At 41.3% G+C, this 60,948-nt stretch overlaps 4 protein-coding genes across 7 annotated transcripts in view; 3 read left to right on the top strand and 1 right to left on the bottom strand.

Annotated features, from left to right (window-relative positions):
* Positions 1–327: 327 nt before the first annotated feature.
* On the top strand, positions 328–8,279 carry LOC104643003 (lysosomal acid lipase/cholesteryl ester hydrolase-like). The gene is made up of 9 exons (XM_075758314.1): positions 328–459; positions 1,326–1,440; positions 1,687–1,885; positions 2,673–2,782; positions 3,667–3,803; positions 4,212–4,352; positions 5,339–5,410; positions 6,699–6,767; positions 7,970–8,279. The coding sequence occupies exons 1-9, from the start codon at positions 328–330 to the stop codon at positions 8,201–8,203; spliced, it is 1,209 nt and encodes a 402-aa protein (XP_075614429.1). The 3' UTR covers positions 8,204–8,279.
* Positions 8,280–9,906: 1,627 nt separating this feature from the next.
* Positions 9,907–32,942, top strand: STAMBPL1 (STAM binding protein like 1). Of its 4 annotated transcripts, XM_075758312.1 has the most exons (11): positions 9,907–10,161; positions 21,765–21,959; positions 22,861–23,078; positions 24,523–24,598; positions 25,287–25,382; positions 26,710–27,064; positions 27,645–27,769; positions 28,656–28,793; positions 29,430–29,542; positions 31,101–31,200; positions 32,642–32,938. In XM_075758312.1, the coding sequence occupies exons 2-11, from the start codon at positions 21,876–21,878 to the stop codon at positions 32,696–32,698; spliced, it is 1,362 nt and encodes a 453-aa protein (XP_075614427.1). In that variant the 5' UTR covers positions 9,907–10,161; positions 21,765–21,875; the 3' UTR covers positions 32,699–32,938. The 4 variants fall into 4 exon arrangements, 3 of the variants coding, with proteins under 3 accessions (XP_075614427.1, XP_075614426.1, XP_075614425.1); XM_075758311.1 differs by having other exon boundaries at positions 22,864–23,078; positions 31,101–32,942; XM_075758310.1 differs by lacking the exon at positions 9,907–10,161 and adding an exon at positions 10,510–10,622 and having other exon boundaries at positions 31,101–32,942.
* Positions 32,943–33,426: 484 nt separating this feature from the next.
* ACTA2 (actin alpha 2, smooth muscle) lies at positions 33,427–44,320 on the bottom strand. The gene is made up of 9 exons (XM_010305820.2): positions 44,179–44,320; positions 41,422–41,593; positions 39,580–39,708; positions 38,105–38,215; positions 37,526–37,610; positions 37,277–37,438; positions 36,850–37,041; positions 35,700–35,881; positions 33,427–34,889 (listed from the first exon to the last, which is right to left on the bottom strand). Exons 2-9 carry the CDS (start codon positions 41,548–41,550, stop codon positions 34,746–34,748), a joined length of 1,134 nt encoding a protein of 377 aa, XP_010304122.1. The 5' UTR covers positions 41,551–41,593; positions 44,179–44,320; the 3' UTR covers positions 33,427–34,745.
* Positions 44,321–59,973: 15,653 nt separating this feature from the next.
* Positions 59,974–60,948, top strand: part of FAS (Fas cell surface death receptor) — a 14,474-nt gene continuing 13,499 nt past the window's right edge. Inside the window, exon 1 of the mRNA XM_075758308.1 lies at positions 59,974–60,138. Coding sequence (XP_075614423.1) covers positions 59,989–60,138 — 150 coding nt within the window. The 5' untranslated portion in view covers positions 59,974–59,988. The remainder of the gene's footprint in view (positions 60,139–60,948) is intronic.

Below are 60,948 nucleotides of genomic sequence, written 5' to 3'. Positions count from 1 at the left end.
CTCCTCCAGATGGCTGAGACACAGATTTACAACAGGGAGGACCATATGTGAGAGAGAAAGGAACTCCTGGCACCGATACCATACAAGCACATTCCCTCAGGCTGGTTCCACATCTTCCTGGAGCCTTTGACTCACTCCTGGCCCCTGTTACATAGTGTGAACTGTAGACAGGCCCTCTTCACACAGGTACTTATTCTGGCAGCCCCTCAGGGAACAGACCTTGGGCAACCTTCAGGACACTCCCCACTTGGGTCTTCCTGTACAATTCCATGCCACTCTCTTCCTAACGCAAACCCCCCTGCATGTGCTCTTTCACACAGACCCAAGATGTGGCGCCTCCTCGTGCTGCTTTGCTCCCAAGCAATTGCCTTTTCAGCAGGACTCACAGCACCCTTCACTCTGAATTCAGACAAAAGCCAGTGCAGGAAGACTCGCAACCCCGAATGCTTCATGAACGTTGTAAGCTGGGTCACTTTCTCTCCCTTTTCTTTCTAAATTGTCTCTCCCCGCACCACTACCACTGCCCCATCACTAACAGTCCCTGTCAGGAGGCCAGAAGTAAGGCCCCTTCAAAGGGGTCTCTCCAGCACTATGATAGGGAGCACTGGCCTAGAAGAAACCTTGATGCTCCTGTCCAAACAGTCTGAGCTGCCAGAGAGAAGGGCTCCTTCGCAGTGGAGGCAAAGGCTGGTTTCTAGTCGCAAGGGAAGCAAAGTCCTCCCCTTCTGTACCAACCTCTTTGCTCAGTACAGTGGCAAGGGGGGATGAACCCCTTCTTCAAACAGCAGATTCTCACAACACAAAGTAATCCAGGACCCCTTGCTCTGAATCACCAAAGATTTCCTCGCAATAGTGGCAAGAGTGTAATAGGTAGTGCTGTGAATGAGTCTGCAATAGGAGACCCACCCTAACTGGCTTGCCTAACCACACTTTGGCAAGAAAGGGTTCACTAATGGCATAAAGCCCAGATCTTTTGGCACTGTCTTATACACACTGCTGCATGTTTACTCTCTAGAAAGGTAGGATCTGCATCAGCCTTGCAAAACATGACAAATTGTCTCCCAAAAGGTTAGTCACTCAGTACAGTTCTGCTTTGTCCCATGATATGGCGTCAAATACAGACAACTAACACCTAGGCAGGTCAGAAGAAGAATTTTGATGCATCTTTTTGCAAGACCTGTAATATTTATTCTGAGCCATGGTCCTTGTGACCGGGAGCCTTGCACTACCATCACAGAACAGCCCACATCCACACCGCTCAGCTTGGTTACCCTCCAAAACAGGACAGCTTGCATCTTAACAAACTCTCCTTTGGCTTCCCACAGAGTGAAATCATCAGGTATCATGGATACCCCAGTGAGGAATATCAAGTTACCACAGACGATGGATACATTCTTGGTGTTTTCAGGATTCCCACTGGCAGAAACAGCCAAAATACAGGTGTGACGCAGTTATAGGACATAAGGAAAATCTGAGAGGCAGCTCTTACATGGGTCCCCCATCTTTCCCCTTTGCACATGCAATGGCATGTTCCACAACTTTCCTTCTCAGCAAGAGCACCTAGTCAGGAATGTGGCCAGAATTCTGTATATAGGTCAAAAAACTCCTGCAAAACCAGACTCTGTACCCACATTTTTAACTACACATTACTTACTACCACTGCATAAGAAAACTCTTCTTTTTCAGGGAAAAGGCCTGCCGTCTTGCTACACCATGGTACTTTAGGAGATTCTATTCACTGGATTTCTAATCTGCCCAACAACAGCTTGGGCTTCCTTCTCGCAGATGCTGGCTATGATGTCTGGATGGGAAACAGCCGAGGAGACACTTGGTCTTTAAAACACAAGACCCTTAAGTCCTGCCAGAAAGAGTTCTGGCAGTTCAGGTACTCCATGGAGAAAGAATTACTGAAGAAAGCAACTTTCAGGGCACTAGCATGATTAGGCAGTTAATAGTGGGATGCAAAACCTTTCCCTTTCTGGTTATATGAAAAAAATCTCCTTCTGGATTATATGAAATCATATAATAGGGTTTTCATATAGTCTGACTTCAAGTGGGACATGCAAAATCTAAGGAGACTAGACGAACTCTTTTCCCCAGATGCAGCCATTTCTGGGCATGTTACAGGGGTCATAAGAAGGGCTTGGCTGCGTGATCTGGACAGGCCCTTTTGGAATCAGCACGTACAGAAGCAAAGCTGGAAGTACAAAGGTAACCTTTGTCCATGCACAGTGTTGGTTTCTTTGGTGAAAAGTCTTCCAAAACTGGGAGGCATCTGTAACCTTGAATCTTACACTAGATACCATGTCCCAAGCACAGACAGGAGAGGACACTGCTCAGCTCAGTCTAGAAATCTGATCTATCACAACTGATGTTAACTGAGAGAGAAATATTTTTTGTAGCCCAGGGTGATGGGCTTGAGTGATGGGCAAGAGCCTCAGCTAACAGATAAAACTGGCAACTCCTCTGCAGAGAGCCCAAGGCATTGGGCAGCCTGGCAATACAGCTGTGTCCCTTCACTCCCTTCCCCAACTCAAGCTAGAATGCAGACAAAGCGTGCAACCTCATCTTTCAATGGGTTCTGCTTGGTGCAATGAACAAAACTGACATTCAGTAACTCGTACTGTGATAGTCAAACTTATCTGCTAGCTTTTTGTGTTTCTCCCCTGTAGCTTCGATGAGATAGGTAAATACGATATTCCAGCAGAGCTGTACTTCATCATGAATAAAACTGGACAGAAGGATGTATATTATGTTGGTCACTCAGAGGCTTCAACTGCAGGTAATGTTAGGACTGCCTGGGTACAAAACAGTTACTGTTAGTGTTCAAGATTTATATATAAGATCCACGAGTAGATACTGGCATTTATGCCATGATGTGCCATTGCCTTTTTACAAAAATAAACTGAGACATAGAGGAGAAAATGGGAGGGAGGTGGCATGTGGTCACATTCTTAAGCAATTATTTTCCTTTCTTCTCATATGTGGATTCTAAGGGTCTTTTTGCAGAACAAATCATTCAGGCCAAGACATCACCTTCTTTGTCTTTAGATAGCTATGTTTTAGGCAACCAGTTAAATTTGTCACCAAATCCATCAGTGGAGAAATTTAGACATTTCAGAAAACAGGATGGGATGCACCCTTTTTGGTTTTCCCTACTTCATCCCTTCCTCATACTCTTCCTTTATGTGTGCGTTCACTCTCACACCAGGTTGTGCTTAGTTACAAGTAAAAATTCTGCTCTTAATCCTCAGATAATTATTGTATTACTGCATACCAGTATAAACATATACAGTCTTTTAGAGACTGCAAGCTGAAAAACTCATTATTTTATTAGAGTTTAAGGAACATTAGAGGGAATTTGAAATAAGAAGATCTGATTAATGCATCTTGTCCCCAAAAAATGGCCTTAACACAAAATTGTCTGTTGTGAAGGAATCAATATCTGGGCATGCTTTAATGAACCTGTATCCTTAGAATGAACTCTGTCTCCAAAATAAAAGTTTCAAGAATCAAACACTTTCTTTAGATCTGCAGCACAGAAACAGGCAACAGCCAATGGGCTGCCAATCTAGTCTCAGTTCTTTGCTGCCTACTGCTTTTTTTTATTTATTTGGTCTGTGGAGATCTCTTCACTAACTTGACTTATGTCTTCTGTGTTTGCAGGCTTCATAGCATTTTCTACTTATCCCGAGTTGGCTCAAAGGGTTAAAGCGTTCTTTGCTTTGGGACCAGTAGCCACAATCACACATGCTACCAGTCCTCTGGTAACATTTGCACGTCTTCCCCAGTCACTGATCAGGGTATGTCATTCCTCTTTCTAAAAGACATAATTGTCTGCTTTGTCTCTACTGGACTCAATCAACCTGAACTGATTTTAAGGGGGTGATGAGTTAAGAATTAATTCAGTGTATCAGACTGCTAACAGTGCTGGTAGACTTCAGACTTTCCACAGAGCTAAGCTGCAAGGCTTGATGCGGTATCTGTTTTGCAACTTCTTTAAGATAACAGGCATACTTTCACCATTATTTCTTTAAATCAAACATTTTTGAAGGAAGCCCACAAATATCAGAATAAGAGGCACCTAACATAGTCTACTAAATCTAGCTTTAAGCACTAGTAGAAAACTACAAATAAGATATTTCACATCTTAATTTTATTAGACATGCAGTTCATTTATGAAAAAAGTTTTGCACTTTTCTTCCCCTCAGTTACTACTTGGCTGCAAAGGAGTTCTTCACCAGAATGAACTGCTGAAACGGCCTCTAACACGAATCTGTGGATCTCTGGGAAAAGTTTGTTGCAGTGTCTTCTGCTACATAGCTGGGGGCAGGATACAAAATCTGAACACAGTAAGCATGTCCAAGAACACCTTAATAGAAGTAAAGCTAAAGTAATTTTGAAGGAAAACAGTTTTTTCTGCCTTATGACTACATACAGTTGCAGGGACATAGAGAAATTTGTAAGAGTTTTCAAGTAATGCCAATTAGGACCTCAGCTTATGATGAGATGTGCCATCTGACACATTCAAATCGCACAAGGAAGAAAGGCTGAATTCAGAATGGTCCCATCTTGCAATGATATCCCTCAGTGTCCCCTCTGCTGTGGTTAAGCCAAAGAAAAGTTGGACAGATACCAAAGCTTTTCAAAATGGACAAAAGGATGGAGAAATATTTTCTTCTTTTGCACAATTCATATTTTCCTTCCTAAATAGGAAGGCATCCAGATTATCTGAACATAAGAGATCGTTTCTTTTTGGTCACTACACATCAAAACATTTCCAGCCAAAACTCAAAGCTGTTTCTTCACACTTCTCTCAATAGCAAGATCTTACTCCTTTATTTTGGCTGCTATTGTTTTTTCTTGCAGACCTTCCACATGTCTGTTCTCCAGTGGCCTTTGATCTCTCATACTCAGCCTATTTAACAAGTGTTCCCATAAAAAGCTCCCACACATGTAGCCTCATTATGCTGGAGCAGACAGTCTATTAACAATCCTCCTCTACTGATTAAACACAGCACTATTTAAAAGCATTGTACAACTGCAGAAACCGGGAAAAACAAAGGCCATACACACTCCCCAAATTATGTTTTCCATATGACTAAGCACTAATGTGGAAAAGAGTCTCCCAAAGGGATAAAATTCTACATACTCATTCCTACTGTGAAATCGCATATTTGCGAGTCTCTCCTCAATTTTCTGTCTGATATTTGAAGACTATCCTATTAAAATGGGGTTTTAACACACACATCAGCAGTATGTTGCTCAGATCCTTCACACCTTTATTCTGTCACAACACTGGTTCCCTGCCTTTATAACATTTCTGCTTTCTCTCCAGAGTCGAATAGATACATACGTAGGACATTACCCTGCTGGAACATCAGTACAGAACGTTATTCATTGGCATCAGGTATAACTGCATACTGACTCTTACTGCTGCTTTTTGTGCAACCGACAGCCTACAGGGGAGTCCGGAGGCTGTGGATCTGCAAAACTGCCCATCACATCTTCTCACCTGCTGCTGTGAGCACTTGCCACAGGGGGAGCACTCTTCCCATGGCTCACCAGACTGTTACCTGAGTTGTCCTCTTTGGTATCAGGCACTGACATTTCCCCCGGGCACATCAGCCCTCTCTGCATGTTGGGCTCTAAAGGCTTCCAGCATTCATCTTTTTTATGAAGATATTTGCCTTGAGAGCTGCAGAAGGGAACGCGAGCACAGTCTAGGCACTTGGCAGGCAGTAGGAGGAGACTGGAAACTTGAGCAGCCAGGGGATGAGCCAGACAAAGAAGTGATCCAGGTTAAAGCTCTTCTCCCAGAGAGTTAGTTGCAGCCTGGATCACCTCCCAAAGCCAGTTAATCACACAAACGCTTCTGCTGGCACAAGCGGCAAGTGGGGAACTGCCTCTTCTGTTGGCATCTTATGCCACACTCAGACCTAAGCTTGGTCTGCCTATACTCCAAATCAGACCAGGGCAAGAGAGTGTCGGCTGAGAAACACATCACTGTATGTGCACAGAATTGTGGCCACTTCTGCCAACATGTAAATATATGCATGTTCCTGCACACACCCCTGCCTAAAACTTCCAGGATCCAGACAACCAGCACCCAGAGCCAGGAAATAGAGACAAGCTAGCAGATTTCTAGCATATCCTCAGTTACTTAAAGGTTTGGATTAAAAAAATACACATTTTCAGTAAGACAGATTAATCTTTTATTACATTTTTTTTTCCTTTTTAGACAAAGCACATTCAAGATGACATGTTTAGTGTTAAGCTAATCACACCCTGCTCCCACCAGCCAAACTCTTGTAAGAAGTACCTAGCCTCTGGAAATGTCACTACTACTGCAAGCAGGCCAAACTGATACACAAAAGTCAAGGCGTGTGAGGAGGTATCATATGTTATATGAGACTAGTAACATCCCTGACACCTCCGCATCACAAATAGGGACTCCAACTTTAGCTAACTAAGGTGGTCAAGCAAAATTTTAATAACAAAATATACCAAAGGTGGTGGCTGAGGATCAGGACACAATGTTAGCAAGGGGAAAGGTGATGAAGCCACTTGTCCTACAATCCATCCTCGGTATCCACTGCCTGAGCTTTGGCTTCAGTCAGAGGCAGGAAAATGCCTCCTGCATTCTGCTCTGTCTCTAAACACTTTCATTTTATCTGTCCTTCTTACAATATTAATAGCTAACACGTGCAGACAAGTTTCAAGCTTACGACTACGGCTCTAAGGAAAACATGAAGAAATACAACCAGGTAAGGTAATATGGTTTCCCTGAGAACTCATCCTTGGGTCCTGGCAAAACTAAGAACAGACAAGGCATAGACAATTCCTTGCAGACAGCTAACAGAAGTTCGTTTTGCATCCCCTACTGATGCAAGGATGTGTCCAATGACATGTCAATTTACCTGCCATTCCCAAAAGGCTAAAAGCCACACCCAAGTCCTAGGACTAGACTACTGCTATGGTGAACTAATGTATCCTGTATGAAAAAAATGAAATAGATAAAATTTGGTTACTGCCTAGTCAACACTCAGAAATGCTGTGCTGCTCCTGCAATGCTGATAACTTGGCTGACAATTTCTTGAGATTTGATCAGATCAGTTGACTTGTGGTGAGCTTTTCTGAGTCAGGGTAGGTTATTTTATGGGTGGCACAGTATTTCACAGGTGAAGAAAGACCCCAAAGATTTCTCAGACACCTTCCATCTACACATACTGTCTTTAAATACTGAAGTTTAAATTTTGGAATGGGCAATGTTCTGTTCCCAGTACTTTGGCTGAATAGGAAACTGCCCAAAAAAGCAGATAATGAGAAAAATAACAGAACCACCCTTAGATAATAAGGGTCAATTCAAAAGCAAAATGTGCATGGTCCCTTACCACCCCATAGACAACTAACCATCCTGCATTAAGTCATTTGCCTCAGGTCTCAGAAGATCCCCATTCTACTTTTCCACGTTTCTTTGGTTTCCTTTGGGATGATAGGCAAGGCAAGTATGCTCACAGGCTATTACTCCATCAGTAGCAACACTGTGACCTAGAGAGAGTGCAAGTGAAGTCTGGAACAATACAACTAAAAGTCTTTGACTCCATGCCCCTCAACAGCATGAAGACAACCCTACGAAAGGACACAGAATAACTCTGCAGCCCTTGCCTGATAAACACAGACTCTGCTCTTTCCATGTCCCCACCTCTGAAGGGCACAAGCAGGTGTCAAACTGCAGGATAACTCATAGCCATGCATTATGGAAAGACACAGGATAGGATGGATCGCTCCTTGTCACAGTAGACTGGGAACAGGGTAGGGGAAATAGACACTAAGAGGGCAGCCTTCATCCCTACCGTTGTATTGTAGAGATCGCAGAAAGGAGGGACAGATGCTTGCACAGAATCCTTTCTCTAAGCATGACTTCCGATACAACAGCACTCACTCACGTCTCCTCCCTTTCTTACAGTCTACTCCTCCTGTGTACGAGATAGAGAAGATAAGCACACCAATTGCTGTTTGGAGCGGTGGACGTGACAAATTTGCAGATCCAAAAGACACGGCAAAGCTACTTCCTCGGATTACTAATCTCATTTACCATGAGCATTTTCCTGCTTGGGGACATCTCGATTTCATCTGGGGCCTTGATGCAACTGAGAAAATGTATTGGAAAATCATTGAACTAATAACCAAACACCCTTAAAGCTTCACACAGGGAATTCATTCATCCAATAAAACCCCCGAAGATTTCTGTTTAGCAGTAGAGAATGGGTATAGGCATTGGCATGGGAGTTTACAAACCACTGTTGATTGGTTTACAATTTTTTTTTTTTTACATTGTTTTCCATGGTGCTACATTATCTTGGTAATTGCAGTCTCTCTGAAGAGGTTCAGGTACATGAGGATGATTGCTGAAAATACAAACATATTATAAGGAACATTTCAGGGATCACTTATTTTGGAAGATTTTAGCTTTTATAGGACTGATTTTGCTGCAACTAAGATTTCATTTTCTGTTCTTTTGTAGATCAATACCACATATTCCACCTGAGACAGAGGTATTATCCCACGAAAATGCAAAAACGGGATATACTAATTTCTCTGTTGAAGCATTACTGATCTTTTTTTAAATTAAATCATCTATCCTCTTGATAGAGTGTTTTGCCTCTTTTCCTCTCCTCACATGACTAACAGTAGCAAGCCAGACCCAAAAGACCTTCAGCTGTAAGACTACCCTGACATCTAAGCAGACAGTAGTTGGCTTTAATGGCCCAAATGCCAAGGAACCCAACATCAAAAAACCTATGTCAGAGAGAAATTACTTGATTGTTGGACAGGTGCAGGTACTCATTTACCCTTACACTAACTAATGATTTGTTCACCCCTAGAGACTACAAAGAACCTAACTGTCTTCATGCTCATAACCTGGCAACTGAGGATTGAGGAGATGCAGACATAGCAGTAGCCTACACACAAAGGATGACAGCATCCATCTGAAGAAGCACTTCAAGGCTGGGATGCCAAGCAGCCAGCACAGCCACACACACGATGAAAGGAAGGAAGGGAAATGCACTTACCATGCCTGGGGGTGCAGGATGAGCTAAGTACAAGTATCTTAAACCACATCTAGACTTCGTGTCCAGGTTTGGGCCTCAGAAAAAAACATCAATATGTTCAATACCTGCTGAGCAAGTTCAGCAGAAGGCCACCAAGAAGGTCATCCAAGCTTTTCATGGAGTGACCATTGTGTTAGCTAGACATTTGCAGCAGAGTTCTGGGCCAGCCCACAGCACAGTACTGCACTGCACTACCTCCTCAGAAACCCAGGCTGACATCCCTTCTTCCTACTGCAACCCCTTACCTCCTCTGCCTTAGGGGAGAAAGTCCCCTCCTCTCCAGCCATCCCTCTTTCCCAGGTAGCACAGCCCCCTTCTGACCACCACACTTTCATTTAAACCTTCCTCCTCTTCCTCCTCTTCCTCCTCATCCATAGTCACCTTCCTCAGCAAGAGTACTAATTGTGTTTCCCTCAGTCACATCCCAGGTGTGGATTAGCCCAGGTGAGGTGTGTGTGCCCACCAGCACCTAAGCAGGTATGGACTTACCTCAGCAATGGCTGGACTGACACCAGCAACGTGGGGAACAAGCGAGGTGAGCACGGGGGTGCTGCAAACCCCCCCGGCCCCTCTCCCTTCGCCCGCCTCCACTCCCACAGGCACCTCCCGCGCTCGCCGCTTCCCCTCGCCCTCCCCGGCAGCCGTTAGGCTGCAACGGCGGCCCGGTGCGCGCGGCGGCGCCCGCGGCCATTGGGCTGTAGCGGCGGCAGACCCCGCGGCGCAGAGCGGGACGCGGCCACGCCGCTCGCCCCGGCGCCGCGCAGGCTCCTCCCTTCGCCCTGCACCGTAACCTGGGCCGGCTGCGGCGGCGCGGAGAGGAGCCGAGTCCAGTGCCTTGTGTCGCCACCGGCACCTGCCGCCTCGCCCGCCGCTCCTGCGCAGGGCGCCCAGGGCACCGAGTCCCGGCCGGGCGAGGCGAGGCCGGGCGGCGGAGGCCCAGGCCGCCCCGCCGCTCCTGCCTCCCCCTCCTCCGCGGCGGGGCGGGCCCCCCTCGCTTTGTCTCCAGCACTGGCCGCTGGGGCCGTTCACACGGATGCGAGACCCGGTAAGCAGCCGTCGCCTTCCCCGGTCAAGGGAGCGCGGGGCAAGGGAGCTGATGGGGCCATCCCCCATCCCGCCCCCATCCCTCTGCTTCGCGCCAGTGGTCCCTGCGGGCAGAGGGGCAAAGAGGTGGCGCCGTGCCGTGCGCGGCCGGGGCGCGGTGGGAGCTGGGGCCGGTACGAGCTCCATCAGCTCCGCTGCCCTGGAGAATGTCACCCGTGAGCGACCGGTCCGGCCCATCCCCGCCTCGGGTGTCAGGTGCCGTGTTCCCAGGAGGCCTGTCGGAAATCACCCTCCTCCAGGCAGGGCGGAACTTTCTGTATGAGCCGCCTGAGGCGGGGTGCGCACTGGGGCGAGGAGGGGAGAGGGAGCAGCTGTTGGTGCGTGGATGCAGCGTGGGCATCACGGTGTCACCGGCAACTCGCGGGTGTGCGGGGAGGCGGCGGAGCAGCGAGCCTGGGCTGGGTAAAGCTGCTGATCGCACTGCGCCTACAAAAATAGGTGCTTATAGCGTGGTGGGGAGCGGAGTTCAGAACGTTACCGTGTGTCAGAGAGAAATCAGACTTATAACAGTACTCTATTTGTAAATAATTTCCATATACATGTGCAAGATTGTCATCGGAAAAGAAAGTGAGAGAATGTAGAAAAAAAAGAGAAATTTTGTTTGTTGGGCATCTGTAACTCTCATAAGCTATTTCTGGTCATGTACCTCATTCTGACCTCTGTAGGATCTAAGGTGTCTCTCTGAAGTGCATGGAGGAATGTATTTCACTTCTCTCACACATGGATGCACTGTCCTGTTTCAAAAGGGTGGCAAAAAGTCTCTGCTGGAGGAATCCCTCTTGGTTTGGAATTCTTTTTATTTAATATGCACATGGTTCTGAGTGCTTGTCTGAGAAGTCATGGGCAGAGAAGACCCGACCTTTAAATGAGAATGGAAAGTAGTGAGGTTATGAGGTCTTGGATGGACTGTAGTTCCCAGGAAGCTTGTTCCTCAGGCATAGGTTTGCTTTGTGAAAGTTCTGTCTTCATAGAAGTGGGTTTTTTCCTCATTGCAGGCTGAAGTGTTTGGCAGTCCAAAGCTGTAGTTAGCATATATTTGGTAAATTGCCTTAGACCGTCAGGTTGCAGAAAATGGGATACAGATCCAGGACTTCATGAAATATTCCTAGGAGAATGGAGTTCAAGTTTGTTGTTGTGGATGTTGCTGACACAATATATTGGGTTACTCTGTAACAGCTGGATTCTCTGACGTGCTAAATGCATTTCTGCCTGGTATATTACATGTGTAGATGCTAAAGGTATGAATAACTAAACCAAAGGCCAGTGTTGACAAATCCAGAGTTTTGTAGATCACAGGAGAGCGTAGGAAGCATTGCTCCCAAATGCCGTATAATTCTGTAGGTGTGAATTTCATGATTACATTTTTTGTTTACAGTAATTTAAATAGCTGTAAGTGCGGGGGGGGGGGTATTTTGTAGTAATATGTTTAAAATAGGGTTCAGTGTCTTGATCAATCCTGCAGTCATGTGTATTACTGGTATTGCTATGGGAATACTGTGAAGGCATTTCTCATGTGGTTTTCTTTATGTGCACAAGGTGTGCTCAAGGTCAGGCCTTAAGGCATTTCCTGGAAGTTAATCACCAAGCTGAGGAAGAGTACAGATCAAGGTGAGAGGTGTCATGAAATCTTCAACTGCTGAGGGAGTGACAAGGTGACTTATACATGAAAACACTGAGCAAATGCTGTAAAAAATAAATATTCAGTGTCTGTTTGCCAGACTTGTACGCATAGTGTTTTTTTCCTGTTCTTATCTGACTCCTGAGATTTTATTTCTGTATCAAAGGTTACAATTCAAATTTGTGTTCTGAAACCTAGTTTGCTGCCTTGTAAGGAAAATCTTTGTCTTTATAATTTTAATAAATATATTGCCATGCCAGAAAACATATTTTCTGGTCATAGTTCAGAAGTATCAGTCCATGAAAGCAAATTACTTGTCTGTACAGTTCCTGAGTGATCCATGTGTAGCGGCTTAGTACTGTTGTTGCATAGGCCTCCCTCTTATAAAAATCCAGTATTTTCAATCTTAAAAGGATGATGATACCTCATGGTAATACTGTGAGTCAGGCACCTGCTCAGACACAACCCTTTCCCTACCACTTCCTGCTAGCAGCTCAAGGTGACTCACAGTTCAGCACACAACATTAGGGAGACTGTGGGCTCACTACGTTATCAACATAGAAACTATCTTCCTCTTTTAGCATCTCTGAACCACTGTCAAAAGGCTTTCGGAGATGTCTGGCTCTCTCCATTGATATGGAAAGGAGCTTGGATAGGCTGTAAAGATCGTTGGACTCATCCTGAAGAGAAAAGCAAATAATTTGGAAACAGGCTCAAAGATAGTCTGTGCATAGCTTCACTGGGATGAACAGCCTGTTGGCCTGCAAGTATCTAAAATGTTAGCCACAAATCATTGTCTTCAGCTTTGATATTCTGAATAATTCAGCTGACTTTCAAGCAACCATGTGAACTTACTGTGTTACAGTCAGTGCTGCTATAAAACATGTGCTTACCATGGTCAATCTCAGCAAATTTACAAAAGAGAAATTAAATATTGTAACTATCAAAGTGGAAAAAAATGGCCTAAAGCATACAGAATTCTTCTTGTAGAGCCAGACATTCTTGTTTTATTTTGTTTTTCTCCCCCTTTTGCTCATAGGATAGGGCGGGAGGTCAAAGATTTCGTTATAAAATCAACTATTATTTTAATATAAGCATCATACTGCAGAAACATGCCAGATTAACTGGTAATTATTTGTACTGGTTGACCACGCTCCACCCTGTAGGTAATATCACTGTCAGTTTTTTACCTGCACTTTGCTTACTTAACCATTAGTGTACAAAATAATCAGCATCCATTGAACTAATGCCCAAAATTATTTTTTCTAGATTTGAGGCCACAAGACAAGCTTTGTTCTTTATAGGTAACTCAGAAGACTTCAGATGAGCTGTGAATTTGTGTGTCAGAAATGTCAATTAAATATAATTCTTTTTTTTTCACCTGCATTATGAACCATAATAAGTAAGACAGAATAAGAATTTGTCATCAGATTGAAATAGAAATTGATTGTTGCAACTGGTTACTCACCTTTATTAGAGGTTATGGAGTCTGAAAGTGCTATAAAATTAAGTAGCAAATATTGCCAGAAAAATCGTTACCTTTCATAAGAGGAATGGGAAGGTTCTTAACCCGTGTATCCTAGTGGGATTTGGCTCTGAGAGAAATAGGGCTACAGGCCAAAAAATCTGTGAAACCTGAGGATTTGCAAGGAATGATGCTTTCTTTGTTTCTTGGAAGTCTGTGAAGTGTTGCAAACCTCTGTGCTGATTTTAGCCTCTCATTTGTTTCCCTTAGCAACACAGCTTCTTGTCTTCATGGTGGAAGTTAGTTTTATCAGTGATATTATGTATTGCAGGTATCTCTTTTTTTTTCAGTATTTCAGCAGAATTGTCAAAGAACAAATTATATAGCAACAACTACTTCTTTTATTTCCACCCTCATCTGTCTTGCTGTGCCCTGGTACATGAATTTTGATGGGAGATTGTTGAGGATTTCCTGAAGGAAGGAAATGGCGCTGCTTTTCCACACCACGTCTAGAACATCGTTTTACTGGGTCATTGGAAAGATGCTGTTCTGTGTTGCATAAGTATATTTCAGTAACTAAGAAGGCTAATGCTTGTAATCCAAAACATTCTAACATTGGTGATACTTTATCATTATGTTAAAAATGCTTCACTGCTGAAAGTGAATGGTGTTACCAGAAAAGGGAGAGGCAGGGATGGACTGTGTTTTGTTTTGACACAAGAAACCACAAGAGAAAGGACTGTCAGCAGTTCACAGATGCTTGTTTCAATGTTCAGTATTTCCAGTCTGGTTTTCAGCACTTTGTCTTAAACGTGACTAATATTTTTGTACACAGAGCATATGAATAAATCTGGTAGCGAGCCATCACCTATGTATACAGCTGAAATGCATAAGATTATGTTGTAGTAACATGGACATACTAGATCTTGACTTCAGAATAGTCTGCATAAAAATGAATGAGAAAATAGGTGAAGGTCAGAGTTCTCTGTGCTCTGAAGCAACGGGAAAAGCCTGTAGGTTCTACATTCATATTCTCTGTGGGGAGTAAGAGGCAGGTTTTTGCATGTGTCATGTTGGACGTTATCTGTATATTGTAGTGGTTTATCAGCGTCTTAACAGACCCAGGAGCAATCTGACTTTATTGATGTTGCTTCTTAATACAGTAATGTTTGTATCCGTTCCAAAAGGAAAACTGTCCCTAGAAAACAGGCAGTCAATGATATTCAAGTAGCTACATTAACTAACTGCAATCATCCAAATATTTGCAGAACTTTAGAAGACTTCAAATAATTGTTGTTTTTTTGGGGTTTGTTTTTTTTTTTAATTGTGGGAAAACAGACCCTTGAGTCACCCATATTTTCTTTAGATGAAAATAAAGCTCAGTTTTGTGATGTAAGATACAGCACTGAGTGGTGTAACCATATAGACAAGACTTGGTTTTGGCAGATCTGTGCATGGAGGATCTCCTCCGCATATGATTTCTGCCTCTCAGTACCCAAGCAGGTGAAGATGCTACTGTCTGTATGCTGCTGACACAGTCTGCACAGAGACCTCTAGACGGTGTGCTGGGAGGTAGGTGGGACTGGTCCTTCACCATAGATGAAAAAGAGGATATAACCTTGACCCACTTCTAGGAGAGATGATGTATAGCTCAGCAGCTGCCTCTGGGAGGAGGTCTTGGTAATGCTGTTTAAATGGAGCCATGGAGCTAAGGGGCAGCGTTAAATTATGAACTGTTACTAAGACAGGCTTTTCTAGAGTCCGGCTTAGTAGCTCCTACTATGAAGAGCAACTTCTCTGCTGAAAGATGTGGGGTTCTCAGCAAGTGGCTCCTGGCAGTGCTTCTTTTCATTGAAAGGCCATTCTGTTGGTTTTGGTTGACTGATTTTTTTTTTTTTTTTATTTTTTATTTTTCCTCTGCACAAAAGAATGATCTTGCCATGACATTCAGTGCTTTGTTGTTTTTTTCCAGAAAAGAGTGCTTACTATAGTAGCTGAATCACTTGCTGTAACAGTGAATGGTTGTTTAAAAAAACCATGTTGGCAGATGAGCATGCTCTTTCTTTTTGGAGAGAACCAACAGAAGGCAGTCTGCTATTTAGACTGGGGCTTAGCATATTTCATATCAAATCCAAGTGTGTGTATAAATGATCATGTGCTATGCCAATACATGGTCTGGCATTTCAAAAAGAACTGAATGAATTCGGTTTCTCTATTTCTAACCTATTTTTCAACACATTCATTTGAACACCCACTTCAAAGTAAAGAAATACAGGTGTCTGCATCATGAGTGACTTACTGGCATGAAGCAGTCCTTTTATCTTCATCTGTCAATCACTGGATGTGCTCTATATCACGTTTGTTCAGACAGTTTAGTTCCATTATGGGTAATTAAAAGGTGGTTTTTGCACTTGCTAATTTGGCTATTTTAGTGAGGACTGACCCCTTTATGGTTAGAGATGCATCTATATTCTAGGATTCTATAGTCATCACACTGCCTAGTGTAGTAAAACAGAGTATTACTGTTTAAACTTCTCATGATTAATATTAAAGTAAGCTTTTCCTTAGCATGGGATGAATGCAGAACAGTGGTCTGGAGAGTAGTTTGTAAAAAGCAGAACTATGCCAATTTCTAGCTCCTATATTAGCAAATATTTCTAGAAATAGTATAAGGATCCTGATCCCAATGAACTGAAATTAATTATTTTTATGAGAACCACATCTGGGCTTTACATTTCACCAAAATATCAAACAAAAGGATGAGTATTTCTGAAATAAGAAATGCATAGCACTTCTGCCCCACGTCCCTGTTATTTTTAACACAGATTAAGCTGTAAATGAAAAAAAGTGCTTTGGAAAATTTTACCAATGATCCCTTTAATGTAGTTTTCTAGTAAGACCAGTAGTCAAAGTATTGGCAAATGTTGCTGACAGCACTGACATCAGTGTGTTATGACTAATTCCCTTGGAATTTAAAAATATGCTACAAAGGGGAAACTAATGTTTCAAAGTAACTAGTGCCATAATGTTTCAAGTACCACAATGTTTCAAGGTAACGGATGTTGCGATGCAACTAATGTTACAAGTTCTAATTAAGTAGTGCCACAATGTTTCAAGGTAACGGATGTTGTGATGCAACTAATGTTACAAGTTCTAATTAAGTAGTGCCACAATGTTTCAAGGTAAGGGATGTCACAATGCAACTAATGTTACAAGTTTGAATTAAGTAGTGCCACAATGTTTCAAGATAAGGGATGTTACTATGCAACTAATGTTACAAGTTTGAATTAAGTAGTGCCACATTGTTTCAAGGTAAGGGCTGTTACAATGCAACTAATGTTACAAGTTCAAATTAACTAGTGCCACAATGTTTCAAGGTAACGGATGATGCAATGCAACTTATGTTACAAAGTGGAAACTAATGATCAAACTAATACTTACTGAAGTTAGGCAGTTACTTGTTTATAAACCTGAAAAGCTCATTGAACATTTAAAAACCTCTTCTGAAGAACGGAAGAAGGAAAAACAGCCTCAAGATGATGATAAGGAGTTGAAATTCAGTCCTTATGCTCTGTAGTCAACTTGTTTCTGGGAGGCACTGGTGCTCTGAGCTCCTCTTTGGGGCTGTCTCTTCTCTAGAAAGTTTAAGCAGCACGACTCTCGCAGGGGTACTGCCAGTCACTGTGCGCATCCTGGGGCAGAGCATGGTCCTGCTTGGCTTCATTGTCTTTGCTGGTGCGGTCGTCTCACACAGTCAGGTTATATCAGTGAAGGACGTTTCAGAGCCCGTCACAGGAGTGCATGAAGACTAGTATGAGCTCTTTCTGCCCAGCGTGTGAGCTGGCTCCCCACAACACATTGCAAACACAAACTGTGCAACTTAAATAGTTCATACTGCACTTGAGCTAATAAGCCTTGCTGTGCAGCCATGCGTATCACCTCTTGCTATCACTGAGCACAGTTACGTAGCTTGCAAACTTAGCTGGGTCATGCCTCTTGGGCTCCGAGCACAGGCAGAGGGGCTCCTGTTTGTCCACATCCATCCATCCTGGGAATTGTTTGAAACATGCCAGCATGCAGCAAACTGTGAGGGCATTGGAGAATTTGTGATGAATTATGATATTATACCTCTCAGAAAACTATGAGAGTTTGTGTATACATTCTCCAGATCTTCTCGTACCATCTCTATCATATTAGCCTACTCTTGAGGTACTTGATATGCCTTGATATGCATATTCTATCTTCAAGTACTACTATTTGCATATACTTTTAAGGTAAAATTTCTCTCTCTGATTTTCACTTCCCTTGTGAAGGTACTTGGTAACATGCTTGTTAGCCTGAACAGAAAGTATGACTTTCAATGTCATTTAAAATGCTGGTTTTCTCACTTTGCTCTATTTTCTGTGGCTGAAGGCCTTTGATTTAATAAAGCTGGATTTTACAAAGGATTAATGCATAGTATAATAAGCTGGATCATATAGGAAAACAAGTGGGTTTTAAGGAGGAAATGGGATTTGAAGTGCCATTACCAATAAAATCAAGAAAAGTTTCTTAACTGTTGAATGGATGTTATATTCTTGTATTCTGATAATGACTCTCAGAAAATTCATCATTTAAAAAAAGCTTGATTTGCATGCTAAATGTCCAGATATTTCTTCTTAATCAAACATTACCTAAGTCTATCTAAGATAGTTGGAGTGCCTGAAATCGTAAAGCAGAAAAATGCATCTTTACTTTCAGAATTTAGAGCACTTTACACTCCAATAGACTAAGGCAGCTCCAAGCTAGTGTTGCTACTTATCCTCTGTGGTTGGGGTTGGAGTGTAGTTCACTGTATTAGCATAACTGTGTTGTGTATTTGAATATAATTAGTTTCAGTTCCACAGAGAGGTTTGAATTTCTCTTTGTTCTTGTAGAGTGAAATGTAAGTGTATTTCCAGAAGACAAAGAGTCACTCATCAGGACTGGGCAATTCTTGTAGACACTGTATAAGCTCTTAGGGTGCATTTTCAAAGCCAGCTCGTATCGATCTAGGACAGCACTGCCTTGGAAAGGAGCAAGTCTTGCTGTTTTGCTGGCTTCATGTTTCCGCCTCCTTCCTTGCATTCTGAGTTTGAGAAGGAAGTAATTAATTTTAAAAGTCCATTTGATTTTAATTTCGATCAGCTACAACTTGCCTTGAAGTCACTGGTGTCAACAAAGTGGGAGTACAAAGAAGTATGGTGGGGTGAGGGGAGCCCCTTGGCAGTACCATGGCCTTCCACCAGCTGAAGGTGATTGTGACGCTGTGCCATGAGGAACATTATGCACAGAGGCATTTCAGGGAACTGGCAGACATGTGCCAGTGTGGTGGTGTTTTTAGTAAAGCTTAACTTTCTGCATTTTAACCATTTATAATTCTGGCCACTGTGTCCACATGTTAAGGATAATATATTGGAGTGCAGTCATAAGACAGCCCACGTTCTTTTTAGAATTTTTTTTTATAATTATGCTGCCGCATGTAACAGCTAATATACTTGAGTCATATTTGACATTTTTGTAAGAGCGATACAAATTTATCCTAGTAGTTCTTCTTTATTTACAGTGTCTGGTTTTTAATATGCTCCTAAAGCCAAATTTAAAGAGTCAGTTTCCTGTTTTATTTACAGCAATGCTTCTGCTAAGCTCTTGCACTGTGGCTTGGCTTGTGGTCTCTGCAGAGCTTCTTCATCCTTTCAAAGCTCTGACACAACTTTGAGGAAGTGTGAGTTTCTACTGTTACCAGATATTTCCTCTTTAAAATACCTGGTATTACACGGTTTTGGTGTTGTTTTGTTTTTTCTTATTATTTTTAATTCCTCTTTAGTTTAAAAAAAAAAAAAAAAAACTAAAAAAAAATCTCTGAAATAACTTATATTTAAAACTTTAATATTCTTAGAGGCAACCAAGATGAGAAATGTTTGCAAGTAAAGGGTTCCATGATGTCTTCCTGTGCCAGTTCCAAAGAGATTTTGGCTGGGGAATACCATAGGCTTCTTTAGCAAAGACCTCTTTGGGAATACTGCCTTCCAAAAAAACCAAACCAAAACACCAATTGGTGGCTTTTGTGTTTCCCACTTGCTGTGCTAACATTTTTCCAGCATGTGCTTACCAGCTAGGCTGAGTCTTCAAGGTGTGGTAATAGTTGAAAGAAGGATATGTTCTGTATCCTATATCCTCCATAGGGAAGCATTTCAAGAGCATTGTCTTAAGTGTCCATTTCCTCACTAGATTTTGGAGAAAGTCTGTAAGGGAGAAAGTGCTTGAAAAGCAATTTTCTTGCTCAAAAGCTGCTAATTGAAATATGGAATCAAATAGAAATACATTTCAGCACCCTTTACTTCTGAACAATTTTTTTTACAAATTGAATGACTAGAATATTTTGTAGTTTGTCATACTCAGATGCATACTTTAGACAAAAACAGGCCTTCCATTCAGCTATCATAGATCTCCCAGTTGCTTCTAGAGGAAATAAAATAAAATAAATAAATAAAAAAATAATTTCACAAGTGATGGATAAGTGAGTGAATAAATGTTTCTGAAACATGTGCTTTTCAGCTCTCAGATATTTTTTTTTTTTAATTGTTGTATCTGAGCCACACAGAATGTATGAATGCAGTCTCTTACAGGAGATTTTATTTCTGCTTAGAATCTGAATTGCAGGGGCAGAAGACTAACACGAGCTCTGTGCTGGCCAAGCATTTAGCCCTCTGCTTTCACAGTCTACCACATCTAGAGTGGTTCAGCTGAAGAAGGGTTTCAGGTGGAACTAGCCATAAGGCAGTATGTTTCTTGGTGTAGGCTAAAGTGTAAATATTTAATTGCTGTGATCCCATGGGGCTTTTCTGCAGTCCATGAACAGGCAATGAATATGCTCTCCTGCCAAGCTGATCATTTACACCAGAGCTCCATGTATGTAAAATTAAATTGTTTAGAGAACTGTTTCCATTAGCGCTGCCACCACAACTTATGTTGATGTCTTCAGTGTATAAGCCATGCTCCATTTTTTTTTGTCACAAATTGTGCAAGGATTATGAATACCTTACTTTGAAAAAAAGCAAGTCTTGAAACTGAATTCACAGACCTGTGATGTACCTGATGATGAGAATAATAATCTTCAAAATGAAAAACATGGGTATAACATCAAGCAAGAACATATCCATTGAGATTGGGAGATCATACACAAAAGCAGAGTAAGATTGAGTTAATAAAGTGGAATGAGTATACCAGTAACGGCTTTTACAAGTAAACGAGGATGCTTCTGAGTATTTTAGAGAAAGTATGTTACTTAAATGAATTTAATTTCTCCTGTAATACTTGCACTAGTTGTTAAAATTAAAGACTGATCTAATAGATATTGTTAGTTTTGGGGGAAAAAATGAGGAAGACCCAAATACAGAAATCAGTACTTGAGAAATGCAGCCAGCTAAAAACACATTAGTGTTGTTTTGCTCTAACCCGAGTCCCCTGGCTTCTAGAGAGAGGAGTGCTGAGAAAATATCTTTGCTGAACCCGCTCTATGCTTTTACAAAAGCATAAAACATTTTTATTGTGATATATGAAGTATCTTTGACAGTCAGCATCAAATCTGTTTAGATTGAGTGCGCAGAAGTGAAAAACCACATTAGGAGCTTCATTTTCATATTTCCAGTGTAATTTAAATAATTCATCTCCCTTTCAGGGGTTTGTTGGGTTGGTTGTTTTTTGGGGGGTTTTGGGGTGGGTTTTTTTGCTTGGGTTTTTTGTTGTTGTTGGTTTGGTTTGGTTTTGTTTGTTTGGTTTTTTTGGGGGGGGGGGATTTGTTTGGTTTGTTGGGGTTTGGGTTTTTTTTGCTGATGACCACAACATGTCTAAATATTTGTCTTTACTTGTTCAGAGCTGTGCAAGAAGCAATTACTATCAGTTGATTCATCACATCAGAGTTCATTGTATTTTAAGTATTATTGAAGTCAGCAAGCTGTGCAGATTGAACATGTGGTGCTTGAAATATTTCTCTGCTTTATATTACTGATATGAGTTTGTGTGTTAAGTTTTATTTTTAATTGTAGGCTTAGCAGGAAAAAAAGATGCCAGATTCACACAGTTTATAAATATGTTTGTCAAAACATATGCTCTAGGAAACACAGACTCTGATTAGTCTTTCACCCTTTTTTCACTTAATGCTTGAAATTTGGGGGTTTTGAACTTGCTGTGAACATTGTAAAAATAATTAGTTATATTGTGTTCTAATCCACTGTAGTAACTTTAGAACAAGTCAGCTAGTCCACGGCTGTCTTCTAAGCCCCCATACATTCTCATTTTAAATTATAGATGCCTGGTAAATTTTAGATTTTTATTAAATATGTAAGTACTGTGATACCAAAGTAATGAGGTAGCAGGCATGCAAATTTACGTGACATTTGAATATATTTCTAATCTGAATGACTTGTCATGTTTTTTCCAGCACACAACCACAATCAACGTATCTATGTTCAAGTTTCCCTTGGGCTAAGAAACTCTGAGACTGCTTGCTGCAAATATTGAGTGCTGGATTGATACTGCCCTTTGCAATCAGATGGAGACTTTGGAGGAAAAGAGCGATCTCCTTGGTTTGCAGACAGAGAACAGCATGGAACAACCATTCACTGTTAGCTCGTTGGTATGTATTACAAAGAAATGCTTTAATGGCTTAGCACTCTTTCAAGTAGGAAGTAATTCAAGAGAGCTGTACAGCAGTGTTGGCTGTCAGGCACAAGAGTCTTTTCCTGCATGTTGCCAGTTCCTCACACATTCTATCTGATGGTTTTGTTGGAATTTATTTTATTTCTATATATGTGATTTATGAGGTTTTAGCTTGTTTCAGCGATCAGGTTTTTAAGAAGTTGAAGTGAAAGAGTAAAAATTTTCATCAAAGTAAGAGGAAACAACTTGCAGTAGCCATTTATTTAGCCATTGAACGGGAAGGTAATTATTATAATAAACAGCTATGCTTCTTCTTCAGTAGAGTTAGTTCTAACTTCATAGGCTTTAACTGCCTCATTTGAAACTGGAAATGAATGTTTCAAGAGAACTATTGAATGACCAGGGACACTTCTTGCTCTTTGTTAGCTGAACTATACCCTGCAGTCATACCCTATACATCATGTAATAGGAGTCTGAGCATTCAGGCCCTCCACCAAATTATTTCAATAACTAATAAGGCAGAACCTTATAGAATTTTATGTGTGGGAGATTCTAAAGAGGGCACACTTTGTGCTGCCTTTGATAATTTCTACAGGGGTTTACTTGATTTTATCTTATTTCTTTTCTGGGATGTTTTTGTAGTTTGAAGATTTGGGGGAGGGGAATAAGATCACTTCTTCTTTGTAATTGCAATCGCAATTTATTTGCAATTGAGAAACATGTTGGAGTGTTTCAACTGTGGCTAGCAGTGGGGAAATCAATGCCTATTTTGAGGAAAAAAAGCTGAAGATTTCCCTTGGGTTTCTTCAATGAGATCACTTACTGGAAGTGAAGCATAATATCTGGTTCTCTTTGCTAATTTCTCTGTTCTTTTTCAGAAGAAGCTAGTAGCTATTCCTGACCATACAGACGTCTCTGTGACCCCAGAAGAGAGAGTACGTGCCTTAAGCAAACTTGGCAGCAATATCACAATCAATGAAGATATCACTCCACGTCGTTACTTTAGATCTGGAGTAGAGATGGAGCGAATGGCATCAGTATATATGGAGGAGGGAAACCTGGAGAATGCTTTTGTTTTTTATAATAAGTTCATAACGTAAGAAACTATTTGTAGTCATTACAGCTTATAATTCTGAGTAAACTGAAATTAAGAGTTGTGGTGAAAACAAGGCACCCCTTTACATTAGGAGAAAAATGTTTAGTGTGTTCTTGCAGAATAGCTTTATTCTTTGAAGATCTTTAACCACAGACTTTGTTATCATTTCATCTCGGCTGTTAGTATAGTATCTCTATCCATCTATTAACTGACAGGTGTGAACCACCCTAACATACAGTAGTTTGTCTACCGTACTAGGCTATACTATCAGCAATGTTTCCCACAGATTATTCTGTATCTATCAGCATGTTGTTTAAATACAGTGCAGAGCCTAAAAAGCAATGTTTAGGTAAGATTTCTGAGCCTTTAATAGTAATCTCTATGACCTTCTGCCAATCTTAAAGATTGTAGTATTGCACAGCACTTAAAAAACATGGGAAAAATGGCATTTTGCCTCTGTTTACTTTTCTTTCCCAAAAGGATTAAGTATAATTTATTGCTTCTTACAGGAATAAAAGCAAAATCCACAATATACGTACATTGGGTGATTAGTCTCCCCACCCAAAAGAAACCAAATCCAGACAGTTTTCACTATAAGTCTCAAAGTAACCAGCTGAAAAATATATCAGTGGCAAACTTAAACTTTTTAACTAGCTAGTTTTGCCTAGTTTTGCCGTAGGATTGATTGTTTTGGCTTCTTACTTCTGAAAGGATATATTTTTTAATATTCATATTTTAAAACTTTTATAACAGGAGACCTTGTCTGCCCCCCCCCCCCCCCCCCCCCCCCCCCATTTTCTTCATAGTCTGAAAGCTAACCCAAATCTTTCTTATTCCACTTAATTTTAAATGTATGTATCTCTATAAAAAGAGGGTCTGGAGGTGAACATTGCACAAATTGCTGAAAGGATAGCAGCTGCGTATTCCAAACTCTTTGCAGCTGAATGTTGCCATAATTGAGATGTCTGGGTAGGTTAATAATACTGCAGTTAGCTGTGCAGCTTGGTCTGGTAAAAGTAACTGCTTTAATGGTAGCCAGTGTTGCATTCTGGACTTCCCATTTAAGATTCAGCATTTCAGCTAAGGACAGATAAAGACATTAGAAATAGGATTTATTAACACTGGCTAGGGTGGAAGGTACTTCTGAAGGCTATTTTTAGGTGCTGGCTGCTAGTTAGTCCTTTTTTAACCCAACCTAGTACTAATGAAAAACAAAATATATTCGGATGTAGAAAATAATGTCCTATCATTACCCTATGTGTCTCATACAAGTCTATACAAGAATTTAAGTGCTAGTTTAAACAAATATATAGAAACCTGCTCCAAGACATCTGGAATTCAGTGTTTAACAGATATGTGACACTGATTTTTCTGCCAACATAAAAGCTATTGTAGATATTCCTCTGGCTACTGAGGCAAAACACGTACGTGTTTAATTTTCTAGGTTGTTTGTGGAAAAGCTACCCAGTCACCGAGACTATCACCAATGTGCAGTACCAGAAAAACAAGATATTATTAAGGTAGGGTTATGGTTTCCTGGCCTTTAAGAAATGTTTCCCCCAGAATGTCTCCATTCTTTCCTAGCACTCCTTTTTCACAAGTACACATATAGCCCATGACAGCCACCACAGTTTGAATTTCTGATACCTTTCTCCACTAGTCATTCATGTTCTGTTTTGGTTTAATCACTTGATCATTAATAAAATTATCGTTCTAAAAGGTGAATAGTAAATAGACTTTTTTTTTTCCCTCCCCACCTGGAAATGGGCATATTCAGTCATATTTCTGTCCAGGGAGTCCCAGAGAAAAATGTGATGATCCTACCTGAAACATTGGAAGTTGGACTTAGCTTTTTTTAATAAATTACACCTACAACAAAAATATTAGTCATCACACACACCTATTACACAAATCAGAGAGAACAGATTGCTAGAAAAAGGACTAATCTTTCCTTGAGATAAGAAGTAGTAGTGTCACAGCTTTTACTGACATAAATTTATATAGCTTTACTGAAATCAGAGTACTATAAAAGTTTCAGAAGCTGATGATTTAGTGTGTATTTCTTCCTTTCTTTCCTGGGACAAGAGCAGTATTTTGTATTATTATTTTGTATTTTTTGAAATCTGTATTACAGATGAGTTTGCTTTCCAGGTGGTTCTTTCAAAAAGTAAAAAATAATCTTTTCTATCTTTCTCCCCCACCACAAAGAAATTGAAAGAGGTGGCATTTCCACGGACAGATGAATTGAAGAGAGATCTTTTAAAAAAATACAACTTAGAATATCAAGAATACATGCAAAACAAAGTAAGTTTTATATAGTTATTAAATTTTTTGTACAAATATTTTTTCTGTCATCAGAACAAAATCTTCAAAATTAAGCAGTAAAATGCTAGTTCTAAAGAACATAATAATTTCACAGGCTGCTTAGAATGACTTTTCAGTTCTCAGAATCTAATTGGTCATTTGAAAATAAGTAATGCAAGTGTGTGCTTGGAAATAAACGTGCTGTGACGTCAGTCACATGCTGTGACGTCAGTCTATGAATATCTGAATAGTCTTGAGTATGCTCCAGTTTTGTTTCATAAAGAGGATACTGTTCGGACACTTAGATGAGTATGTGGAAAAACTTGCTTGGCTCCGAATGTGCCTGAGTTTGAACTGATCCTGTTTGAGTCTTTAAGTAATTGTAAACTACTCCGTCTTGTGTATTGAAGTCACTGAAAAAAAAAAAATCTGTAGTTGAAAAACTTGTCAAGGAAAGAAGTCTGTGGAAAACATCTTTTTCTTTCCTTCCTTTAAAATTGACCTAGGGAACTATGAAAAAAACCCAACCCAACCCTAAAATAAACACCCCATATTCCTGTCACCGATTGGTTTGAGGCTTTCTTTCCTGCTCTGTTATGTTCATGACATTTAAGAAATGACTTTGCTCTCGTTTCTTTCATTTGCTTCTGGAGATGCTTGATGCTCTCCTTTACCAGGGAGCAAGAAAGGCGGTTGAAACCTGAAGCTTCCCTTGCAGTTGGTGGAACAGCAGGTGACTTGGGGGCAGGGGAGCATAGACTAGGGTGGAGAAGGCACCTACTGTGTCTGAGGCTGGGGAGGCTGCGCACCGAAGTCAGGTTAAGCAAGCTGAGGAAAGTTGAGGAAAGAAAGTAGCAAGAGAAAATCGACAAACCTATCCAAACAGCAGCAACAAGAAACAAAACAAAATGGATTATGAAATCTACCCCGAAAACCCATGGATATCTTGTTGCACTGCAAATTGTAAGGGCTTATGCTTGTGTCTAGTCTCTTTACCATCAGTGTTCTAAAAAGTGTTTTTCTAATGACTTTATTATAATGGACAAATGAGGGCAGTGCTATCACTACTGATGTAAAACAGAGCACCACAAGTATGCAGATTAGAAGCTTTGTGTTAGAAATGTCTTTCTTGCTGTATTTCCTTCCATATCATACTACTTTTGGGGATATAGTTGCATTCTCCAGTTCAGCAAACAGGTTCCAAAAGACTTAATTTTTAATGTCAGGATTTGATAGATTTTATAAAACAATCAGAATGTTTATTTTCCTTCATCTTTGTAGCTTTTTTTAGTGTTCTGAGAATGTCGCTATTTTGCATATATTTCAGAACAAATGTAAAACTGAATTTCTGAAGAAACTTGAGCATCAAAAGCTAATAGAGGCAGAGAAGAAACGAATCGCACTTATGCGGCAACAGCAGCTTGAATCAGAACAGTTTCAATTCTTTGAGGATCAACTTAAGAAGCAAGAACTAGCTCGAGATCAGAAAATCAAAGAGAGCATGGTTATGCCTGAACAGATAGATGGAAGTATGCTGTCTTGTATCTCTGTACCAGAGAACAGTTCCTTATCTGCTGCATTGCTTGAGAAAAAAGAGAGGAGTGGCACATCTGGCTGCACTGGACATTCACCTCCAGTAAACCGGGTCTTAAAGCCAGCAGCTACTTTAAGTGCTGTTCAGAGTAAGTCCATAGATTTGTTTTTTTTCCCCTTTTTTATTTTATCTGCTTCTTTGCTACTTATAGCAATGCACATATTGCATATGTATTTATTCACTGTGAGGGTGTCCATAATGAAATAATCATGAAGAGATTAATGTACACAGAACAGTTCCATGTATTTTCTTCATTTTAAGAGAGGAGATTAGCTGTACAGTTTCACATTTTCCAGTTGAGTGCCAGTAGATGGATCTAGAGATTGAGCCTCAGTGTCTGAATCTTGAAATGGACTTCAAGGGAACAGAAGCAGAACCAACAGTGGTTCCTCCTGGAAAGCCCTGGCCTGGGAAATGCTGTCAGCTCACTGTCACCTCAGGGGCAGGCTAGTGAGCGTATCTTATGGGCTGGTGACCTCAGTTTAGGGTGAAGTGCCTGTGCTGTACATTTAGTCTCATTAGAAATCTGTGATGTGGTAAGTATAATTCTTTCACTTGTAATAATTCCCTGTGTATATTTCCTTGTATTTCCTTATTTTAGGGAATTTCACTGTGCAAATGTCTCTTTATCTTTCTCTGCTTTTTTGTTTGTTTGTTTTCTTTGTTAGCTCAATTGGTCGAAGCACTCAGAGGTGTCATTTTGCCCAGGGATCTCTGTCACAAATTTCTGCTGCTAGCGGAGGCAAATACAGTAAGAGGAATAGAGACATGTGGAATTCTCTGTGGAAAACTGGTACGGTTTAACCTTCCCATTTGTATGGGGAAGACATATTTGATAGTGCTGTATTTTCCTGTAATGTATCAACTTCAGAGCAAAAGCAGATCTAAACAATTAGTCTTTAATGTAATTAAGTTCATGTTATAACATGAGTGGTCACTTCAGCAGCGTGGGCTTGCCTTATTGGGGAAACATCTGATCAAACTACACTGCTGTCATTATAAAATGCAGCAAGATTTTCAGCACACTGTACAATACAGGCTTTTTCGAGTACTTTCTCTGGCATTCATCTAAGGTAAGTGAGGTTTAGTTACAGGACAATGAAATATAAAGACTGTTAGAATCTACTGGAGTCATCAAATTCATAATGGCACTACAAAAAAGAAGAAAATAGCCCATCAAGCTGTAGAACATCTGATTTTCAGGCTGTTTTTTTCCTTTGACCTAGAAAACACTTAATGTCCTTTCAGAGTAGGGAAAGATGTCACAGCTGATGCTGGCATACAAAGAATTTTAAAGATGATGTCTGAGTATATTTGAATTGTATAAAGAGAAAGAATAGCAAGACTAGTGATGTTCCAATTTTCACAGAAAATAATTATAGTATTCTCAAACCTTCTTTTTATCATGTTTTTAACTTTTTTAAAAGACAACCTTTTCACACCACTGTCTGTGAAGACTTCAATCCAAGAATCTCATGTTGTTACTAACACTTCCTTATATGTTTTCATGATCAAAAGCTAAGGTGTAATTTCAGGTGCAGTAAGTCAGTATAGCTGCACTGGTATCAGTGGAGCTATGCTGCTCTGTTTTAGCTGACAGGCTGACATCTTTCAGATTCTGATTCAGCATTTATTCATTAGTTCATTTGTTCCACTCTAAGTCAATGTTTGTTTTACAGACACATAATGAATTTACTATTACCCATGTAATAGTGCCAAAGCAATCTGCAGGACCAGACTACTGTGACATGGAAAATGTGGAAGAATTATTTGGTATTCAGGATCAGTATGATCTCCTCACTTTGGGTTGGATCCATGTACGTATGAATCATAGGCTCTGGCTTTTCCGTATCAGCTCTCCATACTATGCGAAATAAGTCTTGGAAATAACAAACTAAAGAAATAACTGGAATAATCCAAATTAATTTGCTCACTTAATTCTAATTTTAGTGATGTAAATAAGCACTAATGTTCTCCACAGATGGGTATTTCTTAATGAAGTTGAGGCATCCTGTTGACACAATGGGTCTGCTTTTGCCAGTGCAAGTTTTGTTTTTGTTTATTTAGGGATATTTTATTATTTTTTAATGCCATTTATTTTTCTACTATATTCAAAATTGGGGGTGGGGTGTTTAAACTTCATATTACTTTCACTCTCAGGGATTTTGGACAATCAAGTCATTTCCCTTTGTCTTGTGCTTCTTCATTCCACCTTTCTCCCTCCATGATCAGAAAATTGCTTGTACATCTGGTTGTGAATGTACCTCCATAAACCTCATACTGAAAAGCTACCCTAACAATGCAGAATCTGGGTTAATACGAACTTAAGAAACCAACTTGGGGAAGTACTGATGCTTTTGCTTGTTACAAATTATTGTTCCTTCTTGAATGTATGTCGACCTTGATTTGTAAGAAATATTTCATGATGTTGAGTTTTCCCTTTCTTTTTGTAGACACATCCAACACAAACTGCATTCTTATCCAGTGTTGATCTTCATACTCATTGTTCTTATCAGCTAATGTTGCCAGAGGCCATTGCAATTGTTTGTTCACCAAAGCATAATGAGTGAGTTCTGATTTTTCTAAGTAATATTTAGACATTTTCCCCTGCTCCTTATCGTAAAATTTGATCAAATGCAAACAGCACATGTCAACTGGGATGAAGAGCAGAATACTGTATTATGAGTTTGTTTTAAGTTGTTTAGACTTACATTCTAGTCAGTCTATATGCACAGTATTGTTTCTGGCTTCTCTCTCCTCCTCCCTCCCAGCCCCAGGTTTTAAATTTTATTTGGTTTTATGCTCTGCTCAACCAAGTAATAATGACAGGAGCTCTTCTTCTGGAGACCTCATTGCCAGTGCCCTACCATAAACCTATCTTCATTCTGTCTGATGAAGGAAGTGGAGGGATTAGATGTATTTCTCTAGGATGATATGAAAATCGCAGTTTGGGGAGTAGAGGATAAAGATCGCTTTTTTGATAAGTGCCTATTTTTGTATTTCATAAAATATAACCAATAAGTATCTGGAAAAACCTGGAGTTGCATAACAATTAATGTGAAGGTTTATAATGGAACAGGTTGCCCAGAGAGGGTATGAAGTCTACATCCTTGGAGATATTCAAAACCTGACTGGACATGGTCCTGGGCAGCCTGCTCAAGGTGATTCTGTTGGAGCAGGGGGGTTGGACTAGACAATCTTCAGAAGTTCCTTCCAACCTCAGTTTTGTGACTCTGCTTTGGTGTGCTTGGAGTTTCAAGGCCCCAGGGCTATCTGTTGTTTAGCCTGTGCATTTCTTCAGCCTTTCTCACTGGCCTTCTGCCCCTGTAGATGACTTCTATGAATCCCTTCTGGCTGCCTAATTTCCTATAGGGGCCATTCAGGTATCAGTGATGTAAATACAGATTGGGGGGTAAGTGCATGAGCACCAAGCTTTGTAACCCAGAGCATGTCCACATACCTTTTCAAATCTCTGGTCTTCCAAACTTCTTTTGTAGTTTATGCTGATACCCTGTAACTAACTCTAACCTGTTACTCCTATCTGTAACACTTATTAACCAGGTACTGTCCTGTAGTTATTAGGTATCAATGTTCTTTATGGAAGAGTGGGTTTTCTAATGCTTTATTTAATACTCAAAGTGTTAGATCACACATATGCAGCCGTGGGTTTTCTAGTGCTTTGCATTACTTGATTAGAAAAGAGTGGGGAGGATGTGTACTCTCAGTATTCATTTACACAGTTAGCCTAGAGGCTGCTGTCTTTTAAGTTGACCCTCTAGAGTTCAGTGAGTGAAATGCAATCCAGTACACATAAGTTTCTGTTTTGTTTCTCTTCCTGTATGAACTAGCCTCAGCCCTTAATAGGCTAAACTACCTAATAGCACTGGTACTGTGATTTTTTTTTTTTTTTTCCTTTTCTCTTCCCCTCATCATCTCTTCCTTTACAAGAATACAACTCCCCGTGATTTCAAAAACCTTTAAGAATCCAATTCAGCCTTGACTCCTGTGTGTCAAAGGTTACCGAGTACCATTCCATTGTCCTGTAAAGCTAAGCAATTTGCATGTGAAACCTTGGACTTGTATTGGAGCAGTATGTAACAGGAATTTCATCTTTTGCTTTCCAGCACTGGCATCTTCAGACTTACTAATGCTGGCATGCTAGAAGTTTCTGCTTGTAAAAAGAAGGGATTCCATCCACACACAAAGGACCCGAGGTTATTTAATGTAAGTATATAATCCAACATGGTTTTGACTATTCAAATTCTTACCCATGGTTCTGCTGTAAGCAGAAATTACATATGCTTCACACTGGATTTCTTCATAATTCCCCCCCCCCCCCCCGCCTTTAATAATTCATTACCTTTGTTTCACTGACCAAGGTAGGCATTAGAAGTCTACTTAAGCAGTCAATAGCAGCCATGAGATGAGTGTCACACACTGCCATTCAAGTGGTGGGTAACCAGAGGCAGTTACCATCATCACCACTTTTAGCTGCTTTCAGAAAAACCAAAAGCCACAGTTTCAAATGGGAGTTATTCCCAAGCTCTTCAGTTTTTGAACAAAGAATTCAGTTCATGTCCCCAACTGTAGTGTCTCAACAGAACACCGCAGCTACTAAAAAGTGCGACTATGAGTAAATTAACCCCGTTTCCTTCATTGCCCATAATTTTCCCCTGGCTTCTCCTAAGCTTTTCTCAGTAACTACCCTATCTTTTGATGCTTTAATAGCATAGTACACTGTAAGTATGGCTGAACAGTATAGTCATTCAGAATTATCGGAAACGTCACTGTTATCTGGAAGACAACAATCTTTGCCTTTGAATAATTAAGATTTATTTTTTTTTAAATGGGGCTCACTTCAAATAGAGAGAATCTCATATAGCTCAAAATGAAATGATCGAATGCAGAGAAGTAATGCTGAAAGACATTGGAAATTACTTCTTTGTTGTAAGACTCTCAGAATGTCAGTATTACTCCTGCAAAGGAGAGGGTGGAGTTCTTTGTTTTGTTTTGTTGTTTTATAGTTGACTGTAGGGATAATGAGAAGGTACTCTAACTCTGAAAAATTTTAAGACTTTTGTTCCAGATGGGCTCCTTTCAGTGGTCTTTTACAGGCTTAGTTCATCAGTGAATCTACTGGCTACTTGAGTTCATTTATAATCATTAGGCACACTGTTAGTATCGCATATCAAACACAAATATCCTTTCAAGTACAATCCACAAAACACATTGATCTTCCAACAAAAACAGTGAGATCACAGCCTCATTTCCTGGCGGAAAAATATCAGGGGTGATAATACAGGAAGCTTCATGAAACCTGACTAAAACAACCCTAATCTGCATTGGCCCAGTTTCTGGAAAAACTCTTCTCCATAGACCCAATACAAGCTGTTACTTAGTCATGACTGTGTCTAAAGGCACAATCTAGTTCTAAATGCTTAAAAAAAACCCCCATCATGTGGGCAGACATATCTGAAGCCACTGTTTCACTGCTACCTGTGATGATGGGGTTTGCCTGTGAACAGGCACAGTGACAGGTACAATCTAAGTTGGATAAATAAGCATAATATTAAGCAGGCTCAGAAAATGAAAAGCAAACAATAGCTCTCACATGCTATTTTACTGAAACTGATTTCTGTGAGTAATGGGTTGACTCCTTTTGCAGCCATGTACCCACGTGGTCGGGAAAGACATAAAGATAATTGTGCTGGATCTGAGGTGATACGGATGGATGATAGTGATGTTACTATACAAATGGCCAAAACAGAAAAATGGATTCCTGTTTTTCCTACATTTTCAGAAATGACTTTTATATTTATACATTTTAGATTGAATGGTTTGATATTTATTGCTCTGGTCTGTTTTGGAGTTATTTTGTTGCTCTGTCAAGATGGAATTCAGTGGCATTACCCCTGAATCTGTAAACAAATCTCACCTGTAAAACACAACAATAAAATGAACTTCAAACAACAGCAACTGTGTTGACATAAGTAAGTAATGTTTCTTTTGTCACTTGTTGGTATTAATTGCTTTCTGAGAATTAGGGATTTTTAACAGTGGTTGGCTTTTTGTGACTTGCAGCTATGTACATCTACTGCTTCAGTGAATTTATATTATATGTAGCAGAGGCAAATACATCAGTTTAAGTGATATTTTTTTTTCCATCCTTTTCCCCATTCCATCCTTGTATAGCTCAAATTTCAGCTAAGTTATTAAGCAAAAACCACTTACTTAGGAAAACACAAGTCCGTTACCTGAGAGCTGACTCTCATCACCTCTTGGAATAGCAGAGATGCAGCAGAGTCACTTAGAGAAATGTGTCTTCTCCAGCAACCCTCCAGTAGAAACTTTTATTTGAAATCAAGTTCTTGCCCTGAAAGGGATTCCCTGGTTCTATCTGGAGTTAGATAAAAAGATCTAGATAGAGTTAGAAGTAAGAACCATACAAAGTTATTTGCTCTTAAAAGAGTTTATTTAGTAGCTGTTCCAAGAACCTAGTTGACATATACTTTAAATAATAAGGTTAGTACAAAAAAAGTTTGGAACGTGCTAACAGTCAGATGCTGGACAAGATGTGGAACCCAGGGGTTACGCAGACATAGTAAATAACAGGTGCCATTGCAAAGAGCTTACAGTTTGAAAGATAACGAGTAACAGGCAAGTGAGGTAAACTATTGAGTATAGACAGGAAAATAGGTAACAAAAATAAATAGCATCCTTTATCCTGAACTCCAATGAATACACATTGCAGCAAGTTAATTAGAACTGACCTTTTCCAAGTCTGTCTCAGTGAATTCTTTGACCATATAGATACTTTTAAGACAGAATTACTGGCTTCAGCTTCTATGCATATACTTCTAGTTGAATATCAGTTTTGATGTATTTAAGACTATAAATTGAATCAGAAAAGTCACAGAAAAAGAAAATTGTCTAAATTATTTTATCTACTTTGATTACATTACCCCCCCCCCCAAAAAAAAACAGTTCTGAAGAGAAATTGTATTAAGCCAGCTTAATTACCCTTTAGACCTTGCCAGAAATCACAACATAAAAATAATAATAAAAATAATAGGCTGCATATGATAGGAAAGTCATGTGTTCAATCCAAATTAATGTTTAGATATGCTCCCAAAGGAACAGGTTTTGTTTCTTTAAAGAAAACGCACAGAAGTGGTGTAGTATGCATCATATACCTCTGGGCCACACACTGAAAAAAATTAGCTTTTTCAGCATGACTGCTATGAATTAGAAGTGATATGGATAGATAATATTTCTGGATAGAGCTGATGCAAAGCAGAGCACCCATGTTCATCCTGGTATCAAACAGATGCTATGCTCCTTTGGTACTGCCCAGAACTTCAGAAAAATCAAGACTAGTTCTGTTTGCAGACTAAAATGTTTACTGAGGCTCAACTTTGACAACGTGCAGCCTGATAGCTGAGCATTTTCTGGCAGTGGTATAATTGAGCAAAAGGTACCACTTTTTCTATGAAGCTCAGTATAGTGTAGTAACAAATTCTTGTCACAAGATGGAGCTTCAAACCAGCTGTAACTGTACCTCCACAAATGGTTTGGTGGTTGGTTTTTTTTTTTTTCCTTACCAGGAGCAGCAATGTCATAGAACATTTAAAATTTATTAAAAAAAATACATAGTATCCAATTAATTAGAGTCATTATGATGAAGGATTTATGGAATGAAATTATAAGAATGTATTTTCCTGAATACATTCACAGTAATACACTAAGGAAACGTATAAAGGTAAAGCAATTTAAAAGCATTTGCGGTGAACAATGGATGGGCCGGCTTCATCATATTCCTGTTTGCTGATCCACATCTGCTGGAAAGTAGACAGGGAGGCAAGAATAGAGCCTCCAATCCAGACAGAGTACTTACGTTCAGGAGGAGCAATGATCTGTTTAGGAAATAAAAGCATTAAGCACAACTGTCTGCTGTGAATAAAATACGTTTGTTATACAAAAATAATAAAGCAGTGATACTTGATATTAACACCACCACTGTATCTATGTGCTAGTGTCATCCCTGGCATTACAGTTAGCTATTGCTGCAAGCAGTAAAGTTTAAAAGTTGTTATTAAAGTCTGAGTCTAACTCCTGAATTTCTCTGCCTGAGTCAGTCTGCCCAGGAAGAGTTGTGCATTATGTGCGCAACATATTCATGGCTACGTATGAGAAAAGGGGACATAATTGCTCTGGAAACATATAATAATAGCCCAGGAGGGCTTGGAAAAACAAGTGACCTATGGAGCACTCTTATTGGCATAGCTGATAAAATGTTTGCAAAACAAGGAATGGAAGATTTGAAGCAGCAGAAGGAAGATAGGCTTGTCAGGGACTCTTTCTTTTCTGAGCTTGTAGGCCAAGGACAAAACCAGCATTTCCTCGCTCCCACCTCCATCAGCCAAAAAGGGCTGAAGAAGCTCACATAAAGCCCCAGAGGAAAATGTATGTTGCTGCGTCCACACTATCCATCTTTGGCCATGTTAGGGCAGTTTGCAGAATTCACCGTCAACAAGGAAATGAGAGGAGAGAAGGCTCTCTTCTTCCAAAGTTATCAGGTGGTGATTATTTGCTAGAAGGTACAGACATGATTCAAAGTACGTACAAAGCACTTACTTACTTTGTAAAGCGTTGCTATGTTTCACTAGATTTTTGAGTACTTTGTACATGCCAACTCAAATAGTCTACACATAATTGCACCATACCTTGATCTTCATAGTGCTGGGAGCTAGAGCAGTTATTTCCTTCTGCATCCTGTCTGCAATACCCGGGTACATTGTAGTGCCTCCAGACAGCACGTTGTTGGCATAAAGATCCTTCCTGATGTCTATGTCGCACTTCATGATGCTGTTGTAAGTGGTTTCATGAATGCCAGCAGACTCCATGCCTGGGGAAGTTACAGAACACTGAGGAAGCAACTCCATACAGAGACGTAAAATTGTTAACACAGACCTAACAACATGAACTTTAGTGTCTTTGGAAGACATCAGTCTTCAGAGCTGTGGAAATCCAGAAAGTCATTCTGCAGCTGCCTAAATTATTTGCTTAGAAGTTCCTTGGTGTACAGTCCTCCTCTCCCCGTGACACACACAACTTGTCCTTAAAAAGAAAGCTGGGGGGGTGGAATAGTGAAGTTTCCACTAGGCTTTTGCAGGCAAATCTCAAATGTCCTAAGAATTCCTTATATGGTCTTGGAATAATTTGTTTTCTTTTTTTTTTTTCCTTTTAAATTAAGCCAGCTTAGAGACAGAACAGTCAAAATATGTCCTAATACCTCTAACTATGCAACTACTTTATCTATTTCTGAACTGAAATTCTGCCAATTGGCAGAACCGACACTGGATTTGTGTGACCTCCTTGCAAGTCTGCTTTCATGGCTGTTGATTAGCATGGGTTTGTGTTGGCTTTGCTCTGCAAATGCGATGAGCCATGGATTCAGGATTTGGAGCAGTCTCTCTGAAAAATAAAAGTAGTGCTTCCCACCACCGCCGCCACCCCCTCCTCCCTGCAAGCACATTCAAACAAAAATTCTCACGCTATTTGGAAAAGTGACCTTGCGGCCACACTTCTCGTAGTACCCGACTGCATAACATACAAAATGGCATAGGCCCAATGCCAGAAGCCAGGAAAAAAACATTTAGGGTTTATTTTGGGAAAGCATTTTGCCTTATTGTTTGACATGAAGTTCTTCCCACTATATTAATCGTGTTGTTCTAAAAGATTGTTTTATAATGGGCGCCAGGACATACTCATGTAAACATCTAAAACTGAGCTAGGAGTGGAACACAATCAAAAGATAATAAGGACTTGATATTTATGTGCAGTTTACCAAGGCAGAACAATCATTCAACCTACCAATGAAAGACGGCTGGAAGAGGGTCTCTGGGCAGCGGAAGCGTTCATTTCCAATGGTGATCACCTGACCATCAGGAAGCTCATAGCTTTTTTCCAGAGAGGAGGAAGAGGCAGCAGTGGCCATCTCATTTTCAAAGTCCAGGGCCACGTAACACAGCTTCTCCTTGATGTCACGGACAATTTCACGCTCCGCTGTCAAGAGGATTCAATTTTTAGAAAGGACCCAGACATGTTGACAGGTTGTCCTCTTTCATTCCTTCCCCCCCTCCATTTTTTAAACAAATCCTCTGCTAGTCTTGCAGGGGACTTTCCTGTTAGATTCCTTCTTGTGTCTAATCAACTGCGAAAGCACTGCTAGTCCTTCTAAGGCCACTAGAAAATCTGCACATTAAAGAACTCTCCTCTTCAGTCAGCAGCATGCCCTTACCAGTGGTCACAAAGGAGTAGCCACGTTCCGTCAGGATTTTCATGAGGTAGTCTGTCAGGTCACGGCCAGCCAGGTCCAGACGCATGATGGCATGCGGCAAGGCGTAGCCTTCATAAATTGGCACATTGTGGGTGACACCATCCCCAGAGTCAAGCACAATCCCTTTGAGAAGATAACACACGATTCATTCCTAGGTGCACATCAACACAACTATTTCACGTGTCTGTGCCATGTTCCCCAGAGGCCTACCTGTGGTACGTCCAGAAGCATAGAGGGACAGAACGGCTTGAATAGCTACATACATGGCTGGCACATTGAAAGTCTCGAACATAATCTGAAATGCAATTAAAATAATTGCCTTAAAGCTAGGGGTTTTAGCTTAGTTGAAGCAATATACTGAAAGAGAGGGAGAAGACAAGATTTTCGTATTTCTTGATGGTTGGTAATAACAAGGAAGGAAGATACAAAATGTGAATCAAAAAATATTTGTCCTATAAGACATCTCCCTGTATCTGGCCTATATCTTTAACATGAGTATAGGCACATGCACATATTAAAGATAATTTTGTAATAGGTCTGGGCATAAAAACAGATTAAGATGACATAAAGCTTGGACAGACTGAAGTATTCACATTCAAAGCAGATACATTGACTTTCTAAAGTAAATGTAATAATATGCAAATATGACAGGTGGTCACTATGCACTTTCTATCTTCCATAACTAAGAGAGATAGACTACTGGACAGCATTATTAACTGAAATGATGAAGTTCACACCCTGATGAATTCACAAACTTGGAATTATTCCATAGCTTCAGTGTGAGCTTACCTGGGTCATTTTCTCTCTATTTGCTTTGGGATTCAGTGGTGCTTCAGTCAATAGAGTCGGGTGTTCTTCAGGTGCAACACGGAGCTCATTATAGAAAGAGTGATGCCAGATCTGAGAACAATAGGAGAAGCCAAAGGAAAGAAACGCTATCAACCAGTAGCCCAGAATCACTTCCAGACAGGTATTGTGCTCCAGCACTCTGCTTACAGCCCCAGAGACAGGCTAGTAACCTTTCTCATGCAGTTGTTCTTATTGCCTTCATAGAGATTACCAAAGTAACTGGAGAAAGAAAACTGCTATCCTCAGGCTTTACTGCTAGTAATATGTCACTTCTTTTAAGGACACATAAGTTAATTAGAATAAATACGTTATTCTTACAGGAGAAGAGACAGAGCAGGACAGACTTGGTTCCAGCAAAGCAGTTTCAATAATGACTGAAAGTTAAACAGTTCCAGATCAACTCTAGAACGTACGCAGACCTAGAGCTCAATAGATAATGGGTCTCTTGGAAAAAGTGTCATCTTTTGGTTTGTAGAGACTAGTGCAAGAATTCATAAAAAGAAATAAAGGCAAATGGTTTGTGAGGCTGAAAGTCAACTTGTGTTTATTGCCTCCTCATGGCTGATTCCTACCAGCTGTAAAAATGTGAGGCCAAGTGGACAGCAATGAGGAAGTTAATACACCAATAAGAAGTAAAACCACCAGAGACTTTCTAAAGGTCAAAAAGCTTTTTCTAAGCCTGTTTTCAAGCTGGTGGTGATTAGAGACTGGTTGATAGGTTAGGCATCTGAAAAGTTTTGCTGTCTTTCCAAGTAAAACATACAATACTATGAGAGTCAGTAAGTAAGTCCTGTGTGGCTCCACACACTTGCAGTGTGTTGTGATGTCCCAAGTGTTCCAAATAGCCCTATTTCCACAGCACAATATTAAATACAAATACCATCTTAGAAATTTTATCATCAACTGTACAGACTACCACTGTAAACATGGTTCTGGAAGCCTTTCATCCAAGTACTGGCTCTGAAAGAGATGCATTCCACTGCAATATTGTTAATCTTTTGAGCATTAAAATGTATGTGTGTAAACAGTGCCCTTCATATCAAAATTACATACATGCTTTGCATTTTTGCAGAAACAGATACCTTCTCAAGTTCCATTTCTTTACTAGCAAATTGAGGATATTCCTTTTCTTCCTTTTTTTTTTCTTTTTTTTCTCCTTTCTTCCCCCTCCTTTGCTAATGCAAAGATGTATAGATCATACTGGAGTAAAAGAACTCCCCCTAACTATTTTGATGTACTCCTAGTGATACTTCAGCTTTAGATGCAAGTTAATTCTTGTTGTTAACAACCTTTCCACCAAACCATAATTGATAGCATGATGCTTTCATCTAAAATTTAGGGAGTATTCTGTAAACGTTCGGTTCAAGTATTTCTGTTTACCAGCAATACACATGAACTTTTGAAAGCTGAAATACCTTCTCCATGTCATCCCAGTTTGTAATGATGCCATGTTCTATGGGATATTTCAAGGTCAGGATTCCTCTCTTGCTTTGAGCCTCGTCACCTACGTAGCTGTCTTTTTGACCCATACCAACCATCACACCCTATAAAATAACACAAATGGAGTTAGTCTCTCAAGGAGAGGCATCACAAAGGAGATAGATAGAACATTAGCTGTGAAATAAATCCAGCTACCAGTGATACTAGTTACAAAATACTTTACAAATACTAATGAATGGAGAAATACTCATTGCTTTTTAACTTCCAAAATTAAATGTTTAGTTCACTTAAACCTCTGGAGTTCATGTTTCCACTATAGTTTAAGTAAATGGCACAAGTATAATGTTAAATTCATCAAGATAAAGTGGAAAAACAGGTTTGTTTTAATGTTTGTTATTATTTAGGGATGAACTGTCTGCTGAAGTATAATGAAGTAGAGTAAAAGCAGAAAGTGATGTTGTGCCATCTAAGGGGCAAGATGGAGAAATACACACTTTACACTTCCCAAAGCTTAAATGTCAACATTTTTTAATCTTCTTTTTGAACACTATAATTTTGCCATTAGACACAGACAATTTAAATCTGCTGGTGCGGGCTTCTTTGTAGGTATTTTCATGGATTCTGTAGAAATGGTCCATGGACCAGGAGCTGGAAACTACTCTAGACATACAGTAATCTCTGTGCTAAAATTAGAAATACTGGGATAAAATATAACATATAGTAGGATACCTTGGATACATAATACTCTCATCAGAACTTAGTCATTACACACTCCAAACCTTGGCATCTCTAACTGCCCTGTCTTAGAAACAAGCAAGCTGGATTTTCAATTTATGATGGGATGATCCTTCCTTCAGGCCACTAATGGTATCCATGATACATGATCAGGAAAGAAATGCCCTAGAAATCTGCTGTATTTGTTTCCACTGTGGCTGTATGTCTTGCTTTTGAGCAATTAATACCATTCCCACTATCTACAGAAGCTGGCATTTTTTTCCAATTATGTTAATGCCCAGAGGCCTCAGTTAGGCACACATTTCTTCTGCCCTGAAAAGCTTAAAATGTATTTGTTGGGTATATAAAGTGCTGCATCTTACAACCAGTTTACCTCTTCCCATTTCACCAGGTCCTTAGATGGCATAGAAGCAATTACGTGGATCTATTCATTAGGAAGATTAGTTTGTCATGACCTACCCAAGCTGCTCTAATTCATGCTAATGATGATCTGGCTCAGAAACTCTCTAATTTAACAGCTCAGATAATATATGTATTGCAAACTATTAAAATCGACTGGAATGCATCATATACTCAAATGCAAACCTTGAAGCTGAAGAAACTCAACCCAAGACAGGTGCCCATTTGTGATACAACTAAATGAATAAGGTCAGGAAGTTTAATAGGAAGCTGACTGAAAACTTCCTCTTCCTCCTTTAGTTTTCCACACATGACCTATCATCAGCTTCTAGGACAGTCAAAATTTCCAGATACTTCTGCATTGGGCTTTTGTGGGTTTTTTTTTTAAACTAGCTTTACTCACCAAGTTCTCTGGGTAATCCAAAATTAAGGGACAGGGAGAAGAGGGCATATAAGGGCGTGAAAAATTTTAGAAGAACTTCTCTCCCAAGGCAAGAGACCTGCTTCAACTCAGGTGAGTGCACTGCTGGACTCATTTTGCCTGGAAATGCGGTGTTACACAGATCACCCAGGGCTGGGCTAGTCCCAAACACAGGAGAAGGTGGCTCTGGGGTGGAGGGCTGGGGACGGCACGGCAAAGCCTTCTACAAGCCCAGTATGGAATAACCAAAGCAGTTCATCACCTGGTGCCTGGGACGACCCACAATGGAAGGGAAAACTGCTCTTGGAGCATCGTCCCCAGCGAAGCCGGCTTTACAGAGCCCTGACCCATTGTCACAAACAAGGGCAGTGCTGTCCTCTTCCTCACACATCTTCTACGTCAATGTCCTCAGGCCCTCCAGACAGAAAACGGCCCTACAAAAACAGCAGAAAATAATTTAAAAACCCCAAACAACAAACCATACTCAGGTAGCAGATCCATCCTTGAAGACAGGGACAACTGTATGAAAGCAACCAGCACCAGCAAAGAGAGGTGTGGCCCCGGTTTGGGAATCACAAGACCTGTGGGGCCATACACAGGAATGGGCTTCCTTTTGAAAATGTGAAAGGTTTCAACCACGTCTGCCGGAGGGCTGTATCCACTAGAGATTATCCGGGAGATTCCAGAGAAGACTTCTAGTCCTGCGTCACGGGCAGACAGATCAGGGAGTAGCAAATGTTTATCTAAATTTGGTCACAGAACCCCACAGCTGGGGGTGGGTGGGAGATAAAAGAGAACGCTGGACTGACAGCTGCAAAACGAAAGATCCCTTTGCATCGGATTCAGCACAACTTCCCCCACTTTTCTATCACCCTGGCAAAGTCCTGACACAAGTGGAAAGCTATCAAAGGTAAGAGCACTTCAGTCTTCCCCATCCAGTCTTGGGCTTCCACATTAAATGCTAGTCATGTACCAGTGGTGCTTTCCTAATGCAAATATTTACGCACTGGGCCAAGATGGCCAATCAAGTTTACATTTAATCTTTTAAAAGAGAAGAAATGTTCCCAATTAAAAAAAGGGGGGGGGGGGGAGGGGGAAGCCTTTTATTGCCCTCCCCTAGTCACTCAGAAAAAAAAAAACCTCACCTTTAAAATTAAGTCAGGGACAGTATGCATTTTAAAAACAGGCCATAGCATATGGTCTATCAACATTTCAAAAAGCTAATAAACTGCATTTGTAGAGTGGCAGAGTAATTTATGTTGGCTCCTTGTCTCAGTAAAAAGAAACTGTTTTCCTCCTCTGGCAACAGGAAGATAATATGGGTAATAAAAATGCTTTGAAGGCTTTGCATTAAAGTCAATTACAGAAACAAGCACTGAATACCAGGACTCAAGAAGGACTCTTTGCTTGCAATTTATAGGTAGGGAATCACTTGGCTAGCTCTGAGCCTGGGCTTCCACGCAGAGTTCAACAAATTGCAGCGTGTTAACAGCTAAAAGAGACAGCTGTCATCCACAGACCAGCTGGCTCCGCAGTCTCCAAAACCTTCTGCCACAGGAGAACTGGAAGCGCAGGATGAAGTGGGAATGGGGTCAGCAAGAGCCACAGCCGATGAGCAAAGGACCCCACAATCTGTTTAGCCTCCACATTGGATGGAACAAGCACGGACAGTTCTCTTAAATCCTTCACTTGAGATCCTCTGTCTCTCCCTAGCCAGGCAGCCATGAGACACGGCTGCAGCGTCGCTCCTGCAGGCTGCTTGAGCATAGCTCCCAGGAGAAGACAAGGGTAGGGAAATCCTAACTTGAGGTATTCAGATATTTTATCATTATAATTGGGAAAGGAAAGTAGGTTGCAATTTTTGTATTTATTAAATTCCTGGGAAAATAGGCTCTTTATAGTCAAACATTTACTGAATGGAGTACAATTGTTATCTAACATGAATGAACAGACTGGTTTGGACAAACCATTTCCTAATTAGGAAATAGGCTTTTCAACCGTCTGTTTTTGGAACAGAGTTCAAGGTCAGGGGGTTCGCTCAAACCCATGCTGCTAATGCAATGCCAAAAATCACTTGGGGGAGGGGAAAGAAGCGGGTAGGAAAGGCTACATTTCTGAGCTTAGTGGACTCTAAATGAAAACCATATTTAGTAATAAAGCACAAAAAGTTGAAAAATCAAAGCTCAATGATTTCAGACAGGGCTCTCTGCTGCCAGCCAGTGAGTTACAGCTCAGGACTGCCATGGCATGCAGTACTAACATCTTACAACAGCAAATGTCACTCAGCACTGTGGAAGAAAGGAATTTTTTCTCCCAAGAAATTAAGACCGTATTTAGCCTCTCTTCTACTTGCTTTATATCTAAAGATAACCAATCACTCACCAATCTCCACAACAAGCTACTACGAGAACTCCCGCCCCACAAGAAATATTGTATGGAGCCTGTTCCTTAACAAAATGTTTGGCATTTTACAGAACAGTAGATTTATATACATAGAGACAAGGACAAATACACACTCCTCATTGTATCCTGTTAGACATTGCTATTTTGCATACTTCCAGCTCTTCTTACAGTCACATTCCCCAAAATACGTCACCTTACACCAAGTGAACAGCACCTGCTGAGAAACCCTACTACACAGTGAGCAAATTCACCCCTTCGGGAACTCTGTTCTGTACAAAACTAACACCACAGGGTCACATGGTTTCATTTAAAAATCAAAAAAGCTATAATTCCAGCCATGGCATTACACAGAATGCCTTCATGCTATTGCTGGAGTGTTGGTGGCATCAGCAAAATCATCAGGTAGAACTTTTATTTCCCTTTCAGAAGTGCTAGAAAATAAAGACAACTCAATATCCATATTACAAGCATTTTATCAATTCAGTTCTAATAAGTAAGTTTGCTTAAGCAAAGTACAGCACAGCAGTACATCCTCCTGAATAGCTTCCATTGGACATTATTTAACTGAAGTCCTCCAGCAATCTGTAAATCATGCTACTGGTTCAGTGCCACTTACCCTGACAGTGCTTGGCTGGGGATAGCCGCTCTGGGATGGTGCACTCTGTATCGGAAAGCTCTGAGGTTATATAGCCTCTTTGGTTCTTCTCCTCCCACCAGCCTCCCAAACAAGGAGCAGAGACAGACAGAGACAGAGCTGAAGTCTCTAACAAAACCATATAGGGACCTTATTACAAAAACCTCTAATCTGGGTGGCCACAGGCCCTGGGTCTCTTCCACTGCATTCCAGTGTAGAGCTCATGAAACAGGAGGAGACTTTCAGCTGTGTAAGATAAACACTTTAAAACTTCAGGAGAGCTGCTAAAATACAGCAAGATGGAGTGTGCCCGCAATAGATACCCTCTGGCAGGAGGAGCATGTGCTCACACAAGAGAGGTCCAGGCCTCCATAGTAACGTCCAAGAGGCAGAGAGATAAATGGAAATAGCAGTCATTTGTAATAGGGAAGGCATTGTAAAAGAAACACTTTGCTTTCATTAAATATTTTGACAAAAACAATGAACATATTTCTGGCAAGTTAAACAGTTGCTGAATTTTGCTACAAGGTCTCTTTAAAAGCTCCGTGTTTTGCTTGTATGCTAAATACTGCCCATAGGCTTAAGGGTAGTGAAAAAAGTATCTGCTGTCGTATAGGGTTCGCGGTGAAGTCTTTGAAGGTTGTGAAAATGTTCTATTAAAAGATCGTTATGATTCCCTCTGGATTGCGATGGGTTAGAATCCATTCTGTTTCTCTGTCAGCTTATTTTCAAAACCCTAGGAACTGTGAGCCAACTTCACCCTAGTGCTGCTCCACTGATGGCCACAAGTTTGGATTGTTGTAAACTCATCTCAAATTGTTCATAATAAAGTTGTTAAATTTTATAACCCCATCTAACTTTTCCGTTTAACATATTTTTAGCAAATAAAGCAAGGGTTCTCACTGTACAAGTTATTTTCAGCGCAGGACTGGATCTTTACAGCTGTAGCCAGCTGTTCTCTGGACAGGCTGATTCTAGCAAAGCAGCACTTTCAGAGTCAGCAATATTTTGTCATTAAGTTTGTACTAAAGACCAGAAATCAGCGTCTCAAAACTCCAATACTAAACCGTTACAAATTCAAAACTGCTCTACACACACACGTCAAGAAAGATGTGAAAATCCAAGTGAGATCCTTGTGTTGTGAGTCTTGTTACAATGGGGAGGGGCATCGCGTTTGCTTACAGCGTTTCCTGCTTAATTGAGTAGCCTTAATGCAAGAAAATCTCCCATACAACCACAGTGGGAGTTTTTCTGATGTAGAGATTATAAGGATTAGGCCACTAGTAGAGATAGCAGATAGGCAGAATTATGGATTGAAGACCAAAAGGAATTTAACTTTTAAGGAAAGGAACTTTTAAGGAATGTAACTGCCTTTGAGGGTCAGAAACAGAAGCTAACAAGTGTTAGAACATGAGCCATGCAAAAGCTATTTATTATTTCACTTCCAGCATTGGGGCAAAAGACAAGAGATATTTAAATAAAATTAAAAAGGGGAAAAAAACCCAAACCACCAACGTAAGCAACCTACAACAGAGGATATAAACAGATCCTTTTTTTCATATCTCCAACTGACACTCAGAGGACAGCCAAAACCAAATTCTTTGTTTTCAAACAACACTCAAACACAGCTGAGAAAAATTACTTACCTCACATAGAACATATGGTATTAGATCAAGGAATATCAGGTCAAGGGGAAGGAGAAATTCACACAGCAGCACAGTGTCTTCACCACAGTATCATGTCTGATTTGATACAAACATCAATTACCTCTTAGACTGGAGGAAACATAATCCAAGGTTTTCAAAAACATCATCTACTACTTCTCCTTGGAAATATCAAGACTGGGACAAAGATCCAAAAGAATCTAAACTCTTCACCTTAATGAGAAGAGGTTCACACTCCCGAAAGAGCTTACTGGTGATGATGCCGATAAAGCACACCTGAGATTGCAAAGCAAAGTAAACAACCCTTCAGTAGAACTGGTACACCATTCACACCGCACCTCAGCATAACTAGGAATATAGGCAACAGGTTTCTACAAGAGACCTCTGTGGATATCATAGGAGGCAGTGGCCACACAGAAACCACAGACACCTTTGGATCTCTGTTAAGCTTCATTACAGTTCCTGTAAACTTAGCCTGCTGTGTACCACGATGACTGGTGGTGGGAATGATGGCAGCAGCAGCCCCTTGGCTTCTATGAGGAACAGTTATTCATGTGGGAATCACACATAACCTTGTCTGTCACAGGCAGAAAGGTGTAGGAATCCCAGCTTTTAGGGTGCTCATGAAAAAGATACAGCTGACACAGTCTCATTCAGAGCAGGTAGTTGTTGATAGGGCAATAAAGAGGAAACACCAGTTGTTTGGAGGGACCTACCATATGCAGGGTATGCGTCAGAGACAGGGCTGTACAGACTAGAATGGCGGAGTAAGCCCAGAGACTGACTGATCAGTAGTGATGGATACACAGGAACAGGACAGCAAAAATGTAGAGTCGCTGCACAACCTTGCCTCCAGCACACAAAGGAGAGCCAGCACTTAGCAGGCAGCTCGTCTCTGAGGCGTAATGTTATGGAAGGTCCTGGGGCAGGAAGGAAGGAAGGAAAACAGGTAAACTATGCCAGGAAGTTAGGTCAGTCCCGTTCAAGGGACATAATAAGTATTTCTTTTCTTTTTTGTGATTCCATGGTCAAGTTATGATCACACAGATATTACTACAGATAAAAACATGTGGGGAAAAAATTACATTAGTAGTTTATACCTTTCTTCTCAGCAACATAGGTCATTATAAGAGGGGTAGGAGGAAGGGAAGAATCTACTTGGCATGAGACAGGAATAAGAACCTAAAGAGAACTGAACAGAACAAGTCATCTGAGAACCAAGCCTAAATGCTGGGGGTACAACCTCTGAATCTTCCTCAATAGACATGTACCAGCTTAGCCCAAGCACATATATAATTTTTTTTTCAAGATAAAGAACACAACACCCCTGAAAATAGTTTAGCTTCCCCTCTGGAGGCCACTTCCATTACCACTTTCTGCTGTTTATCTTTTAGTACTTACCCCACTCATTTCTATAGAAACTGCCACAGCACAATTTGCCCAGTGTGCCTATACCCTGAAGTTCTAGTTCTTTCATTGTGCCCATAGCCAAAAACTATGGCACTTGTTTGGCTTCCCTGAGAACTTCTCTGTTTGTCCATGCTAAACCCTTTTGCAGCCTCCATCACAGGAGCATGTCCAGAGTATGATCTGAAAAAGGAAAATAAGCAGAAAAAGTAATTTTGCCACTTTCTTTCATACACTTTTCCCTGCTCTCTTTATAACAATACTGGCAAAGCTCCCACCCACATTGGGAACTTCCTATTCACCTCAAGTATCTTTCAAGATATCAGTGGAAACTCTTAGCTGTGTGTTCCTTAGGTCATGTTCTTTGTTTTTCAGTAACTTGTGCAGATGGTTGTATGGACAGAAAACGTGCTCGGGACACCACAGCAGCAAGAGTTGTATGGCCACCACGCCTAGGAAATGGACTTCAGCTGGCCTGAAGAATGCCAGCTCAGAGGCCACGCACCGTTTCGTAGATGCCATACTTTTTTGGGAAAGGAGGACAGAAGCTGCAGTCTTACCCCAACTGCTGTAGAAAACTGGGAATAAAGTAACCTCTTTACTCATAGCGTTACAAGCTATTACTTTATAAGGGAAAACAACTTCTCCGACGTGCATGGAGACCTTCCTGCCTACATCCAATTGGCTGTTTAGGAATGAGGTTCTGCTAAATCTGTCCCTGGCTCCTTTTTATTTGGGGATTCCTTTCATCTTCGTAGCATTAGCAGAAACTCTAAATGTTTTGGTTTGTCTGGCTTCAGGCCCTCTCCTCTATCTCATTGATAGGCTTTACACTTCCCCACCCCCCCATTTGAGAAAGGCAGGAATAAATAAGCTTTAGGGAGCAGAAAGTCCCTCTAATAACCTGATTCATTGCAGCTGTCCCACAGTATGCATCTGTAAAGTGTCAGATCAACCATGAGCTGTCAGAACCATAGACTAGCTTTCCCTAGGATTGTCAGGCTCTTGCACCGGTCTATCTCTAACAGCTAAGACAAAATGGCTCTAATCATTCTCAAATACGTCAGCTTTCAACCTACAAAGTTTGGGAAATAGTTTTGCCAGTGCTGTTCAAGAGTCAGAGGATACAGCATTTGCCTCCTGAGCCTCTTGAGTGGGGTGATGCAGCATGTTAATTCACAACCTTCCTTCATCTTCTTGACAAGGTGTCTTTCTCCATGGTAATGTTAAGTAAAGTTATCCCTCATTCAAAATCAAAGGAACATATTCAAAGTAAAAATGAGCTAATAGCTCCCTCCCCACCCTTCTTAAATAAATAAATAGAACATAAGAATGAGCCCTGCTGGGTCAGGCTGATATCCATCTAGCTCAGTATCCTGTCTCTGAGATTTCCTTATAGCAGATGCTTAGGAAAGAAATGGAATGCCTACGTTCATGATTTTTTTCCTATATCCTTTCTGCTTCCTTATGTGCAGCATAAGGATTTCTTGAGACAGGAGTTTGTACCTATATCCATCTGTAATAGAAGCATACAGATTTTATTCTCCATAAATTTGCCTAATTTAAACACACAGTTTTGGAGATAGATTGCCATCCATGATTTTTTGTGGAAATAAGCTCTACTTTTTATCTGCAAGGCAGCACCCGTAGCTCGCACTCCAGCTGGTGTAGACATGCCTAATGTTGGAAAGAAAACATCAAATATATTAGAAGCATAGTCAAAGGAACACTGTCTTTATACCAAGAGCTGCAAATCCACCAGAGATCCTGGATAAGCCCTCAGGCCACTGGCCAAGGCTGAGTTCTGCCCCACTGTGCACAAACTCTTAGCACCTCAGTACCTTGTTCACAGTCCATGCAGAGATATCTGTCCTAAATGACATTGTAGACAAGGCTTCATGATAACGTTACATCAGTACATCTCCTAAGAGCTGAGAGAGAACAGATTCCCCCAGACGATTATCAGAACCTCTCCCGTAACATGCTATCTAAATTTGTCAAAATGTAAATGAAATCTTCCCACCATATCACTGAAAAACAAGCCCTGTACTCCTACAGAAGTCAGACCTCTGCGGCGTGTGAGCGGGGCAGGTGGAGCACAGAGGTCCTTCCTCCACAATAACTTCCAAGCTCCCCAACCAACATATTCCTAGATGGACAGCAACAAGGAGACCAAGTTCCTACCACATTTTTTAAAGTGATTGCCTTGTTATTATCTCACGAAAAGAAAGGTTTCAAGATGAGCTTGCACTCTATGAGAAGTCAGACAATTCCCATCAGAGAAACGTGCTGGAAGCAGGTTGCATAAGGCTATTACAGATAAAGACTGGGGACTCATTCATTGCATACCTAGTTATATCACACAGCTTCACAAGCTCAAGTGCCTCTATCAGCCAATTTGGCAAACAGCAGGAAAAGGACCTCTACGGGGTAATTTCTTTCACTACCAAATTTAATAATTTTCTGTAGTGCTAGTTTCACTTTTTGAAACCGACACAGCTTCTTTGCTCATGGGCTCTGCATGATGACAAACTATGGAGTCCCTCTCACCACAAATGTCAGCAAGAAGGTACCTACCCCTTCAGATGGCCCAGTCCTGGTCTCCAGCCCTTCTCCTGGCACCTGGGCTCGGTGTACTCGGAGCAGTTAGGTGTCGCTGCCGGGCAGGACAAGGAGACACAGCCCTGCTGCAACTTCCTTGTCTTGTATGAGCCACTCAGCACAATCTATAAACAAACTTAACTCCCCAGATCACAGCTGAACTCTTTTTTTAAACCTCCATGAGAATCACTGTATCACAATGTAGGAGTGAGCATTATATGGCCATAAACTGAAGACTGTACAAAAAATACAAGGGGAAATCTACAACCTATAGACTAAAGTGAACACATACTTTAAAGAATACTTTAGGATGAAAAGGAAACATACTTTTGGAATTGGCATGCTATTATATGGAAATATATGTTGTTATATGGAATTGTCAAAAATAATGTGGCAAATGCAAGCATATTTAATACACGTGCATTTTCTGCACCAGGAAAAAGTCAGATGTCAATTCAAAGGACTGCAAAACTGTTTGGGACTTTCTATTTCAACGCCGCTGCAGGAGAGTGTGAAAAGAGCCAGCAGTAAAGTCTGGCATGCACAGTGCAGCAGGTTTGGATAGCCTGCATCCATCCAGGTGTTCCAGAGAACAGGCCAAAGCATCTCCAGAACAATTAACATTTATTTTCATTAGTCCTTAAAAGTGCTTAAGGGGTTTTCCCAAAACAGGAAGAAAGGCAGTTTGACAATTTCAAGCACGTAATGGCAAGTAGCTAATTACACACTTGCCAGATGAATACACCCTCTAAGTCAAACTATTACGGCTGCCAATACACAAGCCAAATAATAAAAAAGAACATAATATAATAAATGCTGATGAATAAGGCTTTATAAAAATTACTTTGTGTCAAATTTTTGAGGAATATTGCAAACTTAGTTGTAAAAGGCCCCTAAAGCCTTTTACTTTCTAAAACAAAATAATTAAAAATAAGGTGAATGCAGAATGTGAACAGTACTCTGCATAGGTCAATTCTGCATTCACAGCAGTAATTTCTGCCTAGCTGAAGTCTCACAGCACACCAGCACAGGGAAATCACTGCTGAGTGGGAGCGATTCTGTGGAACCTTCTCTCCCATCATTGGCTATGTACCTTAACGCCTTTATCAGTGATCTGAACAATAACAGAAGTTACAGATAAAGGTCACAGAGAAGGGGTGTGTGTGTGTTTTTATAACTTGCTACAATCTACATTATAGATCTAGGATAAAACAGTGTCCTCCCCAGCAGAATCCTGTTTATAATACGAAGCCTTGAGAAAATTCTTTGCATCTCTGACCTGTGCAAAAGGATCCCTACCCCCATCCATCGCGCTTTTGCTGAATGTTATTTGGGTTGATGAAAACTAGGTGCAGACAAACACACCTGGCAAAGTGGTGCCTAACTCACTGCAGGCTGCAGAAAGAACGGGACTTCACTGGTGCTCTCCTCTGCCCTGTGTGCAGTGTCACCATGCCTCTGTCACACCTTCCTGCACACATCCTGGCTGCTGCTTGGGCCTGGAAGACCCTCTTGTTATCTACTGTGATGCTCCAGGAGACTGACAGCTGGTGATGGCTGATCACTTAGCCAGGAGGAATTTAGCACACAGCTATTACTCATGGTCTAGCACATTCTGTTTATAAACCTCTCCCCAAATGATGCTCAAGACTCATAAGCAGACTGAAGTAGGCAGGTTTTTCGCCTTTGCTTTGCAGATGCATCTTAGTTACGTAAGTTAGTTTCTTCCTCTTTCTTACCATCAGAACTATGGAAAAGTACAAGATAACATGCTATTTTCATTTAACAATTTGGCTGGTTTTCTGAAAGTGTACCAGCATTTTCCAGACAAATGTGGGAGGTTTCTTCTCTTCCACTAAATGTGTTTTACATGCCCATCTTTAACTGTTTGCTCAAATTCCGTATCGGATCAAAGAACAATATTCTGTTCTTTTCCTTTTATGACTGTAAGATGGACTTAGACACACATTTCTGAAACAAATATAACCATTCTTTCAGAAATAAGGAAAACCCATAGAATCCTGCCAAGCTTTTGCTCATTCAGGCCCATTTCAAGACCAATTGTTGTTCCACTGGAATCAATGGCAAGACTACCACTGGCCTCGTGGGGGATGAAAACTGCCAGGACTCAGGTCTAATCTGCCTACAGCCCAGCTGGAGATTTCTCCAACCTCAACTGCTTTTCAATCCATTTCTTAACCAGGATAAGATCACAGATACTGTTCTGTATTGAACACACACATATAGTGTGCCCATAGGGACTGGTAGAGATGCAGCTCTAGCTGCACGCCCTTCTCCATTCCATAGACAGAAGGCTAACATCTGCCTGGTTTCACTGCGATTTCCAGGACTTTGAGAATATGCCAAGTACCTGCTAGCAGAAAATGCTATATGCTGATGATTCATGTTTGGTTCTTCTTGTAAGTCAGAAACAGCACTAAATAAAAAACAAGTTTTTGTATATCTCTGTCTCAGAATTATGGTTTCTACCACGTTGTCACTCCTGTAGGCACTCACCAGGTTCCTCCTTCTTTCAGTTCCTTGCTAGTAACTTCTTGAATAGATGCAGTAACTCCTTTCACTGCTGCAAAACGCTGTTGCCCAAGGATCTTGAAAATGCCTGGATAGTTTCCACATCAGGATACCAGAACTACACACAACTCTTTCAGCTTCCTAATTACAGCCTATTACTTTCTGCATTGTATTTAGCTGTCTCTGGGAATTCACTTACGAGGTCAAATGCTCAGACCTCTTCAACGTAATATAAATCTTTCCTCTGCACTCTGATTAGTCTGTGTGACACAGCATGAACACATTGTTTAATAAAAGGAGAAAATTGTGCAATTAGCAGGTCTTCAATATAAACATGTCCTCCTTTCTGAATCGTATTTAAATAAAACAGTGTTGTTATAGTATTTTATAGCATTAAAAACTCAGCACCACTTGCACTGCAAATAGCCAGACCTTCTCAGAAAAATGGGCTGGGGGGGAACAGGGGACAATCACACTTGGGAAAAAGGGCTAACATCTGTTTTCTTTTTTTCTGCTTACACAATACAAGCTACTGTTTTCATGAGGGCTAAATCTTCCCTATTAGCTTGATTATAATAATTTATAGTTATTCTTCTGTAGACTTGTTTTTGTCAGATCCTGTTTTTCAAGTAGGCCCTGTGAAAAGAAAACATATGGGTTTTGTACCAGGTCACTCAGGAATAGTGGAACAGTAGCTGGGACAGCAAGGAACATGCTCCATGTAGCAACAGCCCTTCACTGCACCAAGCTGAGATGCTCCAGGCTCGGCCATGCAGCAAGTGGGGGCTGATGGAGAGGAGGTTGGCAGCCAGCCTGTCTTCCGGAGGGACAGAAGTCCTCAGTTACTGATATAACATATCTTTACATCCACCTTGTGCACGTGCAGTGAAATTTTAGCTTCACTCAAGACAACAGTATAATACCATTGATCTCAAGTAAAATCACGGCTCATTGAAGTGAGTCAATAAGATCTGAGAATCTGGTCCAAAACCTCTACTTCAAGAAGGTAAGACAATTTCCTTATACTATTACAGCAAAGGCATGCCAGTCCTTCTTAATTTCTCACACCGAGGAACTGCTCTCCTCCCAGCAGGCTACCTCCAAACAGGGAGTTTCTGAGCACCCCCGAGCTAGCAGAAACACAGGGGAAACCTCTGACTGTTAAAGCCTTGGCCTGTGCTGGCACCAGTCTCTCCTGCCCATCCCAGGGAACAAGAACCACACATTCTGCTATTCATCACCCTGCAGTTCCCCATCCAGTCTTCCTTTCCTGCATGAGACACAGGCTGAGCTGGCTGACAGCAGAAGAGGTAGCCACTGTGCAGTTTGGAAAGGATGCCTCTTCTGAAATACTGGGCTTCAAAGAAGTATTTGAGAAATGATTCAACTGAAAAATACCACTAGTGGCTTATCTGGGAACTTAACAAACTGCTTCAGACAGCAAACATTAGTGTATTCCTTCTTGTTATGATCATCCCTGGAGACATACAGCTTTCTAAGCCCATCATTTAATCACTGATGAGAACCACCGACAGAAAACAATCAACTGCTTTTTGATAGAATTTGATAGCCTGTGCTACATACTCATTTAATTTGCTTCATGCTCATAAAAGCTTGACTATTCAGTGGGCTGTGCAGCTGAACAGAGAAATGACTCACTCCTGTCGCTGCATGAGCTACCCAGGTCTCTCCTCTGTTTGTGCAGATGTGTGGTGGAAGTGGTTGAGTAGATGAAGGCAGAGAATGGTGGCAGCCCCACCACCTCCAAACCTTGCTCCTACCACAACAGCCCCTCTCTGCCAGAATTTAGCTCTTGATCATCTACCTGAAGCACAAGCTCTGGTTAAAAGCGCACAGCAGTGCCCAGGAGACAAACATTCACAGTGAGATCACTGCATCCTGTTCTCGCTCTGAAGAATGTTTGATGTCACAGAGGATGCCGAACTGCATCTCAGACGTTAGTGGGAGGGATAAAACTTTTCAAATCACTGTCCCTCCCCCACCTCAAAGAATTTCAAAAGTTAAGTGATATCCAAAAAGAAAAACCCAAGAGTGTTTGGAGTGTCAGCCACAAGATACTGCTCTACCCAAGCGTGCTAGTCTCACTTGTTAGGCAATATCCCAGAAAGAGGATCATGACAGAGCAAAGCAAACCAGTGGAATTAAATCCCAAAAGACATAATATTTCTTACAGTTTCAGAAATTCTCATCAACTACAGTATGCTAAGATCTTTTAGAATGTTTCTTTTAGCTTCTCTTCTCCACCACCACCTTTAATAAAATTTATCTTAGTTAACTTTAAAACTATTAAGAAAACTTTGTTCCTTGAAGGGAGGCTGTTTGGGTGTCACTTACTCAACATCGGAAAAAAAGCCACCTGGTGTGCCTGTTACTGCCACTTCAGATCAAAGGTTAAAAGCAGAACAAAAGACCTCTTTTTGCTCACATTTACCTTTTAACTCCAGACATTTCTCTACAGATCTTTCCTCTCTGATCCTTAGTACAAGGATTCAGCCTTGGATTTAACTCACAAGGAAAATAATACTGCTCACAGACTCAATCAGTTGGATTTAACTCACAAGGAAAATAATATTGCTCACAGACTCAATCAGTTGTGCTCTGTCCAGGCAGTGCATGAAGGAAAAAAATTTGAACACTTCCTCACTCATCTCTGGAGAACATCTAGCCTTCCTAGCACATTATCTCAAGAGCTTTTACAGTTCATCTGTTACACATTTGACAGCATTTGCTGTACACCAAGCTTTGCAAGTATAAAGCATAATCTTAGTATTAGTAATACCATCATCAAAAAACAACTAAGAGCAATAAGCCTGAAAAAAAGAGAAAAGAGCACCAGCCAACCTCTAAAGCTAAGCTGCCTGCTGCAAGTTCTAGATGGAGACAGAGCTCTGCAAAACATTTAAAACAGATGCATTTACAATATATCAAGTCACAAAGTCAAATTTTAAGTGATCCCGTGTGATGTGCAAAATCTTTGCTAAATAATGCAAAGATTCAGGATCTCAGCATGCATTGGTACAATGCGCACACAGAGGACTGGGACAGGATGGTCCCATGGCTAAAATAAAGTCAAAAATCAACCCTAAGATAGAAACACATCTACATTTATGGTAAGGTTATAGTGATTGGCTGTAGGAGCCACCAGGCATCCAGCCAATTTGCTTTTCCAGTCTAAGGAAATGCTCGGTTTGTTTGAAAAATGTTTTGTTTTTCCTGCTGCGAAGAATGCATTGACGTCATCAAACTGGGTCTGTTGAAAAAAAGCATGGATCCAGGGTTGTGTCAAGAAGCTGAATTACAAGAAAAAGGACAGACATCTGCTTCAACTTTCTTTTAGAGTGACAGGGACTATTCCCAATTCTCCTTTATCACCTTCTCCAGAGAAGAAATGCTAGAGAGGACAAGTGACTTGCTACAAGTTTCAGTTTCTACTCTGCTTTATTGTGTTTCCACTCTGTTTTGTCGCTAGTGTGGGGTTTTTTAGATAAACACTAGTATCTACAGCTCCACGGGCCTGTGTATCAGATCACTATTACTTCTAATAGGAACATGCTGCATGCCAGAACTCCCTGATCTGATTTGATGTAACACCATGCAGCATCCTTACCAAAAAAACCCACAACACCAACCCCAAAAAACCCAACGACACCAAAAAAAAAACAAACCCACACCCACAGGGTGGTCATAAACCTCACTGATGACACATTGCTTTCCCACTTCTATGCTGTCCTATCAGCTTCTCCAGCCACAGAAGAGGGTGTTTGGGCCAATACAGTGTTTTGCTACCACATCATCTGACCAAGAACCTTTCACTATACCACTGAATCAAGTGATTATAACTAGTATCTTAGAAAGGGAGAAAGGTAACCTGGAATTGTCACAATCTGGCCATGTCACAGTGCAACAAAATAGCCAATAGTTACAGCAGTTACAGGTCATTTCTGGTCCACAAGACCATGGAGCAAAGGGTGCAGCTGATGGGTGGAGCAAGGTCACTGTTTTAATGTTTCACAGAGAATTTGGGAAAAAAAGGGCAAAGTATTCCACCATAAAACTGTACTCAGTAAGAGCTGATGATTTAAGGACTGATACCATTCTTTTCCCAATAGGGTTATCTGATGCTTGTGACCAGAGTCACAGAACAAAGCAGGTTTGAACCAAGGACGAAGGAGATGCAGTAGAGCTGCATGAGTAATGGATTGTTCAGTCTAATACTTGAACCAAACATCAAAATTTGGTTGTTCTGAACATACATGAGGGAGGGGAGAGACAAAGCAGAAAAGCAAAATAAAACGAAATGCAGACACAATGTGAAAAAACATGACTCTACTTGGGCCCGATTATTATTTGAGCTTTTTCCTCTTCCATTTAAACTTCAGGTTATTTACAAAACATGAATCACATACTTTAAATGAAATATTTTGTTCTCTCCAAAACTTATATTTTGTTTTCTCTCCCATTTTCCAACCTTTTCAGCCAAATCAAGTTGTCCAAATACAATAGTTGTGTCCCCTAACCCACATTTTAAGGCAAACTTACTATCTACTAAAAGACAGGGGAATAAGTCAACATATAGAAGACAGGAAAATGCAAAGCGAACAGGAAGACAATTGAAGTGAGGAGTGCATAACTCTTCTCAAATTCAACAGCTCCTATATTTATCGTATTAAGGTAACCCAGTGTAAGTCTTCTGTGCAACAATAATCTTCTAACGTGTGTTGTAGGTCAAAGGACAATTTAGGTTTGATGGAACTACTTCGGTTAAGTTACACTACATTAATCTAATTGCCCAATCTTAGAACAAAAGAACTGCTAAATAATTACCAATATACCAAAACAAATCTCAACCAAGTATTAAAAAACCCCAACAGTATATTTAAATTTAAAAAAAAAAACCCAAACAAGCACCCCAACACCCTTCTCCCCTGCCCAAAAAAGAAAAAAAGAAAAAAACCACCCAAAACCACCAACCCCCCCCTGTAACCATCTAACAAAGAAAGAAGTAGTAGAAAGCAAGTCAGATCTTATGCTTTTCCCCCACGCTGTTATTTTCCTTCTGGAATATAAATAGGGATTCAATATTTTGAGATGAGACTAATACAATGCTCAGGCCTCTGAGCCCTCAATTGTGTTTTATTTCACCTTGACAAATTTTTCTTCACCTGGAGAGACTAATTAAAAACTCAAAAACTTAGCAAATAATAAAGTCATAATACCCTGCTGGAGTCAGTTTCTCTAGGTGCCAGTAGGCTTCTGGAGAGGGAAGAAAAGGTTTGATGCCGGTTAAGGAATGAATACAGATTCCAACTCAGTGACTCTCAAAGCCAGAACACTGCAGCCATATGTGTCCAAAATTATTCCTCGGGTGTTTTTGCAGCAAACTTGAACAGAATTTCCTATGACCAGTGCACATGTGTGAACATAGAACAACACTAACAAGGAAAAAAAAACACCAATAAACCAAACAAACAAAACCAGAAACCCCCCCCCCCACGCCAGTACAGTAGATAAATAAAAATCACCGCTTTAATTCCAAACCATTACATTTTTAAAGGTGGAATAGCAAAAGAACTAAAAAGTCAGTCTCCTGTGTGTTAACTGTTCCTGGAGTTCGATCCCACCTCAGTCTAGCCTCTCTGCCTGTTAGGAAAGGTGCAAGGCCATCTGCTGGTAAGAAAAACAGTGCAGCGTCTTGTACTGCTTAGCACTCCTCGACTGACACCTGAAATAAGCTTTAGATCAAGCGTGAATAAAGAAAATAGACAATGCTGCCACTTTCACCAGCCAAAAGAAGCTGCTGCAACCCAAGGAACAGTTCAAAGATGAAAACACTGGCCTTACAGTACCTACTGATAGCAACTCAGGATGAACAAACAAAAAAATCATCCGAACACATTGCTGTCTCTTGGTTTGTATCCATTATATTTATTAAGAAAATCCCCAACAGCTACAGTTGTTAACTACATGAGGTATCACTCCAAGTCATATGCTGACACTATTGTTTTGACAAGAATCTGGTGGCTTCTCAAATGTTTCTCAAAGGTCCCTACCAAGACAAAAACACTCCACCGCAAAACAGATACATGCATGCAGTCATCACACCTCCGGGGGGGGGCGGGGAAGAGCATAAACTACATGCAATAGATGTTAGCTACATTAGCAGGAGACATCGCATAGTTAGGGCAAGCAACACACTGAGGTGTTATTGAACGCTAAGCGATGCCTGCTGAGGGCCCAGCCACATCAGGTTTTGTTGTTAGGACAAACCACAATCCCCCAAATGATGAATTTGGAAACAAGTCTACAGAGCTTTCTGCTGCAGCAGCCGTCCAGATCTGGGCAATGCTGCTTGCAGTCCCTACTCTACCCCAGCTGCACGCAAATTTCCGCTAAAATTAACAGCCTGGGGTACACACTGATTTGGGTTTGCCCATTGGGAACTACAGACAGACGTGTAGCACAGACACTGCACCCAAGAGAGGTGCCTCTCATTCGTTGGACTCCATACTGCCACTGAGAAGGCAAAAAGTTGATTGTTAACGGATACTCCAAAGGCTGCATCTCTAAAAATGTGTCAGCAGTACATTTCATTTTATCCGGAAGTGGTTAAAAAGCCTGAAATATTTAAAACAGCAGCTACTTTTTATGATATTATGAACCCAGTTTATCTGTATGGCAGCTAAGAGCCATACCAGCAGAAAATCTGAAGGGTTTCTCAAAATCTGAGTCATAAACCACTGAAAAATGGTGTTTAAAATGAAAATGTGAGCTGAATTGCAACCATCGTCTTCCCAAAGCAACAGCATCATGTCAAAACCTGAAAGATCAAAACACGTATGGGTAACTGACACCATCATGTTATTTCTAACACTACGGAGGAGGACAGACTATGGGCATTTCAAACCACTGAAAGCTTACAAGAAAAACACAAGGAGTGACTGGAAATAGCTATGAAATAGAAGTAACTGGCTTGAGGAATCCTTTCAATAGGACAGCAAAAGGCAGTATCTTCTGCTGCAGTGAATTTAGCCTACTCTGAAGGACTGCTCCGGTCCTACAGATGATTGAGGACCCCCTGCCCCAAGCCTGTCCTTGCTAATATTGCAGAATCGGAGTTTCTGCCCTTGATGGGGAGGCAGTTGCTCTACTCAGCAGTTGAAGCACAAGAAGCAAGTGCCTCACGCCCAGCCCAAAGTCTGTTGGCGTTTTGCTTCGTGACCTCAGGGCCATGCCTGGCATTTGCAAGCTGCCGAGCGGGTGCTCCCCACCCCGCACAGCCCGAACACCTCAGCCCCCGCGGAGAGCGTGGTGCCCAGGACACCCCCGGGGGGGGGCCGGCATGCCCTTGCCTCCCCTTGCCTCCCCTTCACAGAGGGGAGCTCAGCGCAGAGCGCACGGGCGAACTGTCCGTCCCACGCCCGTGGGGTCATTCGGGGGCGGAAGCTCCTGCCCGGGGCTGGTTCCCGACGCGGCGGGCACCTGCGGGCAGGGCGGGGAAGAGGCAGCTCTGCCCGCTACCAGCCGCCGGCCCCTCCGCGCCCCCGCCCCAGCGCCGGGCCGGGCCAGCATGGGAGGAGCCCGGCGTGGGCAGGGCGCAGACGGGAGCAGACCGCTGGCGGCTGCGATGGGACGGGCCCCGCTTTCGCTTTGCCGGAAGGTGCAAGGGAGAGCGCTGGGCAGCAGCGGCATGGCCCGGGCACTCCTTCCCCGGCTCCTCGTAAGTGTCCGCCTGCGCGGGGGAGCGGGACGGGCGCCCGGGAGCCGGGCGGCGGCGGGACGGGCTGGCGCTGCGCAGCAGGGCGGCCGGCGGTGGGGCCAGCCCCGGCCGTAGCCGGGCGGGAACGCGGGGTGCTGCGGCGGGCGGTGCTAGAAGCGCTGCCTGGCTTCTGATCGCCGCCGGCCTCAACAAACTTTTTTTTCGCGATTTCAAGTAATTCATTTAGACGATTTTTTTCTTCTTTAAAAAGCCCATCTTCAAATTCAGGCACTTTATGCTTTTACAGTCACTTCTTCTTGTGCCAAGCAGAGGGAAGTGGGCGTTGTGGAAAAGCAGAGGGAAAGAAAAGGGGGATGGATGCAGGTAGCTGTCAGGGACACCGGGCCGTGTGCCACAGCTCGGGGGGACCCAGGGACAGCTGCCGTTGGCCTCAGCCTGCAGCCACCCAGACCTGGGCAGAGATGTGGGCGACGCAGGTCCAACGTCCATGCGTAGACGGCACAGTTAGATCTGTGGCTGAGTATCTGCCCGGGCAAAGACCACGCTAGTGACTTGCACTGCACCTCCGTAACGCAGTGATCTGGGAAAGCAACTTCAAAGTAAATGCCTGTGGTGGAGGAGTTTGGAATCACTACTGACTGTGACCAAGGAAAAGCTAGGGAAATAGGCCAAGTCCACTGGCGCAAATTGCGGTGTTTATTGGAAGTGGGGCAGGGCTTTCCTTTCTTGGCTGAATCATCCACCATGCACAGTATGAGTCTCTGCAGCTTCAGAACTTAGGTCACGTGTCTAGGTTTGTCATCAGTAGAG

Source organism: Balearica regulorum, chromosome 7, assembly GCF_011004875.1.
Source record: "Balearica regulorum gibbericeps isolate bBalReg1 chromosome 7, bBalReg1.pri, whole genome shotgun sequence".
Taxonomy (NCBI): Eukaryota; Metazoa; Chordata; class Aves; order Gruiformes; family Gruidae; genus Balearica; species Balearica regulorum.
Note: the sequence above shows the minus strand (reverse complement) of the source record. Positions and strands in the feature narration are given on the sequence as shown.

Coding starts and splice junctions, on each gene's coding strand:
- LOC104643003 (XM_075758314.1), top strand. CDS start 328: ATGTGGCGCCTCCTCGTGCTGCTTTGCTCCCAAGCAATTGCCTTTTCA. Junction 5,411..6,698: donor ACGTTATTCATTGGCATCAG/GTATAACTGCAT, acceptor CAATATTAATAG/CTAACACGTGCAGACAAGTT. Junction 6,768..7,969: donor ACATGAAGAAATACAACCAG/GTAAGGTAATAT, acceptor CCTTTCTTACAG/TCTACTCCTCCTGTGTACGA.
- STAMBPL1 (XM_075758312.1), top strand. CDS start 21,876: ATGGAGACTTTGGAGGAAAAGAGCGATCTCCTTGGTTTGCAGACAGAG. Junction 21,960..22,860: donor CATTCACTGTTAGCTCGTTG/GTATGTATTACA, acceptor GTTCTTTTTCAG/AAGAAGCTAGTAGCTATTCC. Junction 31,201..32,641: donor AGGACCCGAGGTTATTTAAT/GTAAGTATATAA, acceptor CTCCTTTTGCAG/CCATGTACCCACGTGGTCGG.
- ACTA2 (XM_010305820.2), bottom strand. CDS start 41,550: ATGTGTGAGGAAGAGGACAGCACTGCCCTTGTTTGTGACAATGGGTCA. Junction 38,216..39,579: donor ACTGGGATGACATGGAGAAG/GTATTTCAGCTT, acceptor TATTGTTCTCAG/ATCTGGCATCACTCTTTCTA. Junction 37,611..38,104: donor ATAGAGAGAAAATGACCCAG/GTAAGCTCACAC, acceptor ATTGCATTTCAG/ATTATGTTCGAGACTTTCAA.